The following is a 72,089-nucleotide window of genomic DNA, read 5'->3' as shown; positions in this document are numbered from 1 at the left end:
CTACACTCTCTTTTTTATATAAGAGTGTTGTTTTCCAGCCCAGAGGGCTGAATATTCTTATTTTTTCTGCCGATATTAGGCTTAAAACATTCTTGTGATATTCGTAAATTGAAGTTTAGGATACATATATACTGTCCATAAGTATTCCAAATTCTACCGCGGTTCCCATCGAACTATTATTAGCATTGAACAATTGGCCTTGGTTGCTGTTTTTGTTTTTGTTTTTCGTTTTTTTGGCTAGTTTTGCCGTTTAGAGAAAATATTTGATCATAGTAGCACTTTCAGTTAAAAACATATAATTGCATTTTATTAACAAAGACGCTTAACTAAATTTAGGGAGAATGGCGACACATTCAGAACTTGAACTCTCATTTACAGCTTCAGGTTCAGAGCAGACGCCGTTTGGGAAGCAGAAAACTAGCGTCCGCAAACTGCAGCTGGCGCCTCACGGGAATGTGTAAAACTGACACTGATTCAGACGGGGTTCCGGTTTTGTCGAAGCGTCTGTAAGTCCCGGAGTAGTCAATCGATAAAAATCTGTAGCAATCAAGAGGTCTAAATAATATTTGTAACGATAGCATAGAGCCAGCAAGACAACCTCGTTCCCAGGGTTCGCTCCTACCCGCCCTCTCTCGCTCCGTTGGGCGGGTAGGAGAGAACCCTGGGAACGAGGTTGCCAGCAAGATCGAAAAGACTTTATCGTTAAAGTGAGTTCAGTATTGTTGGAAGGCGAGTACTCTCACCACTGCGCCACCTTTGCTCTCAAGGTTAGTTCCCAGGCCGAGGAGTCCTCTTGTATCGAAAAAGAAGTGTGTTTCTTCTAGAAATTCTGTTAGATTTGTCGCCTACATGACAGGTGTCTCAAGGGGCATTAAGGGAAGAGGGTCCAAAAAAGAGATAGAGATTGGGAAAATCGATAATACGGAAATAAATGACTGAAGCAGGATTTGAGCTTTTCCCTTTTCGTTGTTGTTGTTGTCCCCCCCCCTAACATCCCCTTTTTGCGCCTGCCAAACAGGCTTTTAGATTTGATCTCTATTTTAATTCATTGATCTTGTTAAATAAACAGAACTTTTTGAGACACGACAAACGATTTTTTCTTTGAACTGTTTCATGTCCCAACGATTTTGTCCGTAGCAACTTGAAGCAAAAATGGCCATTTTTCAAATCTCTTATCCTACCTCAGGGAAGATCTGGCATCCGCCACCAACATCGTCCCCAGGGCTTTGTCGATTGCCCCATTCCGCTAGCCTGCGAAAACAGCCGTTTCTCCTCGCTTTTTGCCGCTGGGGACGTGAGGAGCGAGGAGAAACGGCTATTTTCAAATGCCCGGGTGCGCGCGGCCCCTAAAAAGAGCTCACAAAGTTCTTCTTTCAAGGAATTGTGATTGTCACGGTGAAATGTTGTGTGACAATTCATACTGGGATTTTCATTCAAAAGTGTGCCACCTGGCCACATGTCAGTCACGTGTCTGCTACATAAAACAAAACATCTTTGTCAACATTTCATTCATGAGACTCAGTGCAAAACGGAGCGATAAGATAAACATCAAGTTGCACCATTGTACGACAAATTGTACAACCTTCTCTTTGCACCAAAGAACAGGTTTGTTTTTCATAGTGCATGAATTTTCTAACAGTGGTATTTTATGGAAGCTAAATTAGCAGAATGTATCTGAGATTTTAGTTGGTTTAGGCGTGTTTGACGGATAAAAGCTGTCAAGCTTAAATTTAATTAAATCGTTATAACATTAACAGTTACTTAAGATATGAAGATAAAAACTTATGGTAGTTGGTTTAAAGAAAAGGGATGCGTACTTTCTTTTTACAGAGGTAAGAGAATCGCCACGAGGACAACGCCGACAGCTCAGTTAATCCGTTTCATCTATATTCACTTTCGTTTTGTGCATAAAAAAATGAATGTTGCATACATTACTATACGTAACGCACTCCAAATAATCAGTTAACTCGATACAAAGTTTGTTGTTCCAAAGCAAACGAGAGATAATTTAAGAACTTGTTCTATTTGTCGAAGCTAAATCGCTAAAACAAGGAAGAACTATCCAAAAACTTGTTTTAAAATAGCCTGGAAGAAGGCTCTTCATCAAGTCGAGAGAGCTTGCAGAAGACTAAATATTAGCCGTGGAAAACATCAATGTACAAGTATGCCCTGTTTTAGTGGCAAGTGTTTTTCATACACAGTTAGTTATATCCTTTCCTTCTTTAAAGGAAGGCGTTTTGGAGGTCCTGCTTCGAGACTATAAAATTACCTAATCGGCACTATGACTATGAGCAGGAGCAGGGACTATGAGATAATTTGGCTGCAAGGATTGCTGTAAACCCAAGCTATTTTTTGAAACTTTATTTGATATTTACACTCTTTTTCGCTCCAGGGCATAATATTCAAAATGTCTGAGAAAACAGAATTGAAAACAGACGAAGAGCAAAAAACGGAGCCCGCAAATGCTACCGTGACATCCGGCTACAACTGCGACGGGGAATGCGACAAGACCTTTGCAAGCAATTCCAACGGGCTGAGACAAAAAGACGCTCATTTGAGACAAAAGTGCTCATTTGAATGCAACGTTTGTGGAAAGCGCTTCCGTCAAAAGGCTTACGTTAAGACGCATGAGCTGATACACACGGGAGGACTTCCTCACGCATGTGATCGCTGCCCAAAGCGTTTTCGACTTCTCGAGGGTCTGAAAGGCCACCAGAGGGTGCACTTTGATGAAAAGCCGTTCTCCTGCGAAACGTGTGGCAGAAAATTCAAATGTAAAGCAAGCCTCAGGAGACACCAAGTGACTCACACTAAAGAGAAGCCTCACAAATGCCTGACCTGTGGAGAGTGCTTCACGCTTCGTCAAAGCCTCAAAGAGCATTTTATTCTGAAACACACAACCGAGAGGCCTTACAAATGCCCACAGTGCAGTAAACGCTTCAAGAGGCCGCAAGATGTTGGGACACACCAGAAAACACACTCCAGTGTGAAGCCTTACAAATGTGACCAGTGTGACTTGGCATTCAAAAGCACAACGGGTCTAAGAAAGCACAAATTTAGTCACACTGGAGAAAGACCACATGTTTGTTCTCAGTGTAACGCAGCCTTTGCGCATCCCTCGATCCTTCGCAGACATAAAGCTTTGAAGCATTCCAATGAAAGGCCTTTTAAGTGTGACCAGTGCGAGAAGGCCTTCGCTATAAAGTGTCATCTTAAGCAACACAAACGAATCCACACAGGTGAAAGGCCTTTCGAGTGCTGGGTTTGTTTAAAGAGGTTTAGCCGCAGAGAATACATAAGAGAGCATATTCGCACCCACACGGGAGAAGCACGGTATAATTGCCCAATGTGCGACAGAAGATTTATGCACTCTAGCAGTTTAAAATCCCATTTAAAACGACATTGAGTCAAAAAAATAAACTGTGATAATAAGCACTGGAATGGGTAAGCACTTCCATTTTTTAAAAAGAATGATTTCCAAATATGCATCAGACTTAGGCTGTGGAAACTGTTAGCTTCAGTTTCCTCAAACGATTGATTAAGTTAAATTTCACAGACATTCCTTTGCATTTGGCATGACTCGTCACACAATCCTGCCCAACAAGGTTTGTCAAACTAAATTATCGTACTTCAGAGTTTAATGAGATAGACTATGTGAAAAAAAACTGCTTGTTTCAGCTCTTTGGCAGGATTGCTTGACTGGCGATAAGAACATAAAGTAGACAAGCAGTTCTACAGATGAAGCCAATCTCGTCTCTTCATGTTGTCACGCAACGCTGCTTCACGACACTGCTGCGTACCCCCTTTTCCTGTTGTTTCTGTAGACAGCTGTTAGCTCTTCCACATGCTTTCATGTTATCCGAACAGGCGTAACGATTAACTATTATGCTTAATTACGTTTAAGTATCTCTGTCACTGATTATAGAAAGTCACGGATTTGTAAACCGTGCGTAGAGAAACAAAATAAAATGATTTCCAACGCAATGGCTTCCACATTACCTGGAATTCATGATTGTCCGGCGCCTTCTTCGTCCTGCTTTTTGGTAGCGGCAGTTCTACCCTTCACTCCTAAAACCCCCAGTGAAACCCTCTGTTTTGGAAGAACGAAATTCTTGACCAAATATGCCCCAAATTTGCTGGAAAACATAACCCGGCCAGAGAACAAAATATGGGGTTTTGCCATGAATTTCTGGGCCCGAGAATTGTTCAGCTTCAACCAGCGGTAAAAACTATAAAAAAAGAGAACCTCATTTAATCCAAACAAAAATTACTCCAGTCATGATCAAGCCATTAATCGTTTACGGTAAGCCCCAAAATCCAATCTGAAAACATTTCCTTAGTCAATAAAGAACTGGTTGAGAGAGCTTGAGAAAAAAATCAAGCATTCTCTTCTTGTTGATCGAAGCTTGATTAATAGGCAGAGATGGACACTAAATCTTGAGCAGGACTCGGCACTCAAAAGTAAGGATCGACAAAGAATCGACTCGGTTGTTTTAAAATAAATTCAGTGTTTCGGACTTCAGCACACTTTTTTTCTGAATTGTCATGCGCTTAAAACATGGTTCGAGTTATCGAGGGTAAAATTGTATAGAAATGATCTGAAAGGAAACAAAAACTACTTCTAGTTAGCAGGGGGCTCCGAAGGCTTCGAGTTGCCGAGGGTAAAATTTCAGTAAATGTATGACGGAAATCTAGGGGAAATCCGACTTTGGTTCGAGTTAGCGAGGGTTCGAGTTATCGGGAGTCAATTGTAAAATCACCGCCTTGAATTCCAAAAAAAATGTTCAGAAATTGGGACGATCGTTTTTTCAGTTACGCACTGAGTTTGCACTCAGCCAACCTCGTTCCTAGAGAGAACCTGGGAACGAGGTTGGAAACTTAGCATGTCATATAGAACCAGTACCTACTGATGAAAAGTCATTAAAAATACTACTAGAATGGGATTAAGGAGTTCGAAATTGCTAGCAATAAATACAAAGAGTCAGCTGAGGGATGATAAGGCTGTATGAACTCTGAATTTGGAATCTTGCAGTTAGCAAGACGGAAGTGTTTAGTTAAGTTAAAAAAACCACTGCCAAAACCGTTTACGAACAATCTTGCTCAACGTCGGAAGTAGTATTCAAGGCCGGCAGGAAAATAGAGAAAAAAACTTGGTGACAAAATCTCTTTCACAAATAACAAAAGTTGTTCCCGCAATCTTCCTTTCTGCAGTCCAGCTTTCTTCCAACTAAGAAAACCCTGCCTTGGTTTTAAAGCCCACTATCAGCAGCAATTTATTCAGGTCTTGTAAATTTTTATTTAAAAAAATGCATGCCTGAAGACAAAGGTAGGTCACCCGAAGTAGCGACGTTTGTTGCGCTCGGCTTACTTCAAAGAAAAGTAGTTTAATACTGAGTGAGAGTAGATTGGTTAACATGCTCAATACCCTTAAATGGCTCACTTGATCTGACAGTAAAAATAATATTATTTGACTAGAGGCAGCTAAATAAACGACTTTTATTTACTTTGAAATGCTTGTTCTAGCCTGTTCCATATATTGTTTTCGCTTACTTCAAAGGAACGTTAAGTTTACTTTGATAAAATTACACGGCTTGAACAAAGACCCCTGCATTTCAAAAGCTTTACCATGGTTTTGAAATGTTAATTGGTCTTTCTACTAAAAAACATCAAGTCGATCTCCTCTCGTGAATTTTTCAAGTACAAACTTTTGGCTTCTACTGAAGTCGAGCATTCAGAAGATTATATTTAACACAACCAGAACATACCTCAGTAATAAAAAACCAAGGCACGTTTGATAGCATGCCTGTCATGTACGTTAAGCCATATAGACGTAAATACATTATATCAAGTTGAAGGAAAAACTATGTGGTGGGCATGGAGGGGATCAATACAGCTGCGCTACGCCTCCTTCAAAACTCTTGCCACGCCTCTAAATTATCCTGAGCTTAAATAAGAGTCAAAGACGTGACATGACTCCTTTCATCTTGGTGCTGGAATTCTATTCCTTTCCGGTGGAGGCTCCAGCTCGTCTCAAACTCCCTTTCCAATACAGTCCAGCACTCAACTTTTATAAGCCCTTCAACAACTCCATAACGTACCAAACTATTTTTTATAGTATATATAAAACATTACTGCGTGAACGTTTGAGCTGATCAAAAGTTTTGCAATGATTCAAATGGGTGCAATTGAACAGACGATTTTGTTCTTAATGTCTTCAACATTCATTTAGTCTTGTCCCTGCATAGTAAGTGTTTGGTGGTTCAATAAATTAATCAGCTATGATATGCACGATCTGCATGATGAGAAGATGGAATCAATTTCAAGCTTCTTAACAACTACATCACAATCTGAACAATATGACATTGTATTGCACATGAACGCTACCGCAACCAAATATTGTTTAACTGTCGCAGTAAATGATAAAACGAAAAGTTAGAAACCGGGTCTTTAAAACAAAAACCGTTCGGTATCATTTTTGCTTTCCTTTTTTCCACGGTAAGAATCAGACAGTTAATGGCCAGTAGTCCTACTGGTAAGCTCCTGTACTGCAAGGGGGTGGAGGGGGTGGGGGATTAAGTGAACTGTTTTGGCACCTGTTGTATAGATGCGGCATTTTTGATGAGATACTGGCATCAAACAATATACAAAATGAAACAAACCGAAAAACGTCTGACCTAACAAAGGGAGATACATTTTTTTAAGGTGCAATGTGCACTACGTAACAGAGTTTTCCGTAGCCAGCAGAACAGGCATTTTATTTTTCGCCTTTTTCTGGCGGGCGAAGGCGTGGAGCGCAAGACTTTCGCTCACCTGAAAAACGCGAAAAGATAATGTCTCTCGTTCTGCAGGCTACGTACTACTCTGTCGCGCCAGTGTTCATTGCACCTTCTCTTCCTCAGTTAGGTAAGTGGTACGTTACGAGACCTCCGCCTCTCTCTGTCCACTTCCTGTCTTGTTCGATTAATTCATGACACGTTCAAGAGTGGAGAAAAATGTACATATCGTATTTTAAAACCGTGCATACTCCTAAATCAAAGCTGGCAAATCAGAACAAAGTCTCTCGCTCAGCTTAATCAGTTAACTTGTTTATGAATGGTATTATATTCATATTGAATCCTGCACTTTGCGGGGACACGCAGTTTGGTTTTGTGCTCAGGGAATTTCATGCATGCAAAATTAGTCCACTACACAACAGGTTTTTAAAGAGGCAATAGAGGCTACCCTTTCGATCAGGTCACTCGAGAGAAACGAGTTAATTGTAGATCAGCATGTCATACAGCACTAATACTGTCTGACTGTTTGCTTTTTGGTACTTTTTCCTTCAATTCTTGCTTGCAATGATCTTAAAGAAACGGAAAAGGTTAAAGTTGGGGGGAAAACGGAAAAGGTTAAAGAATAGGAAACTGGTGGGAGGTGGAGGGTCAGTCGACGCAGAGTGAAATACGCTACCGTGTCAAACTTAGTTTTTTCGAGACGTGACACTTTAAAATCAAGGAAATATTATTTTGTTCTTTAAAACATCCTATTCCTGCTTATATTGAACAAAATACGTACAAGAGTCAAGTACGGAAAACATTCAGTAGTGCTGTCATAGCACAAGTTTGCTACCTTGTGACTTTTACATGACCAGGTTAGCAGGAAATTTAATGGAATCTGTATGATTTGATGCACGAATGCTTTCATCGGTTTTAGAACCGTGAGTCAGTAGAAAATTAACTGTATTACACTCTCAATATATATCGGCACACAGATAACACGCATTGTAAAAAAATTTAATCTGGTCCCTATACAGTTGGTGTTTATACAGGTATAACGTTTTACTTTTTTTCTACGTTTTCCCGAAAAACTATACTGCGCAGGCTTGTTTGAAACAAAAATTTTCGACCCCTGAGTTCACGCTTTTGACTCCGCGCCGCAGTCATGCGCAGTCACACGAACAGTTCGCTCTCAAAGTGTGCGCGGCCTTCGGCGAAGACGTGAGAGAAGAAACTACGGTGCCAATATGTCATATGCATACTCCACATTCTAAAATATTTACCCTTTGTTCTGCGTTCATGCATGCATATCTACCTTTTTAAAATTTGCTTTTTCATGCTGTCTTTTTGCGTGAAAACTATATACGTTCATCCAGTTGCTGGGGCAATACAGCATTGTTTTCTTTGCAGTGTATAGAGTGCGGCGGCGAGTTTAATCAAGCAAAAATTTCAATAGTGACATAGCGTGCTCAGTGTAACGTCGCGGGAACGATACCATTCAGTAGGTAGACTCGCTAGCGGCTTTCAAGCCCAGCCCGACAATAATCGAAAAGGCCGCAAGAGAAATCAAAAATGAAAAGTTATTGACGGGGAATGTGATGTTTAGCTAACATCCAAGTACGGGTTAGCCTTGGGTTCAGCAAGTCATCTTGGTTGATAAGAGTTAAGCAACAAGTACTGAACTGTCCAGAAAATTCTTTAATAGCCATGTAGCTTCCATGAAAATGATAACGATCTTACATGTCAGTGTTTTCCAGTATTACACACCGTTAAGTAAGAATGGAGTTGGCCAAGCCGGCAGTTGATCTTTTCAGTTGTCCGTACTGCTATTTTGAGCTGTTCAGTGGCCAATATTTTCTTAATCAGACGCTGCTGTTTTTTGTTTTTGTTAACTTTGCTTTGCACCATCCCCATTGTCTTATCTCCTGGCCAGGCTACGTGACTCTTCACTGGACACACAGCTTTCGCTTCAATCAGAAAACCGCTGTCTGAATAAACGGCACATAAAGCTTAAGGATAATTGAGAGTCTTAGTTCTGAAACACGCTTCTTTAGCAGAAAAGAAACCAACTCTTCTATGGCAAGTAAAGGTTTGCAAATGTTCGCTTATTCACACACGCATAAAGTGATGAATTTTTGCGTCCCTATTCAAGACAAAAGTTTCTGGATTTACGACGTCTGTAAGTTTCTCAAAAGATTTACTCACTCTTGTCCCTAGAGGCCGAAGTCAGGCCGAGGGACTCTCAGTGATCGAGTACAAGAAACAAGACGGAATAAATTTCACTCAGTAATTGAGAGCCTAAACAAAGCCACACCACGAACACTAGACTATGATCTCAAAAGTGGCTGCTTTTTTGTTTGGCGCCTCAGGGCGTTGCCACTAAGCGTCTCGTGGATCATTCCGCAAAATAGCGATGGGCCCACATTGAGCCGCCATGTACATGTATATACAATGGAGTTGTTCATATTTCGCCATAAAAGTTGCTTATCGTTACAAATTATGCTTCAACAAGTATCTCTTGATACCGCCTTGGAATGCAGTTCAAAGTATCGATCTTCAACGACGAGGTCTCAAGAATTCCGAATTCCGGGAGGGGACAATTGTTTCTTGTGGTCCCTTCAGTTTCCTTTTGTCTGATAATGTTTTAGTTTTTTATTATATTAAATTGTGCTTAATTATAGAGAACGACAAGCAAAGATTAAAAAACGCCCATTTCCAAGTGGACTTTTTCCGTGAGTTACTGAGTAGTCAGGCACAAAAACTTTAATATGGAAAATGGAAAACTTTAAAATGGTGCTCGCTCCTTTGCTGCTGCTAAATCAATCAAGACCTTTCTTTTTAATGAATCACTTTAAATTTTATTTTTTACTTTTTCTCCATTCAATATTGTATCTAATTTTACATGAAAAAGCGTTGTAAAGCGGTTTTAATCACATCTGGAAAGCGCGCTAAAGAAATTTTTAATTTACTATTATTATTATTATTACAAAAGAAATAATTATCCCGTTTCCATTTGCTCATAGCTATTCAAATCCACAATATAAGAAACTGATTTTGTGCTGTGTTTATTTCATTTTATTTTACCATATAACTTTTTTTTACCGTCGTCTTCCCTATATTTCAACTCGAGAATAATCTTACCCGTCATGAAAGAATTTCTCACTGTCCCAAGTAAGTTTATCATGATTCAAACCTACAGTAGCTTTTGCCGCCTTTTTTTAGCTAAGCCGCTACAATGAAAAGGTTTGTGTTACTTAAGATGTAAAATACACAAAACAGCAACGGAGAAGCTCGAACTCATTTTGCGACCGCAATCCTTGTGAAAATTCAGCTGTTCCTATTTTCTTTCGGGTATCAGCTTTTTTTCACTGAAATCTGAAAGCCGTTCAAACGGTTTTGCAATTTTTCAATGGCGTAAGTTTTCCACCGTCCTGCAAAGACCTTTACACTGTTAAATGGTAAGAGGCTCACGATAGTTGGATTCCGGGTGAATATCTCCATTATAAGGTTCGTAATCCTCGCTTGTTAGGTACTGCTGTGGGTGGGAGTGGTGAAAATCACCGATCTTAATTTTAAGGAGTACCTTGTCATTTGTTAACCAGCCATAATTATAACGACTCCATTTACGTCAACGTGCTCCTAATTGCTTAATTTGTGAGAGCAGCTGTTCTAAAAATCTGATCGCATCTGGGGGTGCTCCCTTTAATGGCTTAATATGGCTAGGCTCGGCCCGAAAGGGTAGGGAATTGTGTCATTTCCGACGTAAAAGGCCCAATAGAAAGCTAACAGATGCATTTTATGACTGCCAAAAAGTCGAGGAAACGTGCACTAACAGCAGTTAAAAGGGATGCAAAGTTCTAAACTAAAAGAAATATGTGAAAGGGGCATGAATTATAGAGGATATACGAAAGAGCTACCTTTTCTGCCGAAAATCGTATATAAAAGGGAAAGGGTTTGGATCTCGGAGCGGAGCCTCCCTGTATAAAACTTTGTTGAGTAGCCCACCCCCAGGATTGAATCAGACAAGATAAGACAAGACAAGATCATGATATTTTTATTTGGAGTTCTATACCAGCTGGTACATCAGCGTTTTCCAAATACTTCACAATTACAATAAATACTAGTTATCAATAACACTATATATAACAAGAGATACAATTACACACATATTTTTATATATATTATTTACTCTATGTTTTCCTTCTCTTTCCTTATCTCTAAGCATTCAAACACACGCCTTGCTATATAGTATTTTCATTAGTGAACTTCAGGAAATGAATACGTTTTCTCACCTTGTACCTCTTTAACTGTCACTTTCTTTTGATTTACTTATTCATTTATTTTTTTGTTTGTTTGTTTTTACTCTCAGAACATTATTTTTGCAGAAACCAAAATATCGAGCAAATAAACCGTCTATCAGTTTTATTTATATTTTTCCCTCAGTATTCTCGCTTTAAGAATCTGAGAATGCTGGCTTGGAGGAGGGGTGGTGGATTAGTTTTCTAGAATCGTATACTGACCCCAGCCGTACCTCATAAGTTTACTGTTTGTCTGCTTAGTATCCTAAAATAATAATTCAGGTTTTGTTACTCTTCTTCTCTACCCAAACAAAGCCCATGATACTCTGTTCTCTACCTAAAATTGACTGCGGGTCTTCGGCTTTCGATGACCTGTACGAAAATGCGTTAAAACAAGAATGTATATGTATAGGCCAAGACTCACCATGTCTTGTTTTCAACTTAGCGCAATTGCATATCTCTCTGTTAGAGTTTTGTCTAAGAAAAGATGACAAGGATACTTAATTATTTCAGCCACGTTTTGACCCATAAGGTGGTACTGATGGAGTGCGAGACTGGATGAGTACGGCTGGTCATCGACGTGCATGAGTCAATCTGAAAAAATCCATCAAGAGTCGACAATTTTCAAAGAAGTCGGTGATGAAGCCTGTGTAAATGGGCGATTTTTGTTTGAGGAGATGGGGGAGGGAGCGGTCGCTACACACTATCAGTAATGCTGGTCTTGTTACTGGCAAGGCGTATTTTACAGTGCGAACGATGATACTATGTTCTCCCGCCATATTGTACCCCTGAGCTTTCGAATTCGTTATATAATAACAGTGATGATAATAATGATAACAAAAATAATAACGTATGCTCTACAAGTTACGCTTTTACATGCTGTGGTCTACTGATCTAAAAGGGACTTATTTAGAAATAATTTATTTTAACCCTTCTATTCTAAGAATGAACGAAATCCTATGGTGTGACCATTTAAATCAAACCAGTAGTACTTGAGTAGTTCGTAAAATAAAACTAAGCTTTCAGGGCTTTGTAACAGGCCACGATGCTGAGTATGCGAACCAAGTTATTCAAGGATTGGGTCAGGGGTGCCCATCTTGAGTTAATTTTAATTTTGCATGGAAGCGTAATTCCATTCCTACAGCTGTGTGATTGTTATATTTAATCTCGCATTAACGCGTTTTGGAATGCTTGGACGAAACTGGTGACACCCCTTAACAAAGGATAATCTTGATCGCCTTTTCTGCTACAAGCGCTGTTTTACAAACCTTAAAGAACAATTCCTTCAACCTTGGTCCATGCCCGTGAAAGGAACAATGCCCCCCTTCATGACCACTGCGGAAATTAAACAATTCCAGATTTATTCCATAAAAATCACGAAATAAAACTACCGAAGACAAGAGTTGTCAATTTCATTTGAATGGTTCAAAGACTTCATTATAACGACATATTGCATTTCTGGGGGAAAATTAATTTTAACAGTTTTGTAGACTTGGATATTCTGATGAATAAGTGACCAATATAACCCACGGGTGCTCGCGAGAAAAAAATAACAGAAGTTTTTTTCTTTGAAATATATTTCTTTTATTTACATCCTATGATGTGTGTTTTCTCTCACCAAATTAAACGGCACTAAGGTCGTGTACAAAATTGTAAAAAATATTATAAATTATCTATTTTTCTTTCACAATTTATAAAGATCTCCGCATAAGCAAATATACAATATTATTTATAGAATGTTTCTTGACATAAATATTTTATGCAGTTTGCATTTTTTTAAAAAAAATATACAGACGTAGCTGTTTGATGGGAACCTCAACAAAACTGTCGAAGACTAACTATAACATTAAGATATGACCGCTGAATTTTCAGTATTTACAATAACTGTACAAAGATATTGTGTAGTCAAGTCTATCAAAATGGTTTCGGAAAAGCAGTCTGAAAACAGAACGCTCTTTGCATTTGAAATAACTGGAAACAAGTAACAATAACCAAAATCTTATCATTTGTTGATCTACTTTGAAAAAAGGCCTCTACCTGACGTTTTTGCCGTCATGTACATTTCCTCACTCAGAAACGAATTCAGCGCTTCAGATTTTTTCTTTTTCTTATAAATAAATAGCTTTTATGGTTTAAAAAAATTCCTGTAAGGAACGCTTCGTTTCTGCAAAATTAGACAGCAGAAAAGACAATTTATTTATAAAGTCTTTGTTTTGGACAGAGTTTCTAAGCGTAGTAAGTCATCCCAGCGCCCAATGGCGGACCGTACATTGGTCTTGTTTGCGGATACGATGGTGGAGCCCGCGCCCAGTAGGACATTGGGTAACAGCTGTTGGCTGCTGGATGCGGGAACAGCGACGAGGCGGCGGGAAAACCAGCGTAGAAGTCTGATCCAGGAAACTTGTACGCGGCTTGCGCATGTGCTTGAGCGTCTGATGTGATTGGCTGGTTGAGTTGAGCCAATCCTTGGAAGTCAAATTTGTAGGCGTATCTCTTGCCGTGGATCTTGGTCATGATGTTTTTGTCGTAGTAATATCGCAGCGCTCGGCTAAGCTTGTCGTAGTTCATGTTTGGCTTATTCTTTCGCTCTCCCCACTTTCTGGCTACCTCGTCAGGATCTACCAGCTTGAATTCGCCGTTGGAACCTTCCCAGGCGATGCAAGTCGAGTTCTTTGGGTCTGACAAGAGCTCGAGAAGGAACTGCCACAACTGAATCTGTCCGCTGCCGGTGCTAGCGGGCTCGGCGCGGCTACCAACGTTGGCACTGGAGAACGAACTCGAGAGGGACTGAGGCTCTGGAACGGACATGGGTCTGGAGGGAACAACACTGTCCTTCATATGGGATAGTCTTGGAGTGGATGAAGGTGACGCCCAAGGAGAACTTCTGTCAATGGAATCTAAAAAATAACAGAAAAAAGAATATTAAGAAAACAAATGAATAGACTATAACATACAGAGAAAATAAATTACTTAAGAACACGCGAAATCAAGAAGTTTTTTTTTTAGAGTAAGAGAAACTTAGAAGAAAATTGAAGGCATTAGTTTTAAAGGGTAAGAGAGAATTTGAGAAAAAAAAAGCATAATCTGCCTTGATAAGAGTGCCGATGAGAACGACAACTTGCAAGCTAAGGGAACAAAACCTTGAGGTGGAATAAAATGACTATGAACTCACCATTTCCACTGAATCGTGCTTGAAGACTTTCAGTGCTCCTGACAACTGATGGATTGCTAGTGATCACAGGGTGTTGTCTCGAGTCAAACACTGGTGGAGAAGGTGCGTGGTAAGACGCTGCAAAAAATAATAGCAAAAATCCTTGAATTAACAACCTGTTATACATCAACAACACAATGCTTTTCAGGGAAAATGTTTCACGAGAGAGGCGTTTTAAATTTGAAAGAAGGTAAAATCTAAAGCTTAGGAAAAATAATCTGATCTTCAGGTGAGAAATGAACTCACGACCCTCTTGAGTTCTAGTTCGGATGCTCTAACCACTGAGCTTCTGGAGGCGAACAGGGTCGAACGTCATTACTTTGAAAATGAAAAAATGGGATTCTTACCTTGTGTGGATGCAGGGGCCAAAGCGCTATCAATATCATCAGAGGTAAGGTTTGGTAGAGGAGCTGAAATGAACGAACAGAAATACAAGATAAGTACAAGACTCTGGGAGTAAAAAGGGTTGAAAACATGCAAATTAACTTAGATTTCTATCATATGTCGCGTGTTGTTTTCTCAAGATTGCCTTGACCTAAAACTAACAACGGCACTAATCCTATTTCTTTCTTGCTTGTTTGGTTCATGAATTTTGGCTAAGTTGTTAAAATCCATCTTACTTTCACCATAAAGATGACTATCAGATTGGATTAAGATTTCTTCATCACTAATTGGATGACTATTTTTGAGGGAAAAACAGTAGGTTTTCGTGTTAAGACAGTGTTTTTGACTTACTTTTACGAAGAACGCATAAATGTGCCATCAAAATGTCTCCATTATAGGCTGGGGCTAGTTTCATAAAGCCCTCCCTGGTCAGTTTGCAGAGTTCTCTGCCGTCCATATCGAATCGATCGGCATCGATGTCTTTGAGACTGAATTCTTTGATGGCCCACTGAATCCATTGACGAACATGTTCTTTGGTCCAGCACAGAGGATCTGAACCAAAAAAAAAAAGGAAAATTAAATCAACCAGATGTTAAAACTCATAGGAAGAGTCATTGCAATAAAACCATCAAAATCAAGAGCGCTTTATCGCAATTGACACTGTTTGTGAGCTTTCTAAAAATGTAGACTTTTTAAAGAAATGTTACAGTAAAAATTGAGTTGTTATGTTTTTGTCCAAGTCAGCTGGTAACGATTGACTCGTGAGGCATTTTATGAACGCTTGATGAACACCATGGAAGTTATTTGAACCCGTTATTTAAATCACTGTGATAATACCGAGATGAAGAGTATCGGCAGGTAATAGAAGAACAGTATCTGAAGTGTTTGTTCACTGGATATTAACAAACAAGAAAGGGCCACAGCTTCTTGAAGGACCGGCTTAACCCTTTACACTTCTTATTAAGGCCAAAGAAATATTCCTTTAAGACAATTTAATTTTCCTTTTTTGCCTACCTTAATAAATAAAAAGAACTGTGAAAAAGTTATGCCACAGAGGTTTCATTTGAATGGTAACAAGATATAATTTCGTCCTCATATTTTTAAAACAAGTTTTAGTGACAAATAATTTTCGTCAAAGTGAGCAACAGTTTAATAACAAGATGGATGGTCGAATCCCTTCAGCAAACTATGAAGACAAAAGTAGTAGACTAAGACGCAGCGGGTTGTTCCGCCTTTTTTACGAAATTAGGCAATCTATATTCACGCTTTCCGGTCTCCTCAGCACTTGAACATTATATTCAAATATTTCAAATTCAACTTCCAATCGGCAAGTCAAAAATGTTCGTGTCGCAGCCCTCATCAAAATTTAATGCCTTGCGGTTTAAAGGTAATCGCTCTCATTTTCACGGTCCGAGGTCAAACCGAAAAAGCCGGGGTGGGGTTTACTAAGACCGCCCAAATCTTCTTGTCACAATCCAGAATGATTACTAGAGAGAAATTCAATCGGCAGTGCGAGAAAACATGACACAGGGCGCGTTTCAACTGGATTGACACATAACTCATTGGGTGTGACTAATGTTGATAGACATCAAACTACGATTTGACAATCTTAATATGAATTCTTACCGGCTGGAACTATGACTCGTTTTTCATGCGAAAGGTTTTGTGGGACAGGCGATGGTGTGTTTCTTTCCACAAAATCATTGCTGGGAACGTAAGCTCTTTTGGCTAGTGGCTCTTCAAGTTCAGACTCCAATGGCCTCTTTTTACTATAGAAATGATTGTCGCTCTTGTTGGATGGTTTCAGTGGCTTGTAAGGATCATTGAAGGCAGGGTCGAAAAGTGACTGATCATCGGGGATCAAATCCTAAAAGTACAAAATGAATTAAGCGATTAGAGTGTTCATCACAACGGTGTGTAAAAACTCAACATTTAACGCAGTGAAAAAAGATACTGGCAAGAGACGAGACAGACCAAGCCACAAATGAGCAAATGTTTTTGCTTAGAAAATAAGTTACTCAATCACATGGTTTGAATTTCTGTCTCCTCTCTTTGCCCATGTTTAGTCACTAATGTCTTGTAATCGGCCCATAATGTTGGTGCTGCTACACGAGCTTCATCACAATGCTAAAGGAACAATGAGTCTTTTCAAGCGCAACATTATAAAATTCTTCGTCACCAGTCGTTTACATGCCGCACGTAATTACTTCTACCCCGACACGACAACTAGGATAAATTATACCGCCTTGAGTTGTAAAAAAACAAAGATTCAGTACTCAGTTAATAAAGTTCAACAGGCGTCCTTAAACCTTTTTGACGTTTCGCGAAAGAGCGTTGTCTTCAGCGCGCCATTATGGCAAGAAATTATCACATTTAGAACAATCATAAGTGCCATTCCTTTACATGTAGCGAGCGCTAGAGTGGACTGTTCAGATCCTTTAAGCAATATTGGCAAACGAAAATCTTTTTTAATATCACACCAAATAAATATACGTTAAGTTAGAAAATCACAAACTACCAGAACAGCAGAAAAATCGCGAGCAACGAATGTTAAGTAATCGACCATCTTTGTGATTTAAATCAATGTTACATTAAAATGAATAATGAATATATCCCTCAGTGACTTAAGTTAAGTAAGGTAAAGTTTATGATAGAGTACTTACTTGAGCGTAGACCGAAGGGTCAGGGACAACGTTTTGTTCTGCGCTAAGTCCGTACATGGTTTTAAATTGAAGGTTATAAATCTAAAACAAAATCGACAAATAAAGATTGTTATGAGAGAAGAACCTTTAAAACTATTGCGTAAGGACATCAAACTAACTTTGAAACTTTCACACTGGTTTTAAAGGTATAACTTGTACTCACCTCAATTGAATGAATTGTAGAACGGTCAAAAGGTCTTGAGGTTTTACTATAAATTTGTCGATCGATGAAATCGCGAGTATCGGAATGTATCAGTTAAATCCTCGAAGCAAACCGAAGAAATGATGAACCCGAATAAACTGTTATCCTGTTTCAAATAATTTAGACTTGTCTTGGTGTTCCGGTTGGAAAACACTTGATATCCGTCGCAGACTAACAAGATGATTTTTCAGAGCTCCTTGCTCTACTCAGGATTTTAATTCAACTGCCTTCCTATGGAGGCGACTTTGCTTTATAGATCAAGAACTCGATTTCGCGGTACGTGGAGGTGGGACCGCTCTATGACAGCTCTCCGATAGGTGGTAAATGTTTGTGACAGGATTGTCCAATCAGCGTTCATCCACTTCAAAACAATTAGTCCCTGGAGTGTTCCTTTGACGCCCACGCAGACACGCCTTAATGACGTCAGGAAGAGGTCGCAACCCCTTGACTACTTGAGCCTGACGAGTTTCAAGTGAACAATATCAAATTGACAGTGGATATCATCTATCACGTCCACAAAGCGCGATAAAGCTCACTGTGTGCGCGGGATAAGATAAACACCGCTATCAGCTGATTGATGAAGGGGACTGGTTTGTATCCCATAACTTTGAGGTTATACGGAGTTTTATGAAACGAACGTGGAGAATAACTCTTCGAGAAAAGTTAGACTTTTACTCCAGAAATAGAGTGAAAGGTTACCTCTGAGCAAATTAAAAGTGCTATTCGATCTCTCTCTCTTGGTGATCAAGAAACTTCGTAACACAAAACGCTATAAAAATAATTAATCCTTGCAAAGGTCGAGAGTGTAATCTGACAATGGCGTTATTCAAGCGTGAGTTAGCAAAAAATACTCTGATTGTTTACGTGGTCTTCCGAGCCAAACAAGTTACGGAAATTCAATTTTTTGCCACTAATTTGTTCGACACTTGATGTCCAGACGGCGATAAAGACCTGGGTTAGGCAAACGCCAATACGTGGTAGAATGCGCTTTCGCCGTATTTTTCAATGTGACACGTCACGAATGATTGTTTTTTGTTATTTGCAAATGCCATTCATTTGCTAATCATACCATTGTGTTTGTACTCCCAAGGGATAGGGTGTGTCGCTTAAACAATTTACCGCCAAATTACTCTAAGTGAACGAAATGAGCGCGCTTCAATGATCTCGTGATTAATGCCACCGCCAAGCTCTGTTTGGATTTTGGCGCGTAACCTACCTAACAACAAGAACAGTTATTTAAAAAGTGCGAATGACAAGCAATGAACTAAGCACACTTTAAAAAATCAAGGGGTTAAAATTAGCCCATTTTATTTTTCCCGGTTTTATTTTTTTTTCTTTCGTAGAAATTTAGACATACAAAAGCCACCAGAGGTATTGGTCCAACGATTTTCTTTGAAAACACTACTACCACTAATGCTCTAAGATTTCACTGGAAGTAAAAGTTCACTCTGAGGGTATTAAACCGGTTTAAACAAAAATCAAAATTTCATGTTGTAAAATACTTAAAAATAAATAATACAAATGTAAAAATTAGCTGAATTTGAATGGTTACACCAAAAAAATTAGAAGTTTTAGAACGTGTCAGTTCAAAATTGACTCGAAATTAGCGGTTCATGTGTACTACGAAGATGAGTTGGACCTTCAAGTCCTTCAAAGGAAAAGAAAGATAATCTACTTGGGAGCCTATCGAATTCAAGCCCCGCGGTTATGGCATTAAAAAGATAAAGAACTCGTGTTGTTGTGAAAGAAACCAGGGAAATTAAATCTTACTCCTTATAGGAGTTGTTATTCTTTTTATTCAAATCAAGGTTAAGACTGTTTATTCTTCTGTGACGGAATCACGGACCGTGTTTCCGGCACTCTCTTTACTCAACAATTGTCAGTGATAAAGGCCTTCAAGGAAACCGCGTCAACTCTAGCACTTTTACAAATCTCTTCCCGTTCATCTACTGATCTTCAGGTTCTTTTCTAAACCACTGACATTCGTTACATCAAACTGAGTTGCCGTTGCGGACAAAAAAATGAGCGAAACGCGTAGAATTTGACATGACGCGGATTGCGACATGTGGATTTTTCGAGAAGGGTCCAGAGGGGTCGCATGGAAATGCACGCCTCACCAAACTGCGCTCAAAGCGTGGAATAGAAAACGCACGTATCAAGTTTTTTCCTAGTGCAGTCTCACGTACTTGTTTCATCATTCGCTATGACGCATTAAAAAAAACTCTTCTGCAAATCGGGATCTTTCCACGAACTTGGATAACTGAATTTTGTTATTTTCGTCGTTTAGCTTGACAATAGCGGAATTCAATGAAAATAGAGGTTGTTTTTTTATGTGTTTGTTTCTGAGATTATTACAGCGTTACGAAGAAAAACCGCCTCCCGACCAATTTTTTCAATCTATGGTTTTAATTTTGGGCCATTTGCTCTTCTTTCCGGTAAATAGTCTTATAAATAGCTTATTTTCACGAGAAAACAAAATTGCCTTGCTTTATCCAGCAGCAACAACCCAAAGAGTTTCGTGGGCGTGCGTGCCGATACATTTCAGTCACATTTCCGCCCACGTGAAATTACACTTTGTGGTGTAAACGGCATCATTAATGACAACGCTTGCGTATAACTCGTGTATAACCATTTTGTAAGGAAAAAAGAAAGACCGAAGATGAATGCAAAATTGTCAAAAATGGATGGACATTTAGTTCTTTCACAATGCATCACATTGCACTCGAAACAAGATACCACCAGGTTTCATCGGGTTTCATCAGTTCCTCACCCATTCCTCATTAGTAACGTTCATTCCCGCCGCGTCTCGCGTTACGTTTAAAATCAAAAACGCTAAAACCATCCCCAAAATCCTTTGCTTGGAGCAGGGGAGCCGAACGCGCGAAGCACCGAGACATGACGAGGAAGGAAATACAAATTACACTCGGGTGTCGAAGGAGCTGAGGTCCGGATCAGTTCTTTTTATAAGTAACTTAGTTATGCGTCTCTTCCTAAGGGTAGGGCTGTTGTCTAAGAAAAACGGTAGTTCTGTCTGATCTGCAATGTGTGGTACATGGTTCAGTTTACCATGTTCCCTGTAAAAGGCAATCTATAAAGTGCACTGAGTATTCGATAGGGTCTCTATTTCTAATCAGTTAGGTATGACATGGGTCAAAGACTCAGTACAAATATTGTCCAATCGTGGCTTTCTTCTAGCATGCACTCCCACAGTCCATGGACTGTTGACAGTCCAGCACAAGTATTGTTACACTCTTTCCAGTCTAAGTATAAATTGATATGTCTCAGTAACTTGAAAACTAACAAAGGAAAACAAAACAAAAAAGGGAGGACACTGATCCCCTAAGAATCCTCTCTTGCCAGTGCTACCTGTTTCACTGACCAGGCTATTATTACTGAAAGGCCGTTTCACTCAGTAAAACCCTTGCTTTTTTGCGCTGTAGTTTTGTTGGCCACGCAAGCTATTGCTCTCTAACCTTTAAACCTGCGGTAATATCCACACACAAATTCTCCTGACCTAACAAACGAATTTGATAAAAGATCAAAGCAGTTTTCTTTCTGATGATCATTTTACAAATTCTCATCAACTGATTTCCTTTGTCGATAAATGGATATTGTTAGAAGAAAATTGATGCTGATCAATCTTCTCTATGAAAAAAAGTTTGCCTCTTTCTAACCCTCAGTCACTGTCACAAGTTGCGGAGACAAACTATCCAAATTTCTTTTGTAGGATATTGAAAGACAAATTCAGCCATATAAAAGTATTGAGAAGGATATATCTCTGAATTGTCACACCATAGCTACAGCGCAAAAACTGACCGCATCGCATGAATCTGTAATTGACCCCGGCAGTGATATCATGATTAATCTTTCCGGCAAACTGGCTGCAAAGGATGCCGCATACAATTCTTTCGGTGGGCTAACCTTTGGTCAAAGACTGAACAGTCACCATGGGAAAGCTGAGGGAAACGAGAAAAAATTCCGCAACTCGAGCGGAGTGGAGTGGCTTGAAAATGTATAAACGGGTGGGAGCTGAAATGCTAATTTTAACTGCTAGACTTTTTAATTTGTTTCAACCCTTTTCAACCCAACAGTGTCGAAAAAGGAAAAATAAAACAACACCATGTGAAAGTGCTGCCGAAAAGCTTTCACTCTGACGGCCAGTCAAGCCTAGGATTTCGTTGTAGATTTACTGAGTTAGAATATCTTGTTGCCTTCCAGTACTATACTCAGGAGTAAGGAATCTTAAAGATTTAGAAGTCTGATATGTTGCCGTGTTTCAGGTTACACTAAATATCAACGGTCATGATATGGCACGTGCGGCAGTGCCCCCTTCAAATGTTTCAGCAGGTTATAAAATATCAAGAGCTATAAAAAAATTCCAATCGCAAGAGTCTCTAAGTTTAAACTGCGGAAAATATATAAAAGCAACATCCTTTGCCGGCAAAGCAATTTAAAATATCTTTCATATCAAGGCAGATAATTTGTTTTTCATGAACGGCATGTCAGTTATGTGTTAGCTAACACACTGCGATTTTTGAAAAAAAAAATCTTCAACAGAAATCATTTGGACGAAATTCGCCCAAAATTTTTGGCCGTCACACGAAGAAAAAAATTCCGTGTTATATTATTAAATAGCAAGTTAAATGGAAAAAGAAAAGAAACTTCAACACTTGGCGAAAATTCACTGTGCATCAATAAAGAAACGTGGCGCAGACTCAAAAGAAAACCTTTTAAAAAAACTTAAACATTCTTGCAATACTGAAAGGTACATGAGAGAAAAAAGATTACAAAAAAAGGAAGAAACGTAAAACAAGGCCGCACATACGGCATCCTGGCACGTTAAGCAGCAGTTGGCAGTTCAGGACTATAACTGAGATCCGAATAAGAGTCGAGTACAAGCAACAGAACACCGAAAACAACAACATATTTCTTCCACCCACGTTCTAAATCTTCTGATGATGACCTTTTTGTGTTCCAATCAGTTTGGCACGAAAGCAAAATTGTGCGTGGGTTAAAAAAAATCCCCACATACCCTTTACGTTACAGCACTATTTACTAACCATATTTTTTCGACCCCGGTTTATTTCTTTAGTACACACGTAAGTGTATAAAAACGATTGAGAGGCTACTGTTTTCTAATTACTTGACGTCAGTCAAGAAAAGATTTTTCAGAACGTCTCCGCTTTGAACGAAATCCGGAAAATAATCTTTAACTTGTCAGGACTACTGAGTGCAGTTTCAAAACCTCCACAGTCAGTTGGTGCTGACATTAAAACGAAAGATTAAGAAAAGAAACGGAAACACGCCCTCAGCAGACTTCCGCTAGCTGAAATGATGCTCTTGGCAGATCAAAAGAAAGAATGATTATTCTCCCCACAATTGACAGATCAGTAATAGTTTTTAACCTTGAAGCTACCAACTCAGTTAACCAAGGTGACACTTGGTTTAGTGTTGATTATAAAGGCTACGTATTATCTAGCAGTGAAATCTATTCAATAAACGATAAATAGAAGCGCCAATTTTTTCCTTTGCTGATAGAATCATAATTCGAGCCAGATTAAGAAAACAGCTCAATCAACCGACCCCTTTTATTTTGTCATTGACCTTCGAAACAAGAAAACAAAGTAAAATATAAGAACGCCTCCAATAAAAATAAAACTAAGACCAAAAAAGGACCTGTACTTTCCAGCTGTTAAGTGGCAAAAGGTGCTGAGCAAAACAAATTCCTAACTGAAAGAGTATAAAATAAAACTATAAACTTGCAGAGTCAAAACAAAGTTGTAATGAGGGTCACCGACGATGGTGTTTTTGTTTCTTAATAACGTAACTTATCACACAGGGGGAGATTTCTTTTTAAGTCGCGATTCCTTCTTAAAACTGAGGAGATAGACATTGCATAATACATAAACTTTCACGAAACTTTTAACGACTTTAAAGAACCTGAAATGAGACCAATTATATAACTTATTTCTAATAAATGCCCATTTTATTCAGCGTTTTTTTGGTAAATGCTACTGACGACGACTGTCTTACAGTTCAGATGGAAGATTTTGAAATGCGCTTTTTTTTCTGTGGCGCTGTCCAAAAAGGTGATGCTAATTTTAACGGCTTGAAGTCAAAAGCATGACCATTCAAATACAAACGAGAGTACATACTGTTTTCCGGTACTATACTGTTTGTTATGTAAGAGAACGCCCTTATTTCTCTCCTACAGTGAGCTGAGTTGTACTAATATTTCCTGTGGTTATGTTTGTTATGTTAAAGTATAGTACGACGATTCACAATAAAGGCAGTCTGACTGAGTGCTAACACACTTTAGTGATGCTTCACGTGGTCTATATGGTCGGCTAAGGTTTGTGTTTTTTTCTGTCTCTTCGAAATCTTGAAGGCAGCCTTTCGAATGAAAGCTATTGAGCACTACTGACTTTCCCGTGGCATTGTATATAACCGATCGACTGTTGAATACAAAGTGACTGTAACTAACTAGGGAGTTTTTACACCGTCTTCGGATGATTCATCAAAAAGAGCTACTGACTAGTACCCTCAGAGATGCTGTTAGTCGTAAATTTGTCTCAACTGACTGGCCAATCGAATAACAGCTGTCTATAAGCGGAGTCTCAGCTCCAGGTGGTTTGTAAGAGGACAATCTTTAGTCGTGCTATCTTAAAATTACACCCGGCGTCACCAAGGAATACGATCAGACTACGATAATGCCTAAGGGTGTCTCCCAGGGAAGGAAATAAAAATCGACAAAACATTTCAAGTAGACACTGAATATCCTCGATACACCGTCACGTAACGGCATGAAATTATCCCATGCAAAGTGCAACTTCTATCCTACTTAGCTTAAAAATGTATCTGGCGGCATTTATGTATTACTTTTCTTTTCATGTATTCTCTTCTGCATCGATATTGAGCCGAGACAAAAATAACGTACATTTGAAAAACAACTGTAACATCACATTTGAAATCTAACACTGTTCCGATAATATTGTGGACAAACAGCAAATATAACAGAGTGCTCTAAAGTGCAGTGGAAACTCTTGCCATTCTACCGATTGTAACAATCGAATCAACGATTTGCGGTTTTTGTGCACACGGCACACGCGAATGTAACACGTCTGGAAAAGGGCTACTTGTCGAGTGTTTCACTTGATCAGTCTTACAACGATTATATAACATCTTGTTGCTTTTTCAATAAACACTATTGTAAATTGTGTTAGATGTGGGGAATATGTTTTCAGCCTGTTATCAACGCGTAATCTAAACCTCGAGCGATAGCGCTTATTATGCATGAATTTTTTTTATTTGACAAATTTCAAACTCCGACTTAATTGAACTGTATTGAAAGTCGTATGCGAGACTGACTGGAGCCACGACCGGAAGTGGTTGTAATTCCATCGATGCATAAATCGTAAACAAAATTCCACGACGGCGGACAGTACGGTGGAGAAGGAGAGTTAAAAATTTACGTCCCATTGCAAGAAACAAGCACATGCGGGTAAAATTTTTTGTCTAAAAAAGGCGGAAATTGACAAATTATTTTCATCTGTGCGTGGGCTCTCCTAAAAAGAAACCAGGTGACAAACCACTGAAACCTGGTCTTTTAGCAACCAAACATGAGCTAAGGACCGGTAAGGCCCGGCAGTGCAAGAGCAAAATCCCAAGGAACAGGCTACAACAGTGCGTACCCCACATATTAGGTACTAAAACATTCACCTTGCCAAATGTAGCAGTTACGAGCGAACGATTTACAACTTTAAAACAAAATTAGGTGGGAAATGCATCGAAAATAGAAGAGCGCTTTTGGTATAACTTTATGAACAGGTCCTGACAGATTAGATCAGTGAAGCGCGTCCTAGTACTCCCGTTTTCCAATTCCAGTCGAAATCATCTTCACCAGCTGGGCATGCGAAATATGGGTTATACGAGGGATGTTTTAGTACTTCGTGCCGCTAATTCAAAAACTAAAACATGGCATGCACAGATTGAACCAGGCTAAATAAAAAACAGCTTCTTGAATACATTTTGGCTGTCGATCAAACAGACGAAGCGTATTATTGTCAGGTTAACAAATGACCCCTGCCCTAAATCTATTCTTTACCGCGTTCCAATGTGGCCGCACCCAAAACAAACCGCAAATGCAAGGAATACTATTGGATGATGTAGCTGTCTTTGTATAAAGGTTTACTAAAAATACCTTTGAGTGTTTTCAATGTCATCGCCCTCAATCAACATCTATCATATCGCCTTGATCTGAGATAAACTTGATGAGTGCAAGTTCACAACAATTTATCTTCCGAAACGAAAGAAATTAGAAATTGTAACGTTGTTTCTATATTCGACATGGGAACGGGTTTTAGGATTCCAAGCATAAAATAACATGTATTAATGAGTTGTTTTTTTGGGGGGGTTCGTTTGAAACACAAACTTGTGCCACATAAAATTTTTGTTCAGATCGATTTATCAGGCGTTGCATTTAAAGCTTTGTAGTTTGTTAACCTTCGTGTTTAAGATGATAATCCCAAAGTGTGTTTAAGGAACCGCTGTCATTTATTTCCAGATGCATGAAAAATACGTTTTTGTATGCGAAAAATAAAAAAAAGGAAGGAAAGGACGATCAGAAAAAAATCCACTGTTCACGGAATGTTTACATCCTTGTATTTGCAAGACTTTCCTGAGCAAATGTTGTTGTTTATAGATTTTTTATTAAGTGGTCATCTAAACCAGTATTTTTAGATAGTTTTGTTTTTTAGTCAGGAGGCAATCAGTAATGAACTGTGCAGAGGGTTTCGAAACCTTTTCTGGATCCCACTTGAAGGAAGTCAAATAACATTCACAAAACAGAAAGCTTTTTTTTAGAATAAGATTTATTATTTCTAGATGAAGGGAGGACTTGATTCACGATACGGTTCGGCGATAAAGCTAAGTGTGTAGTCACAATACTAACCATCGTTTTTCAACCAATAAGACGAGAGTTAGGCTCTCTGGCTGATAACATCTCACAATATATTTGAGGGTTTGGTTTTGTAAAATTCTGCTCGATTTCAGATCATATTGTGATTTTCGAGGCATGCGCTCTTGGTTCTAATCAACTGCAACGTCTACCTACCATAACCCACCCACAGTCGAACATTTTTTCCCTGGCTACAGGTATTTTCCCAGCGGTGGTTTTTTTGTGTGTGCTAAGAGGTCGAGGGCATCAAATTTCCAACTCCAGTTATCACTTTTACATTGGAACTAAGGAAAAGCTCCCAATTTATATAGATCACAAAGACTGAGAGTTTCAAATTTTTTTGAAAAAAAAAAGGGTTCCCTTCTGAGGCAGATTTTTTAAACAGCTTGAAAACAATGAGGAATCAACTATTCGGATAAGATATCAGAAAAAAGCGATATATCATAGAACGAGAGTCCTACGTTTTAAAAACCTTCCGCTATGAGTACAATAAACTGCACCACACAAAGCATCGCCCTTCAATTTTAATTCAAATGGTTAACAAAACGAGGGCCGTTCACATAGGGGGTGATAAAACAAGTCAAAAGAAAGGAAAGGGACACGCACCCAAAGAATTGAGTTAAACCTTCTTAAAAAGAAAGTGCGGCTCTGCGATTTCTGCATTTGAAGCTTAAAACATTGATTGACATGTCCTTAACCCTAGTTGGCTGAATACTTTGTTCATCGTTCAAGTAACACGATTTGCTGCATTTAATTTTAGAGAAATTGCTGTTTAGTTACTAACTTTCATTTGAATCTCAAATCATTGGTTTGCGCGCCTATACGCTAGTTGGAAGATTTTTGCCTCGCTCGAGAGCACGTGTTGCTGTATTTGAGAAAGTGCTGCCCAGAAGCTTATTAATAACACCACTGCTAGCAGGAATTTCATCATTCAAGTGCAAGCGTTAGAGGATTTAGAACATATGGTCATTTATCAAGGAATTAAAACAATCAAAATCGTCACAAAACATAAAAATACAGAGACTACAAAAGATATTGTTGCTCAGTTAATTTCGACAAAAATACCCACGGATGAAGTTTACTCCCAGTTTTCTTAACTTAATTTTATAAACATTTCGAAACCTAGGAATAAAAGCTAGTACGTCAAAAAATAAACATATGTAAGGTTAAGTCTTTCAACCTTTTCAGTAAACCAGCAATTCGTATTTCACCAAGATTAAAACACCAGCCGGAATGAACCCCGTCACTAAACTCAAATATTCCAGTCAAAAATAGCCGCTGGCGACGCCCTTATTATCCGAATTTACACCGCTAAAAAACGTAGACTAACAAGTACCTATAAAGAACACAACATAATCATTAAAACCACGGCATTCACTTTACATTTAAAAAACTCGCTTTCTTGAAACTGTGGCGGAAATTTTTGAGGGACGTGATTGGCGCTCACGGATCAATTTCCCGCCATTTTCATATTGACGGTTTACAAAAATAAAAATTGGTTTTGCTTAGTGAAAGAATCACTAGTTTTTCTTCATTACCAGTTGACAAGGGACAACATTTTTTTCGTCAGTGAGCATTTTTAATTCTGATTCGTTCCTTGTCCGCTCTCCAACAATTAAGTGCATCCTATTTCCCACTCTTACATGACTTACATAAGCCACTCATTGAAAAATGCGCTCGGGTATATTTCTTTGACCGCCTGAATCTTTCAAGTGGCAAAAGGAAAATTCTACAAATTAGAAAAGCAATATATAATCCCTCAATTTAGATCTAAATTGGGAGGTTACTAATGAAGAAAGAACGAAAATTTCTATAATGCATCTTGTGCTTTGTTCACGTTTTTGGTTTAACGATTTCGCAACAATGAACAAAAGAAACGTAACAGGAACAGCAGAAAACCACAAGATTGACCCAAACGTAGTATTAACAAAGCCGTAACATTACAAACAAAACAACCAGCGAACCAGCAATACTCGGCTAAAACCGGCTCTCACGACCGACTACTAAAAGGCAAAGACGCCCACCGCCTCTCGAAAACAAACAAAAAAGGACAGTGAATAAGTCATCATGCATGATCAATTTAAAGATGTGAGCACGCGCTGGCAGAAAACATAAACAATAAAAGCTGAAAAAAAAGCATCGACGTGGTCTTCGGCATACGGGATTACTGATATGAAGCAACTGACTTATATAGCAACGAGGGCATTCATTGGATATTGCGGTGAAAAATCACAAACTTGCAGCCTAATATACAACGCACTATTTTGTCAACAGCGCGCTATGTATTGGGCGCTGCCCCGAAAATTCTTTGCTTGAGATGTGAACGTGACCTGTTCCTCATGAATTTTCGTGAGCAATAGTGCGTTCTGTGTTGTTGATTTTACTAGGCACGGCGGCCTACAAACAATTAATTGGGCCACAAATTTCTAAGCCACAAGCCAATAATTCAGTTCCATTTCCTTTCTCAACAACGGGGTGTTCAGAAATTGAAATAGCTTCTCCAGCCTGTCTGATAAACCTAAGAACAGCTAATTTAAGCCACTGCAAATCTTGAGTGCTCAATTTCCTTTGGCATTTCGTAGTATCGTTCCCCCAGCTTTACTACCGGCGTCTCTGTTTCGTGAAATATGAATCTTCTGTTTTATTTAAGCAAAAAATGTATTTGCTTTGCCTAGAAGAGGGTGGAGGTGAAATAATACTCCGATACCGCAAACAGGAAACTCAATTGATTTATTGGGCACGATTTTTTATAGCACACACACGCAACTAGTTATGCGTAAAACAACGATAAAATCCTTACCACGTTGTCCTACCTAGAAATTCCTAAACATTATTTAATTCTTTAATTTTAATTGCCCCGTTTTAAAAAGGAAACATGGACTAGGTGAACAGCGCAACTGAAATTAATTTTCAGTAACAACTTCGATTTAAGTTTTTGCACTCGCAAAACGTTTTCCAGCCTCAGAATTAAGAATTACACACACATTCAAAGGGCATGAGTTCAGCTCTTTACTTGATACGGAAACACAGAATTCTCTGTGTTCGAAAATATTCTGAACGTCATTTTACTGGGTCAGAGTTAAAATGCTTGGTGCTTTTTGGAATTAGGTATGAACGTGAGGATTAGAGCGTTCACTGACTTTATAAAGTTACGTAATCCTTTTTAATGAGCCCCAATGCACTTGAAAACTATTAGTTTTCACACTGTGGTATTTAGTGATATTAATCAACTACCTTTTCATGGCTTAGTTCCTACATCGCAATGTGTCTACACAAGATTTCGGAATTAAGGGCACGTTCGCCTCGCGTCAATCAATCAAATTGTGACTCGCAACTTCTGTGAAACAATTGCAAAAGCTGGAACAAAGAAGCCATAAAAAACGTCCACCCACATGAGTTCGGTCATCCGAGGTCCACTTTGCAGTCATAATAAGCTAGAGCAAAACTTGTCACCAAAAGGAATAAAAAGGGGTTTTACATGTATCGTTCTCTAAAGAACGTGAATTAACGGCTGAACTGAAACAAAGTCAAACACAATCTAAGCCCTTAGGATCCTCGCGTGATATTTTTAACATAATTTACCCTTAAACGGAACTTGAGAAATTATTAGTAAATTTCAAAATCAGGGCTTCGTGTCAAACACATGTCTCCCTAGCAGTATATCAAACATTACAAACCAAAAAAAAATGTTAGGTTAGCACTAGTTTTCAAAACGCACAATTGCCATCCGTTTCAATCTTCTTCAAGTTTTGTCCATCCCTTCTTCCTTTTTTATTTGCTGTGTTATAATAGACTTTCTTTTAATGTTCTGAGCAGTTATTTTTATTTTTGTTTCGCACAGATTGGTGGCAGTTCCCTTGGCATTTGCACTCTTGTGCAGGTATTCCCTTTGGAAATATGTTTATAAACAACTTTGCATTACAATTTCAAAACGAGCGCGCACTTGAAGTACACCGAAAAGTTTCGGCTTCTTCTTACAAACTTTTCCAGCGTCTCTAAAAATCTGTTTCAACGGTAAATTACGTCACCATCCAAAAAATCTGTGTTAGGACCCCAAAACTAAGGATGTCCTTTATCTTGTTGTTACTTGCCATGAGCCTAAGGAAGTTGTAACAATTTCTCCAAATTATCTTGTTTGGTAGGTCAAATAGGACCTGGTACAAGACCGCAAGACCGCCTTGCAAGAGGGCAGGAGCTGGAGGAAGACGCAGATGGTCTGGAAACAAACAAAATGCTTAATATATCATTTTAAATGGTAATTTTGTTTCTTTCCCTGTGCGTCTCTTGCCCTCTAGCAAGGTGGTTTTGTACCACGTGAATGACCAGCTGCAAAGGGACTATCGTAGAAAGGAAATTTTAGCAAGAAAAAGAAAGTACTTGTTTGGACTCTTAGTCTAAACAAAAGGTTTATTTAGCTTAACTGGATGACTATAAAAATTTGATCAGTAAATGACAAACCCTTAAAACAACCTGTGTAGACTACAAAGACAACCAAGATAATATCACCATTAGCACTTGAAACTTAATTTTACGTAACGTACAATTAAACTCAATAGATTGAAGGTGGCAATATTTTTTACTTGTTCGCCTGCTACTCCTTCAAAGGGTAAAGAAATAACGACCATGGCGAAATGGTGGACAAAACCCGAGATAACTCGTTTAAGTTTTGCTTTAAACGTGAATGGGTATTAAGAAAAACCCAAGAACATTTATAGTGGTTAAGACTGTTAGCGAACCCCAATCATTTGTCTCTACCACGCCAGAGTGACCGCCTATAAATCTAAACTAGCACTGCAACAAGGCCTCAGTACTATTCACCAACACAGAAAGTCAGCCAGTCAGCTTCTGTATTGTTAGATTCTCTCATTTTTATTACTTGCAAAACCATTACTTTTTCCCAACCTCGGATAGCGTTTTTTCTCTTATTTACAGGGTAATTGTACTGTATTGCTGTGAATAAAGCCGGTTTGTTTGTTTGTTGTTTGCTTGTATGTTGGCTGTTTTATTAAGAAGCTATCACTATTAACGGATCACACATGCGTTGCTAAGATTTCATTCACAGACTTAAGTTAGAGCCGATGCCGATGGACTAACGCTGTCACGCAAGGTACTCCGCCCGAAGGGGAGCCGCGTGCATAGAAAATAGGCACAGACGCGCTAAAAGTGGGTTACTTGAGAGAGAAGTTATTTAAGAAAATCCTTCTATTATTAATTATCTTAAGTGGTAGAAATAAATGCGATTTTCTCTGCAAGGTACAACGAAGGGCTCCCTCTGGTATAAAGTATACAATGTACAAGAGAGAGAGTATAAACGCGAATACAAGAGGCCAGAAATCATAAAAACTGTAAAAGAGTAATGTTAGTCATATGCGAAGAATAGGAAATGGCCAGTCCCCTATTTGTTTTCTTTGCTAAAAATGAATCAAAAATCCCAAAAGGGATCAACATGGTTATTTGAGAGATTCAATCAGCTTTATTCTAAAAGGAATGTTTTCTTTTTTGCTTAAAAAACCTTTCATAAACATCACTTCGTTTTCTTTTTAAAGAAGGAGCACAAAAAACGTCACATCAAACAGGCGTCATTTCCGAAAGAAGGTAGCTGACGCACGCAACCCTTACTGAAACTAATCCGGAATTTCTTTGCTGAATAAGGAGTTTCATTTATTTCCTTGACACGAATTTCTCGTCTACTTAATTTCTGATTTGAGAAAAAGTCGATAAACATTATCATCAAACAGGTCGGCAAGTAGTTGATACAATATCAAAAACTATCAAATTGGCAACGTTTGAAACGCGTACTGCATCTAAACAATGAGTAAAAGTACCAGTCACATTTGACGCACAATTGCGTTGTTGAGAGCAAATGAGACAAAAAAAACAAGCTCGTAGAGGGTACAGGAATCCTACAATTTGCTTTTCGCAGGGGAAATTACTATTAATATAGAAATTCCGGCGTTCCAGACGATAAAACCAACAATAACCAATTCTATCAGTTACAATGAAAGCTATGTATTCCAAGTTGTCAAAATCGATCTAAGTATACTTCAGCCTTAATGCCTCACTTTTTTTCGTTAAGTTTCTTTTTCTTCGCTTTTAACAAATATTTTCAAATGATGTAAACAACTGTTTTAACAAACTGTGACAGTTGAGGGCGGATTGACAGTCTAGGTTTGGTCATGTCGACGTGTCACTCGTCAGCAGACTAGAAATGACAGCATTTATTACCCTGCACTTTACCCCACAAGGGAATTTAAGACTTCCTCCTCTTGACCTTGGCCCTACTAGCACTTTCAAAACGCAAGGACGTGTTTGTTTACTTGAGTCAGTCGCATGCGCACCAGGGCGCTCCAGCGGATTCAAAAACGCTTGTTTTAAGAGACCCTTCCAAGGTTTTCAAAACTTTTCAACTTTTGACATGGACAAGTTAGGGAAAATCCGTCAAATCCGATGGAAAGAGCGCCTTTAAATTAGTAAGACTGCCAAGTTTGAAAGTGATTTGTGAAAAACTAACAAAGATATACCTCTTCAAAGTCGCGAGATTTTACAGACGTTTGTATGTGTCCATGTAAAACGTCTGTAAATTTTCGCAACTTTGCGGGACTCTATCTTCGCTCGCTTAAAGAGGTATCACTTTCTAACTTCAAGTTAGAAAACTAGTTTACTAAGTTCAGTAATTTTAAGCAGCTCTTTCCAGTGGAGTCGACGGATTTTCCCAAACTGGTCCATGTCAAAAGTTGAAAAAACCGTGAAAGGGATTATTACGGCTTGTAACGTAACATGGCGTCAAAAACCGAATTAATCCGCAAGGATTTTTAATGACCTATTAACACGCCAAGTAAACGAATATCAAGATTAGAATCTTTTAAGATTCTTAAAAGTTTATTTGTCTGCAGCAGAAACGCGACGCATGCTGTAAAATTAAATACCTGGAGTCACTAAATTCTTTCAGTTGAAAATCAAGTAACGGACTTTATGGGTGAAAGATGAATAGTCGCACTTGGAGTTCATTACTTGTCTGACAGCGAACTTAAATAGACAGTGCCACAGAAAGAACTCAGGGGCACCCACCGAGAATATAGTTCAAAACCACTTAAACATAGCATTGTTGAACGTATTTTAGTATCTAAACGGTAGATATAGGCATATTTTTATCCCCTAAACATTTTTCATCTGTTCGGATTTCCTAGCTGAAAGTCTAGTGATCCGGAAAATTATAGGGAACAAAACTTACTTTTTCGAAAATTTCAGCCAGAAAAAAGGCTCCCGAAAATTCTAGGTGACCTTTTTAGGGTAAAAATCCGTTAAAAAAGGGCAATTATACCATTTTTTAGATGTTCGAAAAACCTAGGAGAGGCAGGCAAGCAAGAAATTTTACAACAAATGTTCCGAAAATTTTAGATCTCAAAACGTCTTACGAACAGATATTTTCCGAAAATTGACGTTGGATGCCCCTGAGAACTGACTACTCGCTAGCTTTTGTTTTATCTATACAAATTCAACATTGAAAACTACTGTTTATGTAAAATTTAAAAAAACAACACAAATAAGTACTGCTTAGGAACTTTCGACAGAACAGTTGCTCGACTTGCACTTTGATCCAAGGAAGTTGTAAAACGCGGGGAGAGAAGTTTCCGCAACACGTGCAGTCCTGTTACAGTTTATGATCACGGGGCTGACAATTAATGGATTATATGTATTCAAACGCCGAAAAAGGTCGATTGTGAAAAGGGTTACTCAAAATGGATATCACAGTTAATAAGCTTGCTCTGGAGTAACATATGAAGTGTTTATTTTTTTATGGAACAGGAACTGCCCTCTTTTTCTGGATATTCTCCACACCAAAAGAAGATAACCCTGTTATCTTTGGACCACGCAAAATTCATCAAAAATAAACCAGAAAGGTTGTCATTCAAAGTTGGAACCACTTTTTAAAGCCTAATAAACAGCACCACAGCAGGAAAGTACTACTCAGTAGTTTTCATTTGAATGGCCATACTCGTTTAGGAAATCACCCATGCACAGAAACAAACTGTAGGACCATCTTGTGCAGCATAATACACAGAACCACTGGAAAGTACGGCTCAGTAGCTTTCATCCAATTAGGGACGTTAGAAAATGCTGTTAGTTGACTTGAAGCAGTTAGAAACAAACAAACAGGCCTCTGTTATCTCGCATAGATTCCAACTCCGCCTCGTTGATTACATTCTACTTTCGCTTTTTTGGGTATATTTGTTTTCATACTAAAATTGTCGAGGTAGAGCCTACATTGTATATGATTCCTGATTCAAAACCTTTTCGTCCTGTCACTAAAAACTAAGTCAAGCAAAAAAAACTGGCAAATTAAATCAAGACGAATCGAAGTAACCAGAATAGACGGTAAAACAGGAACAGGTATATCTAACCTGTTTCAAGATTATAAGGATAGAGCGGGCGGGAGTGAAGTTCTTGGAAAAAATTCTAGAGGAATACAAATGGTCAACGAGCGTTTCCCCCTTTTTCCCGGCACTTAACAATCAAAGTACGCGGCGTGTAATCAGCTAAATCAGTATCCTCTCTTCCTGTCCTTTATGAAAGGACTACAGTTGATCGAGCAGTTGTTTTACAATAATGGCGGTTGTTTCCAGAAATTACTTGATATAGAGGAAGCTCTTTCGTGAATAAAAAATAAGCTCGCGGTGAGCTTATTTTTTATTCACGAAAGAGCTTCCTCTATATCAATTACTACACTTTCTGAAACTTGTTTCAGCTTATTCCTCTCCTCAATTTATTTTTAATGTTACGCAGGTAAATTACGGTATTTGTTGGTGCGCATAAAAAGACTGCAAAACACGTGAACGTATTAACCACGAGCGGCTTAAAAAACTCTAGAAATTACGACTTGGACCAGGACACGGTCGATCTGTATATGTTTTCGAAGTTTATTTCCATTTATTTTTTTGCCTTCTCACTCTCGTTTCATTCTCAACCATTTTTTAAAGGCAAGTGATATATCGACAGGGCAAAGCTGTCAAAATATCAGGTGAAGAAAAATTGTCTAGCATGATCCTGCCATATATTCCCATAACATTCCTGGGCCCACTTGTTCGAAGGCCGTTTAGCGCTTAACCCAGGGTTTCTTTTTTTGGTGTTTAAAAGCATTTTTTCGGATAATTTTCCCTGTTATTATTACGAGAAACCAATCATCAACTTGTTGACAGAAAGAATTAAACTGAATTTACCTTTTGAGCTTTCAAATCTGAATTCAAATTTCGCAATAACCCTGGGTTATATCTAAACCCAACTTTGAACAACCCGGCCCTGGTTAAAACGCGTACCATGTAAACTTAATGGTTTTAAGTAAATGGATGAGCTTAAAGGGGCCTCGCGGACATACACATTTAAAACTGGAAAGGGTGGGGTAGCAGGGAAAGAAAGTGAGCAAAAAGCATTCCTCCATGCCACCACACCACACATTCACAGTTTTGCCTTCTTCAACAGTCTCTCGCTCCTACTTTCTGCATTGCTCAAAATGCTGGATAGCTAAGTGCCATACATATAAAGGCCATGCCGTCGTCTTTTTCTTGAGTTATTTCTTAACTTGCAAAACGCATGCAAGAAAAGATGTCCCTAACTTACACGCGAGAGCAAGAGTCTTGGGTGCAATAATCGGGAAATACCAAATGCCATTAGATACCAGGGATAATAAAGTCGGTAAAACTGCAAATGTGATTTTCTTTTCCAGTCCTTAGTCTATCGATTCAATAAATAGCTGCAGTAAAATTAAACTCTTTCTACTGCAGAAGACGTCCCTTGCTATAAGTTATGCTGAGCAGTGATACTGAACGCGTTCGTAGCCAAACACTTACGTAGCCTGTTCTTTCCTCATTCTGGTTCCAGTGAACACTTTTCTCTTTCGAGTTCACTTCTCTCATCCACTATGGCGACAAAAGGAGTAAGACGTGTTCCAAATTCGCACAATTAGACTAAAATTCCATCCAGTTTTTGCGCGAGTTTTTGAGCGAGCTATGATTGTCCATGACCGTACGACGCCCAAAGACCAACAGCACTCAATAACACTACGGAGTTCAACTGCCTGCAGGATACAACACTTTATTTCGGTGGTGATTCCGGTATTCCTGTTTCAGGAAAACCAGAACTATTCCCGAAAAGTGGCGATGTAGGATGAAGAATAAAGGATGCTTGGCCTGCAGGAGGTGGCGACAGACGCATGTCCGAAAGAGATGTCGGGAAGGCTGATCGAGAGGGCGACGACATCAGTGGATTCATCCCTGTGTGTATGCATACACAATGATTAACTTGTATCAATTTCAGTTTGCACTTCTGGCTCTCACCTAACCTGCGACCAGCCATTTTTTGCGGGAGAGGGCGAAAGGGGCAAGAAGGACCGCCTGATCGCAGGTCAGCTCCAACAGGACACGGAATCAATTAACAACAGCTAATACCCTATTTTTCACCAAAGCAGTAACATGCAGCAACCTCATTTTTTGAGGTTGTTGCTCCAATGATTGTCTGAAAACGGTGGCAACATTTTTCCTTGCGATGTTTTGTCAGTCACTGTCAAAACATCGACCGGTGACCAAGACAAGCGCTGTCAAGATTGCTGACTTCAAGCTTTTCAAAAAGTAACAACATCGACAAGAGAAAGTCATTAAGTAATCAGGTATGTATGCTACAAATAACCAATGTTTCTTTTTTCTTCTTTATATTTGCCTAGTTGACGTACGTAACTAATGCAGCACAGATTCGTAACTACGTCGTGTAAACAGGGCGAACAAGTTTTTTTCCTTTGCTTGGAACTGTTGAAAGATGGTGGCCTTTTCCCTAACACGTTTAAATGCTATGTACATAACAGACGCTTACCTGTATCCATTTCATTATCGGGTTCTAAGCCATCCAGCTGCGGGCTGGGACTTGGACTGCAGAGGCCTGGAGACGAGAGGGGAGTGATGGTAGAAGCAAGAGTCAGTGGTCCCATATCGGCGTAATCTGTAAACGAAAACAAAAAGTTACAAATTAAAGTTTGGCTCTAGAAAGTTATTCAGGTAATTTACAGGGACCTGATTTTCGGCTTACCTTAAAGTTTTCTGAGAACTCTTTCCCAAGTACTCTGTAACTTGAGAAATTACTTCCAAATGGCCAAATAAATGACTGACTGACTAACATGAAAGACAGACATACACACTAACTGACTGAATGACTGACTAACATGACAGACAGACATACAGACTGAGTGACTGAACGAATGACTGACTGACTGACTAAAATGACAGAGAGACATACAGACTGACTGACTGAAAAACTGACTGAATGAATGAATGACTAACTAACTGACTGACTGAAAGAACGACTGACTAACTGAATGACTGACTGGCTGACTAACTGACTGAATGAATGACTGACTGAATGACTGACTAACTGACTGACTGACTGACTGACTGACTGACTGACTGACTGACTGACTGGCTGGCTGGCTGACTGACTGACTGAATGACTGGCAGACTAACTTACCGACACAAACGCCCTGGGGACGAGATTGATGACAAAAAGACATGAACACATTTAGAACCGAATGATGGCTTCGATCCGAAGCATTGGCATTAGTTCACAACGTTTACCTTGACTGTTAATTACCTTTGAACATTTCTTCATCATGATTTATCGGAGCTGACGAATGGGACGTCGCCATGGCTCCTGTGATGTGATCTTCTTCATCAGCTAAATTGGCGATGGAATCCTCGTCTACTGTCGCTGGGATTCCCTGCACAACTCCTGAAGGATCGGCTGTAGTTGTACCGGACTGTTTACCTGCAAAAGCACTAAGGATTAGGGTCTAAACATGGAGGTGGAGGGAGGGGAGACGAACCCCGCCATTCTTATTTTTCGCATTACCTATAATACACAACCCCCAAGTTTTGCACCATCATTGTTTACAATTTCTCTCGGGTATAACAGTCGTCCTACTTTTCGTCTTTCGCATTCGCATCGCCCACAATAGACCTTGTTTACCTTCCCCCGTTCCCCTCACCCTGCAGTTTAGCACCACCGTTGTTTCTAATTTCTCTCTAGTATTACAGTCGTCCGAAATCCGAAGCGAAAATGAAAACAATGGCCGCTGGTGCAAGAAGTCTCCTATTTTTCTTTGCAAAGTTACTCAGTACAGAATATCTCCATGCGTTACCCATACACGTGAGCCGCGATGAACGAGAGCGTAAGCCCTAAAAGATTCCTTACTGTAACGTAGTTGTTTGCAATCGCTCTGGCTGGGATAAGTACTGGACGGATTTTAAGATAAAAGGCCGACCGGAAGCAGTCTAGGGTTTCTTTGAATTGTATAACCGAAACTTGTGTCAAAAACTTAAATACACGTTAAAAAGTATTGACGATAAAAAACAAAATATATAAAATCTAACTATCCATGCAATTGATGGGTTTTACTTTAAAATAGGTGCAGTCACATCTCGCTTTGGAGCTTACCATACCCAGACAGAAACGAAATTCAAGTTGAAAATACTTCAAGCACCAAATAGTACAATGAAAAACTACCCCAAAAAAGGTTTTAGCCACATCAAGGAAAACAAATTCAAAAGTTAAACCTTTTAAAGACTATTAGCCTGAGAAAACAGCTGACTGGTTCCCCTGCGAAATGACGTCTGAGCAACGGCTACAGAAATTCCACACTGATGACCCTTCACTAGCCAGATCTGGGTAGTGCTTCTGATTGGTTGAAGCAAATTTCCTACGCGGCATGACCAATCAGAACCACTACCCAGATCTGGGTAGTGACGCGTCATCAGTATGGAATTTCTGCGCTCGTTTCTCAGATGCATTTCACGGGGAAACCAGCGTCGCGAAATTTCGGCTGTTTTCTCACGCTTTAAGACTGATGAGTGCTACCATAAAAAAGAATCTGAAATGATCCATATTAGCTCAAGAGAAAACGTAGCAGCAACCTGCAGTAACAAGATTAAATGGGAAGCCATTATTTGTAATTTTTCACTGGAAGCAAACCACAAGTGTAGTTTTTAAAGATAAACTTACCGGAGCTCTGCTTGTTCTGTGGTTTCGGCAGCTCAAATTTGACCCACTGATACTTAGTGCATTTTCTGGCCCCTGGTAAGCTCTGAATCAAGTACTGTATGGTTGGATGAGAAAAGCCAAAAAACTCTGGACCCGAACCTGTGTTAGATGCATCCCTACCTCTGTTAGAAGAAAAACGGAACATATTATAGCCCTTCACAGCTGAACCCTTGAGGAAACAAGGAGTAGAAAGTTCTTTTTTAATATTCAGTAAGATCTATACAAACTGCATATTAGAGACATAGCCATTGACAACAGGTAATATCGAATAAATATTATTCTTAGACTAACTGTGTACAAGATGCGGTTTTCGTTCCAGCGTCCAAAGAAACTGGTGTCCGATAGCCCTGGGCTAGTGCAGTGGATTTTTCTACTGGGCTAGTGAATTCTGTTCTCAACTTGCCCGATGGGCAGGTAAAGTTTTTTGGGGAATTCATATTACAGAAGAACTGTAATCAATCCTGCTCCTGAACTGTAATCAATCCTTTTTCAGGCTAGTTAAAGTGACTCTTGGACTAATACGTTCTAGCTACAGCTTGCCTAAATGATAAGCTGTAAAAGTGACTTTCTTTGCACCCTGCGTTCGATATTGCATTTCGTCAAAACGACGATCGCCTGCTAGCAGGCTCACTAGAGTTCGCTTTTCCCCGAACTCGCCACAAGTGAGCCTGCTCGCACAATTTCTCTTCCATCCAAAAGACTCGCACGGATAGACGACTTGTTGCAGAGCCTTAAAACAACACGTAGAAGAGTTAAAAATTCAATTTTTGGGATCGAAGCAGGTCGAGTATTGGGTAACTTAAATCAAGGGAATAAGTTTCAGAGGAGTTGCTCACATTTTGCATTCACGTATTATGTAGGATATGAGCTGAAAACCCTTTTAGAGGACACCTGAATGTGATAAGATAAGTTATTTACCTGGCCTTATTGACCGCCTTGAGTACCACACAGTGACAAGCAGTAGCGGATGAAGCGATGATTGGGTGATCCGGGTCATCTTCGGGACACATCTCAAACTTGAAAAACACACAACAAGAAGATCAAAAATAGATCATCCGCTAGAGAGTTAGCAAACCCTTCCAGTAAGGGATGGCAGGGGAGGTGGGTGGAGGCCCGCGATAATGGGGGGCAGGAGGGGTATGGGAAGTGGGAGAGGAAAAGTCGGAAGGTAGGAGGTCTAGAAGGGTAGGAAATGGGAGAAATACGGAAAAATACGAAACAATGGTTTTATATTTCGCAATTCGAAAAAGGGCTAAAGGGAGGAAGCCTAGAAAAAAGGGGTGGGGCACAGAAGGGTTGGAATCCCCTACTCCCCCCCCCCCCCCCCTCCCACACACACACCCAACCTTTTAGTCAAAGAGCAAGCAAGCAAACGAACAGTTCGCGCATGTATAATACACTCGCCCGTGCAATAATCCCAAACAACTCTTGGACATCTATTCAGGTTCACACAGCAAATTTACAAGTTCAGGCTGATTGCAAGGCAATTATGATGATGGTTTCATGAGATGAAATTTATAATGCAACAGTGGAAGAAAAAATTTAAACTGGATCTCTACAATAACCATGCTCACTGCTTACACCCATGATACGACCCACAAGGAAATATTGAAGGCAGCCAAACTGGGGTTTCAAATTGCGAAGGGCTCGATGGTTATTAATTGTAGCAAACCAGAGTGAAACTTCAGTTGCCTTGTAAAGGTTATCACTACCTCAAAAACAGGCGCTAACACATGTATAGAGTGAAACAGATGTAACGTTTTCCTCTTATTATTAGAACAAAATATTTTGTAGTAAAAATTGAAAGACTGACAATATTATAGGAAAATTTCAAGCCTCCAACAAAGTCATAGTTCGCGCTTTGACAAGTCTAAAAACGGTATCATGTGTTTGAAACTTTACAAATTACCCAAAATACCCCCTGAATTTGGTAAGAACTCTTCTTGTAATTCCTACCTGAGGGCCAAATCCTCCATCTAGAATTTTGCAGGTATAAATGCATTTATCTTCAGGGTTCTTCATGCTAGGATAACTTCTGGAGCTACAGTAGCCAATGGGCCAAATGTAACGCTCAGAATGGAAACCAGGTCGCTCATGAACAATCTGTGAAACAGATAATAAGTAATGAGAATTTCCTGTCAGCACTTAAGAAGACAACTGGCTCACTCTAGAAGTCAACTAAAACGCTCAGAAGAGAAACCACGTCGCTGTACACAATCTATATGAAACACTACGGGAATACTTTTTTCCCAAAAGCTGCTACAAGAGAATATAATTGGCTGATCCAATAAGAGAACATTTCGATATTTTCTATTCAGAATGGCAGAAAGGAAACAAAATCGCATACAAACCAACCAAAGAAACAAGGCACTGTATTAGAAAATTTCGCTTTACCACTGGCTAAAACAGAGCAAACCTCGGCACAATGCTAAACTGATATCTTTGCCTTTCAGCCAAAACTTTTAACACTAAAAAAAAAACACTACGTATTTAAAGTTCTTTGACTTCCCTGTCACTGAAAATTAAAACTGAGACCTTTAGATTCTAGGATAAGGACGACAGTGAGGACGAGATTTAACTTGAAGTTTTTGTCGCCTATTCTCAAAAAATAGACACCCCGGAAAGCTTCATTTTACCTTTTTCCACCAGAAAAGTTAACACGCAAATTTTTATTGAAGGAGGTTAAGCCCTCCCCCGATCGAAAAATGAAAAAAAAGTCTGACATTTGATAACTTCTTTCCGTCACTGCGACATTCAAGCTAAACCGCGTGCAGAATGACGACGGCTATTGCGTTTTCCCGCCAAAATGACGCGGGTTTACGCACTCGTTCTCAAAGTCGTTTTGGTCTTAGATTCTAATGGTCTCTAATATTAAACTAAGTACTTCCACATGGAGAGCATAACTCACCTCGCCAAGACTGTGAACAGTAAGTCCTCCAAGAACTATTGGGAAAATGGGTTTACCTGTTTAAGAGAAAACCATGAGTACTACCAACAAAATTAATAATATCATCATCACAGAGTAAGAATAGAAACACACTTCAGAATACATTACATGCTGTCAAGTCCGTGCCCCCACTCCCCAACCCAAAGATTTTAAACTGCCTTAAAAAACTACAAGAACAATATTTAATTCGTTGCTTTATTGAGGAGGATTATAGCCCTATTCTCTATGAAGGGGTTGAAAATAAACAACGTTTCATGGTAACTCTCAAACTTAAACTCTTAAAAGTCCTTAACTGAGGCAAAGGAGGATGCTTTTGCCTCTCTGTCTTCTTCCCTTTTCTAGCCTTCTCTACATCCTCTACAAGAGAGCCTGTCCACAGGCTAGTGTATATAAGCTTAGCTGTCGCATCATCAGTTTTAGTGATTGGCCCCAGGTTAGGGAATGTGGATTCTGGAATCCGGAATCCATGAAATTTTGCCTGTGGAATCCAAAATCCTGGGCTTTGGAATCTGGAATACAGCTCAAGGGATCTGGAATCCAGAATCCAAGTTCCACTGACAAAGAGGCCAGAATCCAGTACCTGGAATGTGGAATCCGGAGTTCATGGCGTGGAATCCTAAATCCCAGACTGAACTGGATTCCCTTACAGGGGACCACACAACCATGCAGCTCATAAAAAGGCCTGCAATCTTTCCTAAATGATACTGACACAAAACCTTTTGTTTTACCTTTGGGATCCACTGCAATAGGTTGTACTTTGCGCTTCACAGCTGTTCCTGGTTTCTTTCTCTTTGGTTTCACAGATGGAATTCCCGGTACAGTCGCTACGGCACTTTTAGGAGCAGCATCAGTAGTGACAGAAGTCACAGGTTGAGAGCTTTCAGACTGCTGTGCTTTGGGCTTCTTTGGTTTTGCAGGTTTCTTCTTTTCTTGTTTTACTGGTTTTTCGTTCACCACATCTTTAGCTCCTAGCCACAAAACAAAGAGTCAGTCTTCGTTCAAGATGTAAACAATGCAACAACTTTAATAGTCTCTGTAATCTGATTGTTGAACAATACATAATGTGGTGGCTAACTATACCATAGAAAAATTAACCATTCACATTACACTATATAGCTTCAACAGAGTTAACAAAAAAGAGGATGTAATTGATTCAGCATCAGAATGTGATGTAAGAGCTTTTAAAGTGACTGTATTAACATACATTTTTAATTTGGTTACATGTAATTTAACTAAGTTAACCACAACAAGCTTAGCAGTCAAGTGGTCCACATGCTTAGTGGTCAAGCAGTCCACGAGATTAGCAGTGAAGCGGTCCAAAAGCTTAGCGGGCATCCAGCGGTTAATTCTTAGTTCTTCCTGAATTTTGAATTATAGGATAGTTACAAAGTAGGCATCGAAAAAAAGTCCTGCCCAGTAGTCCGGCACTAATACATTTTCTTTCTTTATTTTTTTGATTTCCAGGTGTGACTCAAATCCTTGCTTTCATTTCTTTCCTTTCTGTGCGCAAGTAGCTTTTCAGTAACTTTAAATACACAATGTGGAGAACTAATGGAGAGAGGGGGGTAAAATGAGTGCACTGTCAGCCTCAAGTTTGTCAGTTTAAGATGTAAGTACCGTTACAAGTTACCAATGTAAAACATTTAGGAACATTACCTTTTAACCCTTTAAGCCCTAAGAGTGATCAGCATCAAATTTCTCCTTGTAATATCAATGCTTTGTAAAACAGAGTGGTCATGAGAATTACGAACATGATCACACAAGATGAATTTACAATGTACTTGATATTTTATCAACTTCTCCCCACTACTTCTGAAGAAAATCAATAGGGGCAACAAATGAGAGTACAAATTTTGATCTTAGGGCTGATCTTAGGTTAAGCGCCGGCCACATGGGCTTCCATGAATTAACAGTTCTGTACCTACATTGATTTACAGTCAAAACAGGTCAAGTGTACCCCCCAAGATTCTATAAATTAATTGATTATTTGAAAAATGAATCTGTTAGTCGTTCCCGTAACTGGTGTCAAATTCAAATCGGAATTACTGCATGCGTAATGAGCACTGAATAATTTACGAGGACTTGCCTGTATTTGGTCAGATTGAAGACATTACATCAAAGAAGACATTTACATCAAATTCAGGGAAACTGAGCTGGTAGATATTTCATATGCATGCAAGAATGTAGAGATGAACCTGAAATCTACAACTGCCAACAGACTCAACTTTCGAATAATAAATTCATTAATGGCATTTTGGGGGGTACGCTTGACCTGGCTTGACTGTAAGTTACCAACTGAAAGCACTACCAACCTGTAATATCTGCTGCAGCCTTCTGAGCCTTCACTGCTGTTGCAGTAGGAGCCTTAGCTTCTTTGCTCGTCTTTGACTTAGCCACTGGTCTCTTAACCTTGACCTTGGGAGCTTTAACCTTGTTCATAACATGAGGGGGGAGTACAACAGGTGGTAAAATTTCTGGAGGGAACAGAGCATAGGTAGGCATCTGAAAAACCCCTGCTTCTGCAGCTGTTTGGTACTGAAACAGTCTCTTGAGAATGAACCTTAAAGGCAAGAGAGAGCATTAATTTTGTAATAAGTTTAGAAAAAGAAAACAAAATTGTGTTTTGTTCATCTACTTTATAAAGCAGGCACGTGAAATTAGGAAGTTTCATGTCGTAGTCATACAACGACGCTAAAGAAATGTATTCATTCACTATAACCTACAATTGGCGACAAAATTATTGAGACATTGTTCTCAAATAGGGTAACTTCAGAGAACAAAAGAATCCACACCCCTCCCCCTCCCTTCCATTCAAAATTGGGATGTTTGTTATTTTCTATAGGTAGCTCAAACAGTGGCTCAACATTGCATGGAGGGGATGGGGGAGAAAAAGCTTTATAATTTTCCTCTTTTCAAGTCAGTAGAATGTCTGAAAGTCCCTTTAGGTTGAAGTACATGTCTCAACTAATTTTCTGGCCGATTGTTATTTTACACAGGATGATTTGCAACAATGATGTTTAGCACAACATTGTAGTGACATCGATTTTGGGGTACTAAAGAAAGACTCTGCATGAATCTCATAAGATCTTAGTTGAGCATGTGCTACATGTTGTTAGGATAATAGTTTTGACCCCATGCCTAATAGCTGTGCACTTGGTACAACAGGCACAGAAATGACCATTGGTTTACCAATAATGGACGCTCACTAAAAAACATTATGTCAAAAGAAAACAAGATTAACAAGTCCAGAAGTTCAGGCACTAGCATCTTCAAAGACTTGAAACGATTTAGAAAGAGAGAGAGTTTCCATTTTCTCCTCCTCACTCCAGCAAGAAGACAAAAGGAAGTTCTTCTCACAGGGTGAAGCTCTATGTACAAGCCAAGGTCATTATTATAAAAAAGATGAAAAAAAATAACAAGAACAAGACCAATATCCTGCCATCTTGACTAAAACAAGATAGAATAATAAAGGTTTTATAATAATTTAGTTATGACCAAAAGACTTTTTTCTTGTGGAGGAAGCTAGAAGGGGGATTGTACCCTGCAAGCATCTTGTTCCTTCAGAAGCCAATCAGAACTTACAGCACATAAGATTTTCTTTACTATGTCCACTTGCAGAAGTCCAGCCATAAAAAAAATATTCTAATACAATCACTACATGGTATCTGTACAAGTCAAGAATTCTACCACTCAATTCTACTAATCATTTATAAGTCAATGTAATTTCTATAAGCATGAACCAGGAAGATCCAAACTTTAATGTCTCTAACACATTTCTAACATTGCTACAAACATTATAAAAGTGTAAAACATTACTTTCTCTCAGCTTTTGCCCGTTGAAGCTTTGTCTCAGTTCGTACTATTTCATCACTTAGAGCTCCATTTTCCTGCACAAAAGTAAGTACACAATGTCCGTTAATCCTAAGTAAGCAAAATCCACTGTATCACGCACCCTCAATCTATGACAAAATTACAATCACAAGACGCATTTACTGATTAAATTATTTACACTGTAGCACCTTTCTCAGTTTTATTTAGCACCTTCTTTCTTCATTTTCACCTAGGGACACTTTCATGCCGGATGCATGTTACATTTTGTTACATTTTAAAAGTGGAGAAAATGGCTTAACTTGCCATAGTTGAACTACAGCAAGCTATGCCAATAACTAACTTGTAGACTAATAATTGATATCATTAATGACTTATCGATTTAAACTCATTTATCATCTTGTACTATTGAAGAGACTAATTGATAAGATACTCTTATTGAATTAAATACATGTATACAAAAATAATTAAGTCTATTGTTTTACACGAGAAATGTTACAGGCAAGCAAGAATTGGAGGTGGAATTCAAATTCCAGAGACGAAGTTGCAACCTCTCCTTCCTTTTCCCACCCCACTACCAGAGCACACTGGAGAGCTTGCTCGTAGGCTAATCGTGATCAATCGTTGCATCCCAAAAGATGCAAGCCGTGCAAGCCATCAGTTATTCTGGGTCCCTGAGAATTTTTATAACTGCATATCCTTGACTGAGCCCAAAACAGATTTTTGTTTTGTCTACCAGACAAAAGCTTACATGTATGTCCTTTTCACATTATTACAGAATGCTTCACAGCTTTCATACTGCTGCATAATTGCACCTCTGCCATAGTCATGCAGCAGTGAAGCATTCTGTAATGACTATAGATGCCACAAGAGTGCAACAAGGAAGAAGATTGTTAAGGAACAACTTTCTCATTCCATGAATTTGTGTATGAACTACATCATGTAACCATGTAACCAGCCACACCCCACACTCTATTCACCCGACAAAATATAGGAGAAAACTCCGCTACAGATTTTTCTCAAACAGCTAAAGGACTTGCATCTTCTCCTGTTATACAAGTATGTAAAATAGTACCACTATGCATGCAAAACAATGCAAAATAAAGCTATATTTACATCCAAATTTATATCCAAGTTAATTATTCAGGTTAAAATAGACTCATTAGCTTGATGTTACTGCATTCCCTAATTCCAAATGAAAATGCTTTTTAAGCGGTTCAAACAATAATTTTATTCAGTAAAACTTTCCTCTATAGTCATAATTTTTCTGTCCCCACCATACACAAAGTATGTATTAAAACGTTCTTTTTTTGTTGTGCTTGCTTTTTTTTGGTTTCTTTTTACTTCACTGCGTACTGTAATAATAGTGTATAAATTAGCTGTCTATTATTGTTTACATGTATGTATTGTACAAATTAAACAAGTTTATTTTTTTCACTAAAGTTAGTAAAAAGTTGATTAACAAAAAAAATAGGAGAAATAAAAAACAATACATACAAACACCAGTTGTTTCACCATCCTTTTTATTCCAAGGTATTTCCTTTTGTAGTCAATAGGATGTTTTGATGCTGAAGCTCTAACAGACTGCATGTGATCAACAGAGAACAAAATGGTGTCAAACGGTGTCATGACATTAATATGCAACATGCAAATTAGTTACAAATAAGGTTACTACCTAAACCTCGGTCAGGGGAGGGGGTACTCCCTTAAATGTATATAAGCCATATAGGTATGTGCCGCCCGAAAGGGTATTGTTCTTCCACCATTTTGCTCTGAAAACGGGCATAGACTTTGACCATTTTGGTCTGGAATTGGATATGGTTTTTGAGGGAACTACAGGAGTGGATGAACACATTTATCGTTTCAGTTCCAAATAAGTAAGTAAAAAAGAGAAATGTGCAAATCCGCAATGGATTTTAAGAAACGTTTTTTTGTTGCTGTTCTAATCTAAGTAATGATGACATAATTTCTTATGGGCTAGGTCTGAAAAAGGGTGTGGAAAAAGACATTTTTGGTCTGAAAAGGGGTGAGGATTTGGAGAACTGGGTGGGACACCACCCTCCAAATTATAGAAGAACTGTAATCAATCCGTTCATCAAAGTTTTTTGGGCAAGTTGAAATGACTCTTGGGCTAGAACATGATAGTTACAGCTTGCCCAAAGAATAAGCTTTAAAAATAACCGACTTTCTTTGCACCCTGCATTCCAAGACTTTGACAACTACAATGTAGACAATGCTGTTTCCATTCAACTGGATAAACCTTTTCACAGGTTTCTATTACTGGACAAAGAAAGCTTCCCTAAGAATTTTAATATTATAGTATACACGCCAAAGACATTTCATTGAATGGTACCACTATAAGATTTCGTCCACAGATTTAAAACTTGAGAGCCAGATAACTGGCCATAACATGGTCTAGGACTAAGAAGCAAGTAATTGGTCATGTGAGATTATACAAAAATTTCACAGGCAATACCTGGTCATCTCCCTCAGTGTTTTCATTATCCATGGACTCATCATCTTCGTCATCATCAATGTCAGCTTCCTGTGTGATTAAAGGACCACGTCATACTTTGAATCTGAATCACAGCCAAAGTTTTTTTTATTACTTCTAAATGGCAAAATGAAGCATCACAACCAACATTTTTTTTTTTTCCTGAGGGTCATTTTGAACAGCAAACTTTTTTTAGAAGATCCACAATTCAGAATGCAGACCAAACGTTTATCCTAGCCCTAATGAAATCCATTGATCCAAAATGCTGTTTTTGATTGAGGAGAAACTGTTTGGCTTAGTTTACACGTGCATGTACCTATCAATGAAACCATGACCTGTAATAATTTGTGACCTCCAGAATGTGTCTGTCAACATCTCCTGCTTTGAAAATTACCAAAAAAAAGACTCAAAAAAAAGAAATTGAGGTTGAACAGTTTTCAAAAACTACCATTACAATATATTGTTAATTACCTTTGATCTTGTCCATCCACATGTATACCATAATAATAATTATTGTATTTGCTGAGAGACTCAAAGGTTGCCTCACTGTTTGGGGTGGGTATTATTGTTTACTTATTTCACTCAATCTGGTGACCATATTATTTGGTTATTTTTCATGGAACAGCTCCTTTACAGTGCACATGGGGATATACACCTACTTATTCATAGTCATCAAGTTCTCACCATCAAAGCAAACCATCCAAAACGATTATCAATTCTTTTAAATCTGGATCCTTCGCGGAAAGTCTACAAAAAAATTGTCAAAAATAAGTGTTAGTACTAAGTGCTTTTGGTCCATTTTTTTTTCATGTTTTTCTTGTCTTCAGCTATTATTTAGAATATTATTTAGAATAGCCCCGTATAGAGGAGTCATAATAAAGTGTATGTTATTTTATGTTATGTTATGTTATGTTATGTTATTTTAATACAGTCAAAAGTCCTGTAAGCAACCACTTAAAATGTGAAGACCTACAGGAGGTGATCATTTACAAGAGTAGAATTACAGAGAGGCTCCTCCGAAGAGAGGTCCGGACACATCTACTTCTTGGAAGATAGATCAATGCATGCATATTCTTAAGTTGCAATATGTGTATAGTTCCATGTTGTTGCTAGAAGTTCTTCATATACTCTAAGCAGCATAATACATGCAGCAAACATAGAGATCCCACCATGTGTCAAGTGGTAAATTACAAAAGGGTAAAAAGCTATAGAAAATTATTATACCATCAGCACTGAAACAAGGTCCCAGTCTCTTACAACAGGTGGTTTGAGAAGTTCCAACCATGAGGTTTTGACCGGGAAAAGTTCGGTGGTTTGGATTGATGGTTGATCGTTTATGAAAGGTTGTCGCTTACAAGAGGTGGAACTTGCATTTGGAGGTTCCACTGTAGTCACACAAAACAATTATTGTCAAAATGAGATACATGTACATGTGAACATCCTGTTTCTTTTTTATGTTGTGGCTTCTAAGTAAATACCTACTGACCTCACGATAGAGAATTGCTTCAAGACTGTTTAACGCCTTTGACCTAAAATTTTTAATCAAAGCAAACTACAATCAAAAATCTTACACTCACTTTACTTGGGAAAAGTTGTTGTAATTTATAATTGTCAAGAAAATGGAGGAATCATAATTGTCTGAGATTAATCATTTACAACTGCCATGAGAGCCATATCAGTTCTAAGGAAGTAATTTAAAAGCCTTTCAGAAAAATCCAATGAATGATGCAAATATTAACATATTCATTTTTCAGTATACTGGTAATTCATAGAAATACAAAAAAAATTGGACCGACATGTATTTCTGAGTAGTCTAATTTTTGAGGTACTCAAATGTGGAAAAAAGGCTACATGAATAAGGCAGACATTATTACCCGATGGTTCATACAACTTCAGACCAAAAAAAATTTCAAGGGCCTTTCAAGGATTTTTCAAGGACAAATTACAATTTTTAAGGACTAAGATTTATGTAATAAATCACCATTCTTTAACCCCCTTTTGATCACCCTATTGGCTTACACCAAGGATGAGCCAAATTTTCCTTGAAAAGCAAAATAATCTTATTTTACAGAAAGGGGTGGTTGGCATAGACAAGGTAGTGAATTTCAAGGACTCTTTAAGACCTAATAAAGAAATCAAGTACTTTTCAAGGACCTTAGCTGAATTCAAGGACTTTTCAAGACCACTCGTAAAATTCAATGACCTTTACAAGATTATACAAACCATGTTACCCTTAAAGAAAATCAACACTAACCTGGGGGGAACAAGGCCACTTTCAACAATTCCATCACCAATATCTTTAACATGTAACTTTCCTCCATTCTGAAGTAAAATGCGCTGTTACGGAAAACAAATTACATTACAGCTAATTATTGTACACAAACAAAGCCGAATGCCACATTTCCTTACAAAAAGCCTGCTCAATCAAACCAAAAATGTTATGAAAACAAAGAAAATGATAAACAAGTGAAGTTTCCTAGTAACCTGTAGGCTAATGGGGATGTGTCGCTGGGTGGGGTCATATTTTCACAACTGGATTGACTATAATGGGCCTGCATTTTCATTAGAGTTATTAGAATGGGATTGCACTTTTTTTGGGGTTTGGGGGATCAGAAAATTAAGGCAGTTAGGGATTTAAAAATGGGAAGATTTTACTTCATTAAGTTTAGCCAATGTGTCAATTCACTTCAGGATGGCCTAGTTAAAAGGCTTTATAAGGTAGATGCAAAAACAGAAAGTTACTAAATTGGGATCGTCAAGATGGGGTTTACATTTGGCCACAGAATAGACTATAATGGGGTAGGGGTTCTGAGAGGCCAGTGGCACATACCCAGCAAAAATTAACCCAAGTAACCCCCCTTGGGGTATGTCTTCAGAACTACATGTAGTGGACAAAGGCGAGAGCATATTCAAAGCAGCAGGGGATATCATGGTTAGGATAAGCAGTGTTTTGACCACTACAAACATTCCGTTGAGTGGATGTCATCAAAAAGACAGCAAGCAAATAGATGCCATTATTCTTCGATCAAATTTGTAAATACCACAAACTTTTGACAGATTCAACTGTCTTTAATTCTGGAAAGCAAAATTCTAAATCAAATAACATCAGAATTTATTTTGGGTAGACTTTTCGATCACGTACTAGGCAACAAAAATACAGGTAGACCAAGAGGTCTGGATGTTCACTTCAAACCAACTCAGGGCATGCAAAACATATTCCCCCCACAAAATAAGCAAAATCTCTCTGGCTTAGTCTGTCTGGGCCTAAAGGGAAGTAACACAACCAAGACTTTTTTCGATTTTTTTTTTCAACAAAATCTTCGCCTACACTCAGTGCACTCAGTAATTAAAGAAATGGACACCCAAAGTTACTTTATCCAGGAAATTAAATTTAAGGATCTCTGAATGACACTGAGAGCGATACTATGCATTAAGCTAAGAAAAACTGCACGCACACCAAAAAGCTAAGACCTTGTGGAGTCTGCCTACTTATGCTAATATTTTTTTATGATTCACGGTCATTAATTATTTTCGGGCTGGGAGACAAAGGAAATAATCTATTAAAAATCAAACTAGTGAAACCATTTTAAACTGAATTTCATTTGCCCTACAACATATATACCAAAGCGACTTAAACATTTCATTACCTCTGACAAATCCAAAAGGGTCTTTTCCATTAATTCTGCATTAGAGGGTTCAGTTGTATCACAACTAAGAACAGAAAAAAAAATCACTAACATATGCAAACATTTTTTTTTTTTGGATACAGCATGTAAATAACAAATTCATGAAAGCAATAGATCACTCAGATTTATCTGGCAAACAACAGTTAAAAAAAAAACATGTCAAACAAATTAAGGGTGTACAGAGGAGAGCCACACACTTCATTAAAAACTGTTATACGAGGCAACCAGAAACAGTTACAAAATTCTTGAACAAGTTAAACTGGATACTACTGAAGGAACAAAGAATAATCTCGCAGTTAACCTTATTCCACAAAGCAATTCATGATGATAGTGGCCTGGCTTTCCCAGATTATGTTGTGGAGCCAAGAAGACATTTATGAAGTCTAGCCAGAACGAGTTAATTGAATTGCAATCAAATACTGAGAAATATAAGAATAGCTATTTCTATACAACTGTCAAGGACTGGAATGCGTTACCACGTGAAATTGTTAACATTAAGTCCGCTGATCGATTCAAAAATTTCTTATTTGAGTATTTTAGTGAGTCAGTAAATATGCTGTAAGTATTTTTATTCATTTTTATCTATTGTAGGAGATTTTATTACTATTATTATTATTATCATTATCATTATCATTATCATTATTATCATTATTATTATTATTAACTTAATTTTTATTCATTTAATACTTAAATGTCTTGCATGATGGCACCCCCATTGCAGGACCAGTAAAGGTTCAACCTTTATTCAAACTTTATTAAAAAATTTCTAGTCTTGCAATAGGGGAGCCATCTTTCAAGACATCTACATAAATAAAGAAAATTAAGTTAATAATAATGGTAGTAATAACAAAAATTAATCTCCTACAAAAGATAAAATGATTATTATATTCATAGCATTAATTATTGTACAATTTTAAAATTCTTCATTGACTAAAATGCTCAAATAAGACTTTTGAATCGATATCAAGTTTAATAAGGGTTTGAAATGAAAATGTATCAAACTGGTTATTTTGCGCGTGTACTTGTTTGAGTTGTATATGTAGAGTGAGGGTGCCCTAAGAGTAACGAAAGCCTGATTATCAACTGAAACACGACTAAACTAAATATTAAAAGGAAGGGGGATAGGTGGTAAAACAGCTGGACGACGGGACGTTTTATACCTCAAACAGCTGATAGCCTAGGGAATAGTTTACCGACTCGGACACTGCGCTATACAACTGTAGGTGCACTCTGTGATTAGTTTCGAGTAACCGCACTACTTACTATTCCGATTCCTCGTCCTCTGGTTGTTCTTCGACCTCTTCGGAAGTGATACCAGATGTTGACAAGCCGCCCGTGTCCAGAGAAGGAAATAATGAAGACGATCCTATGTCCTCGGAACTAGCGGACGAAGGCGAGAACATATTCAAAGCAGAAGGGGATATCATTGTTGAGATAAGCAGTGTTTTGACCACTAGACAAGGCCACAAAATACAATGACTGCACAAAAACGAACGAAAACAAACTCATTCAAGGGCGCCATGTTCAGGAAGGAAAGGCGCGGATACTAAGGGACCGTTAGGGAAACTGGTGACGAGTATTTACCGCTGTTAAGTTATCAGGATCGAAAAATTGTCGGCGCCATTTTTCAGCATGATTTCAGGGCTTTTCAGTGCTCGGTCGCGAAATTCAGGGTGGAAGCGGTTTTCGGAAAAGAAGCTATATAGCTAAACTATAGCTATATAGCTATAGTTAGACAAATTATTGTCGATATATTTTAGCTTACACATTTTTCCTCTTACTGGTAAATGATTTCATATTTTTAAAAAAAATACAAATTAAAATAAGTAAATTAAGTTTGGCTTAAGTCTATCGAAAAAGAAGGACGTGAATTGCATGGTTAATTGCATGCCATACTGTCGGAGTATAACAACCGATAAAATATTGATAAAGGCAGCAGCCGGAATATTCATACTGAGTGAATCAGCCATATTAACCACACGACTTGGGAACAAATTACCCAACTGCCCATATTTATAGTGATGTCCTCGTTTCTAGAGAAATAGAAATGTATGAAGATTGTTGGTACGACCGGAGTGTTCGTCAGTAAGACAAAGGTGTTCTTAAGGTGTGGTTAGCTGTTGTAAGAAGGATATAACGTACACTGACGTTGATAATGGCTCGACACTGAGGAAATGCTAAAAAGGTTTACAATTGTAAGTTATGGTCAGGAGGGAGGAGGCGTCTCTATTGTTTTCGGGTATTTGTCTGTGACCGAGTCATCATGACAGTGTGACGTCACATAGCAACGAGTCAGAGCTTCGCGTCGCTTGATCAGTTTAGCGTGGAGAAGCCATCGAAGTTAAACAAAGAAAGGGCTAATACAGGCTTTTGTTCAGCGTTGGTAAAACAATTTGTCGTAAGTGTGCAAGCTTTGTTGCTTATATTGTTTGTGTGTAAAAGCTGTGTTTGTTTTGTCCGCACGTTTGTGTTAAATTCTACTCCAATCCACTTCGGGTCAGTGGCGTGGGCGCCATTTTGAAGTCGGAACTAGATAAATCCACCCTAAACGTCAGCCGTTTTCTCTTTAAATTGCCAACCGAATCTCCTCAGAAGAGGAGGTTTAATTCATTAATAACAGAAGTTTGATACGATAGTTGATTTGTGTTGATGTAACGAGCCATTTTGCTCATCAATCCTTTTGAATGTGAAGATACCGTGTTGAATCGCGTGTGGTTTCTTGGCTTCTTGACTGTCTGGGGTAAATTTTGCAGACTTTAACGCTGTCATTGTGTGTTAAGTTTGCTTGTTTGTTTACTGCTTGTGCCTAAGGTTTGCTGGTTAATCTGGTGCCCCTCTGTTTTGATCAAAGTAATTGCTGGCCTTTACTGCTTTGAAAATTTACTGCTGTTGGTTGTTTTATTCTGTTTTGTTATTGTTGGTAAAATTTGCTATTTGCATTTGTCTGCAGTTTTTTGTTGGCTTTTTCCCCGTATTTTACTTGCCTATGTCATTGTTGTTGTTGCTTGTTAGCAGTGTTGTTGGCTTCTGTATTTGCCTTTTAAAAAGATTATTCTTTTAATTAATTTAGTGTGACTATTACTTGAGAAAAAAACAATAATAATAATATTAAAGACATACAAAAGAGACAGAAAAAAAATATTTTAAATAAAAAGTACATAGCTTAATTTAAGAAGTTATATTATTTTAAAAAGGAAAAATTACTTAGTGTGAAAATTAATAAAGTAAGATCATATTTATATAATATATATCTATAATTATTTACTTTAGAAGAAGAAAACATCATGATGAATAAAAATATTTTATTGTGTATATATTTGACAATGGGCTTCTTGTTGTATGATTTATATTTTGACATTGCTTGGCTTTTTAGTCCTCACAATCATAAGATTGTGTATCTTGTGATGGCTGTTGTGCGTGTCCATATTGTTTTTGCAATGGTTGCAATATCTTTCCCAGGCCTTTCAAACCTTCCATGTGCCCTCTACATCCCTTCAAAGCCCCCATCTTTTTTGGAGACACAAATCCCTCACTCCTTTGAGTTACAAAGTAAAACTTTGCATGTAGTAAAAATGTTGGTCTCCTCTGTTTTGTCCTTTTTTATTATCCACTTCAAAGGGAAGGTAATTCAAAACTTCAACCTCTCAAACTTTCTTGTTTCCCTTTTAGCCTTAACCACCATTCTTTTTACACTGACGTTTTTGTTTTACAGGAAAGTATTGTGCATGGTGTCTTTAAAGCAAATGATTAAGTATAGATCAACTTTAAATTGTTTGTTAGAAATACTTCTATTCCCTGCTGTTATTACCTTGAAATTATTTCTATCTTTGCTTGATCCAGTTTACAAAATTTTGTTACATGTAAAGCCCCAATTCAACTTTTCACTGGTACAATATTTCTGGAGATTAAAATCACAGCTTTTTTTCTCCTGTCTAATGACCGTGTGCCTTTTTGTTTCTCATGGCTTTTTACTGAACCTTAGTATTACAAAAAATTGTTCTTTAAACTGTGAACTTCAATATCCTGTTTACTTGGCAACTGCTGCTTTTTTGCTGATAATTTCTGCACTACCATTTTCATTCTTTGTGGGTTTATATGTTGTTACTATTATTATATTTGGGGAGACCTTTGATGCCAGTTCCAGATCCTGTACAGAAATGCCACTCCTTTTTCCAATTTTATATCTCTCATTTGGTGTACTTTTAAGTTATCCCTGTGCCAGACTGCTTGAATTACACCACCCTGGTTTCCTTTTTAGCATGTTGATAAGATCTAAAAGGTTAATAACAACAATTCAAATTGTAGATATAACAGGCAAGCCACACACCCTGACTTTTGCACCATATGCCACAATAAAAGATCTAAGATCTCAAATAAATACTAAATTCATAATAACAAGTGATTTGTACTGGTTGTCATGCTGTGGAAAGCCTTTATTTGATTTTTTACTTTTGGAAGAAATAAGAGGAACAGTTTTTATGCATGGCCGATTGATGGGAGGTGTACAATGCTGTCTGAAGGGATGTGAGAATGAGGCAGGATCAAGAAAATTTGATAGTATGGTTGGGCGGTATGAACTGAAATGTGCCCCTGATGATGTTACACCTGAAAATCTCAAAGATCTTAGGGTATGTGATAAACATTACGGCAGTTTATCAGCAAGAGGGCATAAGCCTCCTAAGGGGAAAAGCTCCACTAGATCACGCAGCGATGCCCAGCTGGGCATCCTGAAAGTTACACCATGTATAGTGACTTGTTCACAATGTGGCAACAAGGTTTGCCTGAGTAGTGATGTTCCCTGCAAGAAACACCACATAAATATTTTTAAAAATACGTTTTCAGTGGGATGCAATTTTTTGGATGAAAGAACTGGCAATAAGACTGATTTACATAATGACTTGTATAGTGTAGATCCTTGTGATGGAACTTTTCCAGACTACATATGCATGTCATGTCAGCTTTTCTATTTAAAATCCATTAAAATAGAGCATGAGTACAAAGAAGCTCAAAACATCTTCCACCAAAAACAAGGTTGTTCAATTTCCACAATAACGACCGATAATGACAGCAACAAGCATGAGTTTTTTGAAGAAACAACTATTAATCCAACTAAAGGACAAGCCACTGTGCTATCAGAAAAAATGGTCTTGGATAGAGAATTTGCTGTGTCTGATGCTTTAAACTGTAAAGCAGGTATTTTTACAGATGTGTTGAATGAAATAATGACACAAACTGCTCCAAAAGAACCAGTAGATGCAGGAAATGACAGTGAAGTACAGTCATCACCTCTGCCAGTTTATACAGTTTTTCAAGGAGTTATTTCATGTATTTTTCCATGGACACTGTCATTTACTCAGCACACTACAGATAATACCATGAAGGTTACTTTTTCTCTTCCAAATAGTGGAAAAGGTGGTGTAATAACGAAGTGGAAGGAGTTAACCCTTTTTTTTCCTTCCGAAATAAAAACATTTCCTTCAAAGGATTTTAGTCCATTTACAGTAGAATTCTTGGGTAACAAAATTGACAATGGGGAACTACCACACAATATTTTTCAAGAAAACATATTAAACTCTGCTTTGGGTGTTATGCTTAAAACTATTGAAAACTTACCGGTTTGTCCAGGTATATATGATCCAGCCCTTGTTGATATAGCTGAAAGAAAAAGGGAAACAAATTTATACTTTGTGGATGGAAAAGGAGCAAATGTAGATGGAGAGATTGTCAAGTGCATTAGGAGCTTAAATTGCACCTACAAACTACCTGTCCATTCAAAAACCAGATGCCACAAATGTCAAGATATTTTACGATCTTGCTTTCGTTGGAAAACAAAACCTTCATCTGAATCATTTGAGTCTAAAACAGCCTATGACTCACACACTAAACTCAGTACTCTTTCACGTGCTGAACTCATAGCCAGAGCAAAAAATCTACACAAAGTGGTTGCCCAAAGCCAAAAAAAAGCAAAACGATATTACAGTTTGTACCTAAAAGAGAAACAAAAAAATGTGAAAGCACCCAAAAATTTTCAACCCAAATCATCTGACCTTGCTAAACTAATGGATATTGCCATTGAAAATCATTGGCTTGTTGAAAATTCTGTTCTCTATGCTCTACTTACTGACACTTTAACCTCACTGAAGAAACAGGAGGAGGAATTTGCAAAGCAAGGAAAACTTACCAAAAATAAGCAAAAGCCCCACCCTAAAGGTATGAGATATAACCCTCTTGTGATAAAGTGGAGCTGCATGATAGCAAGCAAATGTCACAAAAAAGGTTATGAGGTAGTCCGAAGCATTCTTCCAATTCCGTCCTGGGAAACCATCAAACAATATCGGCAGGCAACAAGTACAACAAGCCCAATCTCCCAGGATAATTTAACACTCATGGTTCAAGAAATGACCAGAAGAGGTTGTAAGGGTATTGGAGGTATTCACTGGGATGAAATGGTAATAAAGGAAGGGATTGTACTGTGTAAACGGACGGGAGAATTGGTTGGATTTGAGGACTTAAATATCAGTCCTGAATTCACCACAGCACCTGAAAATCTCAATGATGATGAAGAAGATGACAGTGACAGTTCCTCTGAGTCATCAGATTCCCAGTTTTCTAGTGCATCTGAACAGGAATATGATTCCAGTTCTGAAGCTCCATTACTTGATGTTAAAGAATCTCAGTCATCAAAAAAGGCCAAACTTGTTTGTCAGTTCTTTTTTTCATCATTAGAAGGGGACTTTTCTTGGCCAGTTGCTTCCTTTCCCTTACACAAAATCAATCACAGAATTCTTTCTACCCTAGTTTGGCAAGTCTGTGAGTCAATAGGTGGTCTTCAATTAGACAGTGGGAAAAAAATAGAGGTTCTCTATGGTGTTTCTGATGGCTCAACATACTCTCATGCTTTCTTTAGTAGGAGTGGGGCACAGAATTGGGTGACTTACAATCCATTCAATGACAACAAACCAATTTGGTGGCTTTCTGATTACCCCCATATGATTAAAAAACTAAGAAATTTTTTAGTTAATCCTGATGGTCATCTTCAAGTACAGGGAAAAAATGTAACAGTTAACCATTTGATACCTGTTGCTCAACGGCGTATGACAAAGTTGAACTGGAAACATATAAAATTAACACCCCGAACAAAAATGAGTGTTAAGAGAGCTGTTACTGTGTGTTCTCTTGATGTGGCATTAGACATCCTAAAGGGACCATTACCACCGGATGATACAGTTGGAACCCGGACATACCTCAAGCAATGCCACAAATTGTTTCAAATCTTTAACAACAATACAGAAGTTGATCCTGAAAGCTATAAACAATTGATATCTATTATGATGTGGTTTGACACCTGGTACAAGGAGGTGAAACAAAATAGTTTGCAATCAACCATCAGTTTAAAAGAGCACTGGAAGCAATTTATACCAAGAATAACGTATAAAGATCTCAAAAGAACTATTCGGGCTTTTCTGGGCGTTATCCAGTATGTGCAGATGCACCATCCAGAAATACACATTATACCTAAAACAATGTGTCAGGATGATGTGGAAAATTACTTTTCATTACAACGAGCCAGGATATCAGGGGGGAAACCAACCACACTACAATTTTTTGAGTCATCTGCCTCCCTACAAACCGAACTTCTTCTGTCCTCAGAAATGAAAGACTTGCAAGGAAATTTAGGCTCTTATGACTTAACAGCTCTTCCCAACCTTGTGTCACTTCCACTATCAAAGCAAAAACCCTCATCTGGCAAAAACACAACAGTATTCAGTGAAAAAGAAGGTTGGGAATCATTTGCTACTAAGCTAGATTCCGACAGTGTCATTAATGACAGGTGGGACTTCGATGAAACCTTTCACAATGCTGCAGACAAGCAACAGCTGTCTAGACATGTGAAACAGACAGTAGAATACATCGATCTCTTCTCCCCAACCACACTTTTAAGAACTTCACAACCCACACTGACTGCCCTTCATGCCAGAGAGAATCATCCCCATGTTTTGTTATTTGCGAGAAAACTTGACTACTTCATAAGATCTTCTTTCTTTACCGGCAACTGGTCTCCTACCTCACTTCAGAAAGCAATAGAAAAATTGAAGGAGGAAAATGCCCTCTGTTTCTACTGGAAAGAGCTATTACAAAAATTAAACATTTCATCATCTCAAATCATTTCATCATGTCAAGTTCTTTCTACATTTGTTCGTAAATTCACAAAGAGAAGGTGTGTTACATATTTAGCAAAAGATGGGCTTGCACCCAAACATGAAGAGGATGAGTCTGCAATTAGACAAATGCTGAAAAAATTTCAAACAAAACTGGACACAGGAAAGACATCATCCACAGCACAACCAACAGACGCCTGTTTTCGTTGCCACAAGCTAGGTCACTGGGCAGCAGAGTGCCCTGAAGGACATGAACCAGAGTGGTTGGCACAACAGAAGTGCTTTTATTGTGGACAGCAAGGCCACATACGATCAGCATGCCCCAAGAAAAGTGACAAAACACAGCATTTGTCTAAAATCAAGCAAAACAAACCTCCAGCTATAAAGCACACATGGTACCCTGCTAGTACATCTCTGGCAAAGCTGTTAGGTACTTTAAAATCTAAGAGTGTCAATGATTTTAAATGTTATCAACCCATTCCAACACCACCCCCTCGTGATGATGACCCTCGGTTCTACAGACAGAGGAGTGGTCAGTGGTTTAATTCTCGCAAAGGAAAAATTAATGGAAGCAAGGCTTCAACTGCCCTTGGATGGTATGGCAAAAAGGCAATGCTTGACTACTGGAATCAAATTTTAAGTGATTTGCATGGCTTGCCTACTAAATCAGGTGAATCAAATCTTGCTATGTTGTGGGGATCTATTAATGAAGATAGTGCTCTTGTAACTTACCTTAAAAACTTCTTTCTGGAGGACAAAGATGGAGTGGTTATAAAAGAAACTGGAATTTGGCTTTTAAAGGATGGAGACAACCAAGAATGGTTAGGATCCTCTCCAGATGGTATAATTGAAGACAATGGAATTTTAAAAACTGTTATTGAAATAAAATGCCCTTTCATGGGAGGAAAACCTATTCCTTACAAAAATGTTTGCATTAATCATATACCCCAAATCATGTTGGAAATGTTTTGCACATCAACAAAACAATGTCACTATGTTGTCTGGACACCAATTGGCACTAAAGTCTTTCTCATAGAAAGGGATGATGCATACATAGAATTGCTTCTAAACTACCTCTATAAATTTTGGGACCTTGCATCAAGAAAACTTGAGCCAGCATGGCATGAAGATGTCTTTGGGTTGAAGCAAAAGAGTAAGGAAATTGCTTTGAAAAGCCCTTGCATACGATTCATTTCAAACTCACTAGTAACACCAGATGCTCTTTCTCATGACGACCTGAAGAAATTTGCAGGTGTGCCTAATGACAATAATCAAAAACAAAAAACAAAAATACCTCGGAAATGCCAGGGCTGTAAAGAAGATGAGTGGAAGTGTAAACTTAATCCCTGTGAGGTACGGTTAAAGAGGACGAGTACGTGTAATGCCTTAGCTGCATACCAGTCTTACAAGTACGGCTCTAATGGCATACATAACAGCTGCCATCAAGATACTTTTCTTGAAGTAGCCTATCATGCATTCAAGCGTCAATTACATTGTCCTCCAAACAGTGATCTAGGGGAAGGCCTCACACAACTGCTCAGTTCATTTGTGTTAAGGGGAAATAAAAAATTTCATGACAGCAAAATGAACTTGTGGAGGTGGCTACGGGACAATACTACTCATGGCCATACCTATTATGCCTATGGGAAAGAAGCTGCTCTTGATTCCATTATATACAGGCTTACAGAAACAATGCCAAATCATCTAAAAGAAAGATTTGCATTAAAAACCAAATATGCTCAAGCTTGTGCCAATGTGAATGGAAGTCACAGTTCTTGCCGCAACTACACACATAGTGTTTTTCCAATTAGTACTGATGATGTTTTCGATAATCACTTCCTCTTGAACTCCCAAGAATTTGATATTATTCAAGTTATACAACATAAATTAACTTTAAACAATTTTGTAGGACTTTCAAAATGCTCTGTCCTGATGGACAATGATTCAGTGATGGCAGTTAGTGCAAACTCCGATTGTGCCATCATTCCTCAGCCTAACACTTGTAATGCCCCCATACAACAATCAACCACTGTTGTAAACTCACCGGATATATTTTTTGTGGGGTACACACACAATCCTAGTAAAAAGCATATTCCAAGTTGACCAGTAGACAGTAAATGCAACATGGAAGTAAATCACTGCACGTACCGAATTTCAGGAATTGTTTATCTGAAGTCTCATCACTACTTTTGTGAAGTGTATTCAACTCAGAGAAATTGTAAAAGTGGCTGGTACATGTATAATGGTTTGTGGAATAATGGAAAAGCAACTTTTGTTGGATCAAGGCCATTATTTCTAGAAAAGGAGAGTCTATACTTGCTGATGTTTGAAAAGATCAAGTCTAACAATCATGCAAATAATGATGGTGTTTCAACAACATTTTATAGGCCAATTCATTCCAACAACAATGAAATCATGAAAGACATAATAAACAAACACAAAGTTCTGCTCTCATTACCTGACAACAAAGTTAAACTTGACAACATCAGAGCAATTCTCCATTATCATAACATCTCTACACAAACAAATATTAAACTGGCAGACCTAAAGGATCTCTTGCTACAGCACTGCAACAATACAGAGTCAGTGCCTATAACTTTTGTATCAGATTATAGCATTGAAAATTATGCTGAGGCTAAAGAGAGTGAACACTCCGTCAAACATGAGCAAGACACATGTGTACCCATAACTTTTATAAATGATACTATGATTAATTTAGTAAAACAAAAGGACAACACAGATGAAGAATGCCTTGAAATAAAAAGCTTCAAACGAATTGATTTAACACCTACTAAGCAAGGTTACACACCTGAGAGGCACCCACCAAAAAAACAAAAAGTTGGAAGAATAGAAACAACTTCAGACATTAAAGGTGGCAAAAAAGAGTCAAAGTGTAAATCATTTAAAGAGTTGATTAAAAGCATGACTACAGAAATTGACAGTGACAGTAGTGACGATGATTTTGCAAAAGCATTTCAACCATTAATTGATACAGATATGTCCTTTGTGACACTTGATGAACCCACAGAAAGTGAAAAACATGCAATGCAGACCAAATCTTACATTTCTGATGCATTTGATTATTCGCATGAATTTCAAATGGTCAAAACACAAGATCTTTGGGAATATAGGGAATTTGACAGATCTCTCATGCCAAAAGCTAGCAATAATCACGATCATCTTGAACAAGTAAGACGTTTCATTTTGAAAAATGGTTTTCAAGAACCAATAATTATATCATGTGATCTTACAATTGGAAAAGCCTATATCACTGAAGGAAACCATCGTCTTTGGGTGGCCATTCAGGAAGGTATACCATTCATACCATGTCGTGTTATTCCTCACTGGCTGCCCCCCAATGGCTCTTACAAAAAGCTTGAAATTGATTTTTCCACTTTAAAATTTGGGGAAACAGTACTTCCTGAACAATTGGGATTGACGGTTGCACAGATTGGTTTCAATAAGTGCATAAAACAATAACCTTCATAAAAGATGCATCAAATCTATTTCTGTTTGTATACATAAACTTCAACACTGTCATAATTATAGTGTTCTTAAATTAAAAATAATTAGTATTAATTTGTTGATTTTAATATTTTGTACTTTGACAAAAGAAATTCCTTGCACCCCTGATCAAAAATTATTTAATGGAATATTGCAGTTGATATTGTACAATGCAATTGCACATAGATTCTAGCCTAGCAGTGTTATCCCGCTAGCATTAATATATGGAGAGCCGTTTGTAGAGCCTGAACATTAATTTTATAACCTGCATGTATTTCAGGAGCTATCTATTTGCCATTCAAAAAATTACGTTTTCCTGATGTTAATTCATGCACAAAACATGCATATAAGTCTCCTGTTGTTAGAAGTAAACGAGTAAATTTCAAAACTTACCACTGATCTCTACTGCCAGCCTGTTGCAGCAGGTAGTGACTTGATGTAAGCAGATTACATTTATGTCGTCTCCACATTTTTTCATTCCATCGACTTTAAAGGGATTGATGAGAAGAACTACGCACTTGGGCTCGCTGAAACTCGGCGTACATTAAGCTCAATGTATCATATACCAATCCTCCTATTCTGAGATCAGGATATTGCCACACCACCTCACACGTTGCCCGAAAGCGATAAACGATCATACAAACTGTGCCAATTTACAGACACTTCGCGGTACCTTTCTTTGCCTCATGTGAGGCTTTTGAAACTTTTTCCGACTGAACCTTATGGTGAATATTTCCATGTTATTTTTCAAAAGCTCTGCCTTATTGAAGAAGGCAAAAGATGAATCCAAACATTCAGAAAATTGACATCCTTTGCAACGTAACGAACAAGAAATTTGCCCGCCATTTTGAAAATCACCGATGTATGACGTGACGTCACACTGGCAGTGATCAGTGAACCAATGTTTACCCTAGAGACGGCCCCTCCCTCCTGGTTATGGTGGATGGTTATTTATCTCAGACAAAACCAAAGCAGCTATGGCCGGCAGAACTCAAAGTAGTTTTTGGGCACCTTTTGGAATTTTTTGAGTGTCTGGTATACATTTTTGGCATTGCTTACTCAGTGTGTCATAATGCCCGCCAATCGCAACTTATAATGAAAAACTGCAGACAACAGGCGCAAATTAGATATATCTATTTATCTATTTACTCATTTTATTACTGACTTATTTGTTTATTTATTTCACAAATTTCAGTTAACAAAATTAAAGTGGTGATCAAAATTTGAAGTGTATGCCAAACCTCCGTCTAAAATGGATAAAACTCGTTAGCTGCAGAAACAAAGCCTGCAAAGCCCCAGTAGCTCCGGCCCACGTTAGGAAATAATCTTTCAGGAGAGTATAATAATGACAATTTTCATGAGTTTTTTCGCTTATTTCTATGGGTTTGTTCTCAGACAGCATTTGGGCAGCACAAGGACGATATCGCTGAACACTTTTATTAAAATAAGGAGTTTTTCTCTCCCTTTTTTAATTGTAATTGTATAATGCCTCCAATGTTTAGCAAATGTCTGTTAACTTAGTGATGACAATCATTTTCTACGGTCACAAAAAATAAAGCTAAGGGAGAAAAAATCTGCTAATGAAACTGCACTCCCAGTGAGTTCGAACTAGCCGTGGTTTAGTGTACTTCATTCATTCTAACATTATATGCGCAAACAACATCAATGCCGATCCTCTACTGAATCATAATCAGCTGGCTATAAAAATGTATTCAACAACTCCCTTATCAAAATTTAATCCTTTAATTATTTTTTCAGACAAAAAGAACAGCACGGAAATTAAGAAAAAATAAACAACGAAAGGATTCAAGTTGACGTCTAAGAGAGAATGATAACTTCATTCACCGACACATTTGAGAATTAAGAAACCTCGTAGTCCTAGATATGATATTCTCAGAGGCGAATATTCAGAACTTACAATTTTCTGCAACGATAATTACCTTTTGATCCATTAAGTTTGATATTTTGGCCATTGTAATGTTTTAGAATCATTTAGATAAAATAATTTTGTTTTTCACAAATACCGGAATTGATCATTCGCATACCCAAGCATATAAAAGAGCTTCCGATCACTTCATTAAAGAGAGAGATCGCGATCACTGCTCCATCGGAAAAACACACAAAATAATGCTTGAATCAAGTAGGTTTTATTTTCGTAACGTGTTGATTATATTTGCATTTCAGTTATAAAGAAGTGTTTACGACTCGGATTCGTATCAATATTGACAAAATGGCCTCAAAAACTTTTGCCAGTAAAGTTATCATGTCATCCCTCGACGCGAGCTTAACTTTGGTTTCAATAATCGGCAATGGATCTTTCATCGCAATTTTTGTCCGATTTAGGAATCTTCGCAATTTTCCGAACATTCTTTTCGCCAATCTTGCTGTGGTAGACTTTCTCAACGCAGTCATTAATATCCCGCTATATCTTTTTTCTTTCGTCTGGGAAACCAGCTGGATGAGAGGAAAAACTTTGGCCGTTATTTCAACTTCGTTACACTTGGAGTTTGTTTTGCTTAACATGGTCTCCATGTCTGCAATTATGCTGGACAGATTCCTGGCCCTGCACTTTAGTCTAAAGTACTACACATGGAAGACAACAAGTAAAGCTTATGCAGCTGTGGTCCTCATTTGGTTGATCTGTACCGTCCTCACTGCCTTATCTACAATTTCTTTGCTGCAAATGGATATGGAAGCTGACACAACGATGGCAGAGGCTAGGGAGAAAATTTTTCAACAGAGAAAAGAGATAACTGCATCTACTATGGCCGTATTCATGGCAGCCTCAACAGTCCTTGGCGTCTTGACGGGTTACACCATATACCAAAATAAGAAAAAGGTAGGAAAAATAGTAAGATTAAGGATATGTTCGAGAACACTACAGTAAAACGCCGCGAAGAAGAACCTAGATTTTTTGAAGTTTGGCAAAATTTGGAGGCCTGAGTCATTACAGAGTTTTCAGAATTTTTAAAGGGGGGTGGTATTACATAAAGTATTTTCAAGATATCCCCTGACTAACAATTTAAGGCCAATCATAACCAGAAAATCTGCCAATTTCATTTTAAAAATTATTTATATTTGCATCACGTGACCAGTCACGCCCTGTTTTTTCGAGAAATTCTTTAAGTCAAAATTCCCACCAAAAAGAGAGTAAACCGTTTTCCTTCAGTAGGTCCAAAAAGTGGCCACTAATACTATTCATGTAAAAACAATCGGAATGAGGCGAGGTCGATAAACGTCTTTCTCCTGTCGATAATTTTAGTTGGAGGAGGACTGGCACTAGTCAGTGAACACCAATTGCACCTGCCAATTGTAATGCTTCGAACCATTCCGAGCTGATTTCGTAGACACTTTGTAGGGACAATGTTTTGATACAGAGAAAGCGGAGCTACTTGTTTGGCAAGTGGTGGGAATCGTCGGTTCCAATTTTCGAACAATGGAGGGCGTGGTTGATCACGTGACCAAATAATTTGAATTTCTTTTTTCAAGTTTTTTAAGTTTAGTTTACCTCACCATATATCGTCCCTTGTGAATGTTTTTAACCATAGTTTTTGGAAACTGTACATTAAAACCATAAATAAATAAATGGTATTTGTCCTTCATAATAGGCATTTATTTACCTCAAATCTGGAAGATATTTAATAAGCCAAACTTTTGGTCAAGAAGGATACTGTTGTTTATTACAAGAAATCGGTATAAATGGTATTTGCCCTTCATAATAGGCATTTATTTACCAAAAATCTGGAAGATATTTACTAAGCCAGACGTTTGGTCAAAATGTTTATGAAAATGAAGTCTAGTCTAACCCCACGTAAAAGAACCTGTTGATTTTTCTTGGCTAAACTGGTACTTATATTTTGGATTATTAAAATGACAAATTTCTGCTAATAGGTTCTTAAATGCTAGGTTCTTCTTCGCGACGTTTTACTGTATGCCATATAGTTTATTTTCGTGCCGACACAAAAAGCTGTCCACTATAGTATAAACACCTAATCTGATATGTGACTGTCCACTTTAGAGATCGGCGCGGAGCAGTTTCGCTCCGTAACAGAAATCGTTCCGAAGGCACCGTTGTTGTGTTAAGGTGGCTCGACTGGATTTTTTGGGGTTGATACCTCCCAACTGTCAGCATTAGCTACGTCGGCATGAGTAAAGATATCTGGGTTTTGTTGCAATCGGAGTCACCATGGCAACGTAATGACGCCATCACGTTTTTCATTTATCTTTGTGTTTCTCTGTTCCAGGAGTTTTTTGAAGAAATCGCTTTAGGGAGTATGTACCTACAAAAAGATAGAATTTGCATCAAAAAGGACCCTCGGTTAAATCTCCGGGATATGCTAATTACCGGGTAAAGAGATTAATGATACATTATAACATCAGAGCAACTCTTTGTGAGAGTTTCTGTGATATTAGAACCCGAGTAAGATGATTAAGTATTCCATCCTACACGATGAGCCGTGACGTTCACCGTTTCGGCTCTCACTGCTATCTGTGACGACAAGCCAATTAATAGCATATCCCGGATATTTCTTCGGAAAGTAATCGAGAATTCTTTTTGATGCAAATTTATATCTTTTGCTAGTTGTGCACGTGCATATGAAACTTGAAAACAATGCCAGTGAATAATTAGGACGCTCACTTGTAAACACAAAATCTGGGGGAAAAATTGGTTATATTTGAGGCCCTATTTAAAAGCCTTCCCTATTTTCAATGTTCTTGAAACTTGCAGGGAATATTTCTTGACAATTGATCTTGGGATTGTCGAATTTATAGAAACATTTATCGAGCGGTTTTTTGAAAAATGCGAAATTTTTAAGCATGGACCAAATTACGTCCAAAAATTGTATCAGAAGCAGCTGAATGCAAGTTAATAAAATTCTCCTTACTCGCGATCGCCCAGAGCAGTTCCCTTCATTTTTTGTATGCAGTTTTCAATGGAATCAAACCACTATGAGATGAAGCCTCGTTCCCAAAGATTATCATTTTCTTAAAATGTTAGCGAATTGTGTAGGTAGCATGCTATTTCACTGTTTTTATTATTCTTAAAACTACATTTCAAAATATTTCGAAAACGCTCTCATAGAATTTGTTCAAACTTTGCTATAATGGAGGCAATTATAGCAGGTACATACTCCCTAAAGCGATTTCTTCAAAAAACTCCTGGAACAGAGAAACACAAAGATAAATGAAAAACGTAATGGCGTCATTACGTTGCCATGGCGACTCCGATTGCAACAAAACCCAGATCATAAGAAATTTTCATCTTTATATGATACAGTTGGGTTAACCTTTTTTGCATATCTTTACTCATGCCGACGTAGTTAATGCTGAAAGTTGGGAGGTATCAACCCCCAAAAATCCAGTCGAGCCACCTCAAGCGAAGCCCTATCCGATATGGTCTTCGTGCCGGCACAAAAGTTGTGAACATCGCCTAAATTCTTAAAATCTGTGACAAACTTTAGGCGCAGCTGCGCTGTTAAACGTTAGTATAAAATTGCTTTTTAAATATACGTGTGGTAATAGACCCTTCGCAATCCAGATATTAAAATTTTATAATCAAATACTTTCCCTTTTCTTGTAGAGAATGCAGTTGAATTTACCAAACCTCCAAGCTGAAGGTCGAGAAAAGCAGGATATCAAAGCCACCGTGACTGTTGCTATGGCTGTGGTAACGTTCTATGCCTGCTACTTACCAGCAATTACCTACTCAGTCTGGAGAAGTAACACAAAATACTTCACGAAACACGTTTGGGTTTCCTTTTTGGTTGCTTTTTGTACGTTTATTTCAAGCGCTTCAAACCCTATCATCTACGTATTACGAAACAAAAGATACCGCGAAGCCATCAGGCAACTGGTAAAAGATCCTTTTGGGAGCAGCTCGTTTCAAGAGAAGCCAGTCAAAAATAACAGGAAAGAGAAGAAAAGTCCGAAGCATGTGTCGAAGCTGAGGAAAGGCGAAGACGAAGAACCAGGTGCATCCACCGTACACGAAGAAACTCATGAGGAGGCGTCGAGATGGAAATTTTGCAACAAGTCAAATGGTCCTGGCTAACAAAATAGTGAAAATAACTTGGAAGGAAAACGAAGAGTGAAGCCGCTCAGACGATCAGGCCTGCAGAAGAAGATCAGGACGGTAGAGGATGCATGCAGAGGCGTAGCTACCCGTACGCTCGCTACGCACTTGCGTAAAGTCTAGTGTCAAATAAAAATCTGAGATAAATCTAGCCTTTTCACTTAATTTGTGAGTAAGTGACGATTGATGTGCGGAAAAAAAAAATTTCATCTTACTCAAGTTATTTAGTATCCCTTAGGTGTAGAACGTAGCATCACCTCAGATTTGGGACTTTAAAAGCGGAAAGGGTGGGGGCAGGGGGTTAAGGAAACTGTGCGTAACTCTGGAAAAATCCTGGCTACGCCCCTGGAATCGATGGAAAAATAACACTTTTGACCGTCAAGAGACCCGTGAGTTCTATTATTGGTATGTTATACCCACGGTACCGGTTTTCAGGGAGTTTTTTTGTTTCAAAACGAGTGACTTAGAGAGGCGTTATTTGTTCAGGAAAGCTTGTAAGACGAGACAAGGCTTGTTAGCAATTTCGCATCGTTTCTTCATTTTCATCAGTCAGGTCAACCAGCAAAAACGACTGCAACGTTTAATTAAGGAACGATTTTGTGACCTCTGAAAAGTATTTCGTTGACCGAACAAGTCCGCGATTTATAAGAATGTCAGTTGAGAGATTTTAAGAACTACGAAAATGAAATCAAATGAAGAATGATCCTCGCAGTTGTGAACGCAATTAATGTAATTGCGTAAGAAAGCAGAAAAAAAATTCAGGACTTCAACTGATTTGAACCCGTGACCTCGCTATAACGGTGCGATGCTCGATCTAACCAACTGAGCTAAGAAGCCACAGATGTTGGGAGCTGGTGAATAATGTGTTCATATGTTGCCGTAAAAGAGATAAATGTGAGATGTATATGAAATAAATCATTTATAATTAAGAACTGAGGAAATGAAACCAAATGAAGAATGATCCTCGCAGTTGTACATCTCACATCAATCTCTTTCACGGAAACATATGAACCGGGGGGGGGGGCACTTTAGGAATTTCTGGGTGGGGATGTGCCGCTGGGAGCCTGGAACCCTTAATCTTTACCAGAGCTAGTTCAGCTGAATTTTGCTACCCTATACTAGAGTAAACTCCCCAAATCCCCCTATCCTAGAGTAGCTGTCACGGGACGAAAAAACGGATTTACCGAACGTCAAAGGTGAAGTCAAACGCGCGATAAAGGCCACCTTTGCACACCTTTGTACAACTTTGACGCGCGACAAATGTTTACATTTGCCCGCGGTCAAAGGCGCGTCTTCAGGCGATAAAGGCCGTTTTTGTCACGCCTTTAACCCCTACCTTTGACGCGCGTCAAAGGTATATTTCATTAGCATTTGTACCCCTATCAAAGGCGTCGTCAAATATGTCTGAGATTCAGGCCAAAGGTGTGACAAAAGCGCGGCAAAGTTATGTCTGTGATTAAAGTCAAAGGCTTGTGAAAAGTGTCGTCAAATGTGTCTGAACCTCAGTTCAAATGTGTGACAAAGTTGTCGTCAAATGCGTGTGAGATTCAAGTCAAAGGTTTAACAAAGGTGTTGCCAAATATGTTTGTTTTTTTTCCTCCCCTCGCATCGCGCCTCTCGCTCGTCTCGCGCTTCGCGTGAATTCCTCGTTCTCCTCGCGTTTCGCGTGAATGCCGCGTTATTGCCTGGCTAGTCATAAGCGCTTGATATACAGGCTAGAATCCAACTTGAGATTTTCAGTCAAATTCAATTGCGAACTGGATACCGTTTAAAAAGGTGGACAGATAAGAGATTGAGTTCTTAATCATGTACT

At 38.4% G+C, this 72,089-nt stretch overlaps 3 protein-coding genes and 1 long non-coding RNA gene across 4 annotated transcripts; 1 reads left to right on the top strand and 3 right to left on the bottom strand.

Annotated features, from left to right (window-relative positions):
* Positions 1-1,490: 1,490 nt before the first annotated feature.
* On the top strand, positions 1,491-3,977 carry LOC140950369 (uncharacterized). Its single transcript, XM_073399581.1, has 2 exons — positions 1,491-1,605; positions 2,393-3,977. The coding sequence occupies exon 2, from the start codon at positions 2,408-2,410 to the stop codon at positions 3,404-3,406; it is 999 nt and encodes a 332-aa protein (XP_073255682.1). The 5' UTR covers positions 1,491-1,605; positions 2,393-2,407; the 3' UTR covers positions 3,407-3,977.
* Positions 3,978-12,612: 8,635 nt separating this feature from the next.
* LOC140950995 (transcriptional regulator ERG-like) lies at positions 12,613-17,789 on the bottom strand. Its single transcript, XM_073400213.1, has 7 exons — positions 17,514-17,789; positions 17,312-17,392; positions 16,275-16,515; positions 15,000-15,200; positions 14,612-14,674; positions 14,226-14,342; positions 12,613-13,950 (listed from the first exon to the last, which is right to left on the bottom strand). The coding sequence occupies exons 2-7, from the start codon at positions 17,366-17,368 to the stop codon at positions 13,280-13,282; spliced, it is 1,350 nt and encodes a 449-aa protein (XP_073256314.1). The 5' UTR covers positions 17,369-17,392; positions 17,514-17,789; the 3' UTR covers positions 12,613-13,279.
* A 15,567-nt stretch (positions 17,790-33,356) lies between these two features.
* LOC140950553 (uncharacterized) lies at positions 33,357-54,071 on the bottom strand. Its single transcript, XM_073399792.1, has 17 exons — positions 53,804-54,071; positions 52,502-52,565; positions 51,109-51,191; positions 50,341-50,383; positions 49,539-49,601; positions 48,837-48,905; positions 47,858-47,944; positions 46,349-46,419; positions 44,845-45,092; positions 43,261-43,500; positions 42,494-42,549; positions 41,542-41,688; positions 40,504-40,601; positions 39,547-39,707; positions 38,140-38,313; positions 37,369-37,494; positions 33,357-36,776 (listed from the first exon to the last, which is right to left on the bottom strand). Exons 1-17 carry the CDS (start codon positions 53,965-53,967, stop codon positions 36,598-36,600), a joined length of 2,073 nt encoding a protein of 690 aa, XP_073255893.1. The 5' UTR covers positions 53,968-54,071; the 3' UTR covers positions 33,357-36,597.
* Positions 54,072-55,825: 1,754 nt separating this feature from the next.
* LOC140950199 (uncharacterized) lies at positions 55,826-65,130 on the bottom strand. Its single transcript, XR_012167156.1, has 3 exons — positions 64,597-65,130; positions 58,154-58,195; positions 55,826-57,338 (listed from the first exon to the last, which is right to left on the bottom strand). It is a non-coding gene; the product is annotated as an uncharacterized lncRNA (long non-coding RNA).
* Positions 65,131-72,089: the final 6,959 nt, after the last annotated feature.

The sequence above is a fragment of the Porites lutea genome, chromosome 10 (genome assembly GCF_958299795.1).
Source record: "Porites lutea chromosome 10, jaPorLute2.1, whole genome shotgun sequence".
In the NCBI taxonomy this organism is placed as follows: domain Eukaryota; kingdom Metazoa; phylum Cnidaria; class Anthozoa; order Scleractinia; family Poritidae; genus Porites; species Porites lutea.
The sequence above is the reverse complement of the archived record's forward strand: the minus strand, read 5'-3'. Positions and strand labels throughout refer to the sequence as shown.

Excerpts from the sequence above, each read along its gene's own strand:
- LOC140950369 (XM_073399581.1), top strand. The coding sequence starts at position 2,408 with ATGTCTGAGAAAACAGAATTGAAAACAGACGAAGAGCAAAAAACGGAG.
- LOC140950995 (XM_073400213.1), bottom strand. The coding sequence starts at position 17,368 with ATGTACGGACTTAGCGCAGAACAAAACGTTGTCCCTGACCCTTCGGTC. Across the intron at positions 14,675-14,999 it reads TTTATGCGTTCTTCGTAAAA|CTCCTCTACCAAACCTTACC; the intron begins GTAAGTCAAAAA and ends CGTTCATTTCAG. Across the intron at positions 14,343-14,611 it reads GGCCCCTGCATCCACACAAG|CGTCTTACCACGCACCTTCT; the intron begins GTAAGAATCCCA and ends TATTTTTTGCAG.
- LOC140950553 (XM_073399792.1), bottom strand. The coding sequence starts at position 53,967 with ATGATATCCCCTTCTGCTTTGAATATGTTCTCGCCTTCGTCCGCTAGT. Across the intron at positions 49,602-50,340 it reads AAGCAATTCTCTATCGTGAG|ACTTTCCGCGAAGGATCCAG; the intron begins GTCAGTAGGTAT and ends ATTTTTTTGTAG. Across the intron at positions 45,093-46,348 it reads CGGGCAAAAGCTGAGAGAAA|GTTCATTCTCAAGAGACTGT; the intron begins GTAATGTTTTAC and ends CTTGCCTTTAAG.